The sequence below is a fragment of the Miniopterus schreibersii genome (assembly GCF_964146895.1).
Source record: "Miniopterus schreibersii genome assembly, chromosome: 19".
In the NCBI taxonomy this organism is placed as follows: domain Eukaryota; kingdom Metazoa; phylum Chordata; class Mammalia; order Chiroptera; family Miniopteridae; genus Miniopterus; species Miniopterus schreibersii.
In genome coordinates, this window is record NC_138119.1 from 1,973,537 (window position 1) to 2,033,886 (window position 60,350).

Below are 60,350 nucleotides of genomic sequence, written 5' to 3' on the forward strand. Positions count from 1 at the left end.
CCACCTCAGCCATCCGGCCGCTAAGTCAACACCTCTGTCTTATAGCAAAATGTGCTCCCTACTCAACAGGCAGGCCTTTCCTCGCCTTGCTCACTGCTCTCTCAGTACCTGGCAAATTCTTCTGGGGCAACAGCAGGTGTCTGGGGAGTCTGTCTGTGCTTAGAGGAAAAGCTAAGAGCTCGATAGATGGTTATTGTTGAATTAAAACTGCCAAATGGCTTCTTTTTAAGGCACGAGATTCTCCGATGCATCACCTCCCCAGTCTTACCTGATGGGTTGTGTTTTGTAATGTGGAAAAGATGTTTCACGGTAACGTCAGAACCGCCTGTTTCCCTGCCTGTTGGTGGTTGCTTTGGAAACCCTCCCATCAGATGTTGGCACAGTTCTGTTTATTGACTCGGTAGGAGTGGTTCTGGGCTTAACGTCCGGTTTCCCTTTTTCTGTGCGATTGACCCCAGCCCCGGTATGTTTCCTCTCTGAGTCTCCGTTTCTTCAAGCACACGTGGAGTCGATCGTAGTCAACCCCCAGAGGGGGTTTGAGAAGAGTTTAGTGACATTACTCAGGAAAAATGCTGGACCTGATGCCCGTGGCTCGGTTCTAATTGAGGCTGTTATTGTAAACAGCTGGGCTGATGATAACCCCTGAAAGGAAGGTCTGTCTGTGAAGAAATGACACCAGGTGAATTAACTTAAAGGCATTTAGATCTGGGATTCATTTGCTTTTGATGCCTAGATTTAAATGAAATGTTAACAGCCCGTCAGGTGTGGCTCGGTGGATTGAGTGTCGTCCGGGGCACCAAGAGGTCACGGGTTCGATTCCCGGTCAGGGCACCTGCCTGGGTTTCTGGCTCAATCCCCAGGAGGGGGTGTGCAGGAGGCAGCCGATCGATGATTCTCTCTCTCTCCCTCTCCTTTCCCCTCTCTCTAAAAAATCAATAAAAAACATATTTTAAAATAAAAAAACAACAAGCAAAACAGTACAACCAGCCCCACCACAGCAACACAAGCCTTTGTTTTTTCAGGGCCCCAGACCTCACCCTCTGTCAGATGAGTCTAAGACCCTCCTTCACATTGTGATTTCGCTCACAGCCCTGGAACTGCCGATTTTCCACTTAAACCAAAAGGAAATACACGCCAGGGTTTCCAGGAGGTCTCAGCAGGACACCCCCTCAGCCAGCCCGTCTGCGTCGGGTGACATTACTGACAGATGACGACACGCTCTCTTTCGGGGGAGACGTGAGAAAGTCCCCTCTCCCCGGCCCGTTCGCTGGCTGCGCCCCTTTCATGTGATCCTCTCGAGTGGAGTGGCAGAGCCAAGCCTGCGAGGAGAGTGCCAGCGGGCGGCATCGCCATGGCAACGCCCTGCATTCCCGTCAAGTTGGGTCTTGTGTGGATCTCACACGGAGCTTGTGTTTCAGCCCCGTGGAAGCCTCGGCTGCAGCCTTCGGTGTGAAAATCTCCTCGGCCCGCCGGGAAGTTAAAAATAGAAGATTAATGTGAATTATTTCACAGACAGAAGAATCTGGAATCTCAGCTACTCCACTAATGGGATGGACTCGCAGAGCGCTGACTCTCGGGCCTCCTGCTCTCCCCTCCATCTCGGGGGGACTCGCCACTTGTCACTGTGACGTTATTTGGGGTGTGTTGACCACAATTCCTCAATCCTGAGCAAAAGTAAGGGCTCGGTACTTACCTCCTTCTGCACAGAGCATCGAATGTTACAGCAAGAGCTTAGTACCCAACAGGATCTGGGCAAAGGTGTGCACGCGTGTGCGCCTGTGTGTGCGTGTGTGTGCATGTGCGTGTGTGTGCGTGTGTGCGCGCGTGTGCTTTATCTGTTCAACAGCTAGAAAATTAGTCTATCTTAGGTCCCCCCTAACCCACAAAGCATTATATTTTAAAAAGCCTCGTATTTGAGAGCTTTGCTTTCTGGTGAATGAATTCAGTCTTTTTTTTTTTTTTTAATTAAAAAAACAAAAAGGCAAGAATTCTCAGACAGGTAACACTACACATTAAATGGTTTTTAAAAATATTCTTCCAGGGTTGCAAACTAGTCTCTGTTTGGAAGCCTGCTTTTTAAATTTTCAAATGCTTAACAATAAGCAGGACTTAGGAAACATAGAAAATACAAATATTGAGAGTTGCCGTTCAAAGTGTCCTCTACAGAAGCCAGCATAGAAGTCAAGTGTATTCTTAGTACAAATGAATCATATGTTCTTTTATCCCGATAAGTTGTCTGTTGTGTGAACATTTTGCCTGTTGCAGTTTAAGGTTATACACAGTTATTAGTCACAAAAAACTTAAACCTATAAATAAATAATACTGAAAATAAGCTTTGCCATTTGTTCCTAGCAACAAGATATTATAAATTTATCATCATTATCAAGGAATATAAACTTGAACTACAAATATTAATTCAAGGACTAATTACTCTATAGTCATAGAATTGTTGCCTAGAATTTACAGAATTGCGGGGGGGGGGGGGGAGAAGATGAACCTGTAGAGATGCAACCTTAGGTTGGTTGACATCGTTTTTAAATTTAAAAAAGATTGAAAAACTACTTACCGCTTAGTACTTAAAAATAAATGTATAAATAAAATTAATTATTTTCCAAAACAGGTGTCCACAGGATTCATTGATTGTTAGCAAGACTTTGGAGTGAGGACTTTGTTTCATATAAGGAAACAGAGGGATTCTTATTAAATTGTCAGTGTTTCTTTTCTGGCTCTGAAACAGATGCAGTCATGCAGTCGACACATTGTCACAACCGTTGGCCACGGTACTTTAATCATGGATATTATTTCTCTTCTTTAACCCACTGGCCCACCCCTTTCGCTCCTCTATGACTTCACCCTGGTGTTTATTTCACACGCATGGAAATGAAACTGTAGATATTCATTATTTCTGCGCTTTGCCTCCACGCATAACATCTTCAGTTGTGTGTAGTTACGAGGGAAAAAGTCCATCAGGGGCCCACCACCTACCACCGTGTGGCCGCGGCCTGGCGGCGATGAGGTGTCGTGAGGGTTTCGCATAAAGAGATCAAGGGGCCGGGCTGCAGGACCCGGTGACGGGGGGTGTCTGTGTGACTGACAGCTACGAAATAACCTGTGATCTTCAGGAAAAGTCAGCGCGCTACACGGCAACCCAGCCGTCACTTGGAAAACCAAGGATCCACAGTGAAAAGACCAGAAATTCAATTGTTTTCAAGTGACATATCGGGTTATAATATTTTTGTCCACAATTTGTCATAAAATCGTTCCCCCCCGCCCCCCCCCCCCCCGTGGAGTTTGACGGTGTTGCTGGCTTTTCCCAAAATAACCTTTAATTACAGTTTCTGATCTTGACGCTCCTGCAAACCACCCTCCTGGCTGGTCTGCCATAGGCACCACCTGCGGGTCCTGAACAGAAGCTCGCGGGTCCTGGAACCCGCCCGTCGAAAAGCGTTCACGTCGCTGTGGGAAAAGTCGGGCACGGGCCGTCCTCACGGCCTCGGAACTTGAAATGACCCCTTTCAGCTTTCAGGGGGGAGAAAAAGGACTTTCTGGCATGAATCCCGTGTTGGAATTTTCAAACAAAAATAGAGGGGAGAGATGGAATATAGAAAAAACAGGAAAAAAGATGCAGCAGAAATCTGAACATACTAGAAACCTCGTTTGTCAAGAAAATGAGAAAATTTGCAATTTTATTTTCAGTTACACCTAATTGTTTACAGCTAAAATATGATGCACGTGTGTTTCCGAAGAAGGCATCTGGGAATGGAAATAAGGGAAATGTGTGTTGTGTCGGCGCGATGGAGGAAGCGCTGTGTCGCTTCTGTGAACCAGCAGGTCCCTTGAGCGACGGCTGAGAGGATCTCATCCTGGGGGCTCTGCGCGGACTCACTCGCGACACTAACCTGCGCAACCCAGCCCTCCCTTCACGCTCTCGGAAACGGTGGCACCCAACGCCTTTTGCCTTAATAGCGAAACATTTAAGACATTTACTTCTTTAAACAACCTCAGTAACGAACGAAGATCTTTGAGGGATGTGAGGCCTCTGTCATACGTGGTATTTGCAGGTAAACTGCCGCTTCCTTTCCCGTTAGTGTAAACCGTGGATTCCGTGAGGCGTGGAATCTGATGGGAAGGGTTCTTTAAAGGAGCAAAACGTCCCCTCTCCTTTGATAGTTTATGAAAACACATCCCCCAGAGGACAACCCATATTCGTACTTCTCTGGAGGGTCAAGAATCCCTCCCTCCTCAAGGTTTCCCTGGCGTGTCCTCAAGTCATCGAATTAGGACGACCTGACCCTCGGTAAGAATCCAAGCTCCTATTTACCAGAAAACCTGAGTCAACGTTTGTAATAAAACTACTTTTAAGAGAAGCAGCTCACGGTTCACATCAGCCCCTGGTCTCAGTTTCCTAACGACACCGAGATGGTCTTTCTGGAAACGGACCCAGCGCTGCTGATAGGAGCGTTATCGCGAGTGCCGGCAAGCTTGCTAATGTGCAGATACGGGAAACGCGTCTGTGTTCGTTCATGGTCACACTCACGTTTATCTTTTTCTTGTATGACTATATGTCGACACAAAATCCTTTGCTTAATGTTTAAATAATACTGTGCTGTGCTCATGCTGATAGTTAGGGGCTGGGGTGTGGTTAAACCTCAGCCTGCAACCCGTCAGCTGCTGGGCTGCCCCCCCCTTTACAGACTCCCGGCCCTGGGACCTCAGCTTTTTAAAACCTGAATATGTGTCCCTCCTCCCTGTTTCGTGGGTGCCTTTTGATACACAATTAAAATATTGGACTAAACGATCCACAGCTGCTCAGAAACTAGAAGCGCTGTATAAATACGGTAACAGTCTCTCCGGGGGCCCCACCTAGAGCGGTTCCGCTGCAACGTGGACGTGATACTTTGTACCCAGGCTACATTCAAAGACACCTGAAGCATTTTCACTCTATGGAAACGGTGTATCCATTTTGTTTAAGTAACCACAGTAACACTGGGTTCTTAAAAGAAAAACCCTTCTCGAAAATTCATTATTTAATTTTGTTAATTTAATTTAACCGACTGTAGAGCAGAGCTGGGGATATAATTAGATAAAGCAGAACAAAATGCCATTTTGGCCTTCTCTGTTTAAAAAAAAAAAAAAATCAGTTGAAAATCCAATAATGCCCCTGGCCTATCTGAATTCTGTGTTGTCTCGGTGAACGTATAATCCATTAGACGTAGGAGACGTACTTCTAGAGGAAACGGTCGCGTCGATTTACTTGGCGTGGCAGCATCCTGCGCCGTCTGAGACGCTGGGACACCGGCCAGGAGACGCCGCGTGTTCTAGAAGAGACCAAGAGGTAGTCAGGGGGCTATAAATAAATAAATATAAAAAATTAACACACTTTCTATTCTAAGGGTGGCTCCCACCCCCCCCCCCCTTCGTCTGGCCACCGAGGGAAACGTTGTAACTGCTGATAATGAAATTCTCACCCACGGTGCGAAGTCCTGGCGTTACTGTACCCCAGGGACTCGTTTTTATATTGCTTCGATAACTCTAACCCTTTAAACTGCCCTTTCCAGGGCAAACGCTGCCCTCCAGGCTTAATTGGGCAGCTTCCCACTTTGACTCAGAATAAAACGGGCTCCGAGTAAACCACTCAGCTGTTCACTCCTCCGAGGCGTCGGGGCATCCCCGAGTACCTGGGGCAGGTGACTGGCCACGCGGCGCTAACGGGAGCCCTGGCCGGGCCGCTGCCCCGGGTCCCTGGAGCACCAGCCTCCTTTCCCATCAGGACGCTCGGCCTCCCGCACCCCCTGCCTGGGGGCCGCGGTCGCAGCCGGGCCGCGTTTATGAGCAGCCTGCTGGGGGAGAGCGGTGAGGCTCACAGCTTGGAAACCAGGGAGCAGGCTTATCCTTGGGCGTCGTATTCGTTCATTCTTATTTTATCCATAATGCAGCGCATTTTCTCCAGGGAGCTGGAGGCATTTCATAAACTTTCAATAACGAGCGGGCCTGAATCTCCGCCACCGTCTGCACCTTGCAGTTACTTTAATAATAATAATAATAATAATAAAAACAATTTGAGTGTGGAGCTGGTATTACCTATTTATAGCTCACCCGTGAGGAGGAAGAGGCATTTCAATAGCCGTAGAAAAATGCTAACGTGAATTTCGGTTCTTGTTTTATTTTTTCCTGTGGAATGGACTAAGTGCGTGAGGTCGAGACATTCGCCGACTCCAGTATCGCAGCCCGTTGCGAAGGCCAGGTAATCGATGTGGCCGGCCGACCGCTGACGCTGTGTTTGACTCGTGTAGGAGAGCGGGAGGCGTGTTTAACCTGGGGCTCCCCGGCCTGCTTATTTCTGAGTTTCCAGCGCAGGAGAACACGCTCTTCTTGACCGTTTCCGTGGACTTGCTGGGGTTGATCTCACTGGTGGGAGCCGTCCCCACGCACCGCGGGCGGCACCTCGATCCCCACGGGCCTTACACCCTTGGGCCGTGCCCTCTCCAACGCCTCACTTCTAGCAAATTCTCTATTCCACTAGGACTGACTTCTCGGGCCTAGTGAATTATTTTCACGTGGCTTTGGTTTCATCACGCTCTTCGAACAGTCCTAAACTATAGCCAAAGAGCATTCTAGATTTGTCACCCTGTCACCAAAGCTAAACACCCAGGGTGGCGCGGGCTCTCGGGTTTCCTTTGGACACGGTGTTAGGGACTTTTGTTGTTTCATTTCTAAGTTTTTCCCCGCCGGGTTTCAGAACATCTCTGAGGGGGAATGAAGCGTGTCTTTGGAGATAACATATTTTGTTTAAAAAATACGGAAGGAAGTGTTCTTAGGCAGCAATAGGTTGAAACCTAGTTTAGAATCCCCATCGTACAAAGCTTATTTATTTTTCTCTCTATTTTTCAACTGAAAGTAAAAAGCACATTTCTCAAGCGATAAAATGCTTTCGTTGGGTTTCCAGGGAAGAGATGTCAGATTAGTCGGAGTCCAACGTCGTATGGCCGTAAACGTCCGTGAAGCAGATGGGTGGCGTCGGTAACCCAAGGGGAGCGCGAGAAGCTTCGGGAAGGGCTCTCGTTGGCCAACCGGCTCTTGAATAAGAAATTCACAGGCTGGCTCCCTCTTCTGTGCCACGTGGGCCGGTGCCCGGGCGCCCGCCTCAAACACTCCCGCCCCCTCGTCTGCGCGGGGCCTCCGCTGGGGGTCTCCCCAGTGAGCGCGTCCTGACCCAGGGGAGCGGGTGTGGGCACCCCGAGCGTTCACACCGACAGGCCGTGCCCCCGCGTGAGGACTGCGCTGGTTCTAAAGCAGGCTGGCGAGCCAAGGGGGCTCCGTTCCAATGCGGTTGGCACCAAGCTTGTTTAAAAACTTTTATCAACATTTTCTGCCTGACAATACATATCCATCCACGTGCAGATGTACAGGTAACCATTTTCATTCATTCAACAAATGCATTTCGAGTGTTTACTCTGTGCCAAGCAGTAGCCTAGGCATTAAGAACGCAACAAAGAATAAATCGGGTAAATCTGTCCAAAGAACGTGCATTGTACTTGAAGAAGACAGTCAGCGTAATAAATAAATTATAAGTGTGCTGGAGAGTGTTAAGGGCTATAGGGAAAAAAAGAAGCCAGGAGAGGAGCCCGGGGAGCCAGGGCCGGGGTTGCAGTGTGAGCCCCTCAGTGAGGAGGTCACGTCGGGGCCGAGACTCGACCGAGTGGGCGGGTGATTCTCTTGGTCGCCTGGCGGAAGAGCACTGCAGTCAGAGGGAGCAGCCAAGGCGAAAGCGCCCGCGCCAGACTGTTCCCAGACTTGGGGAAACAGCCGGGATAGAAAAGCAAGAAGGGTCTGAAGGAATCTGGGCTTGTCGGCCGCGGAAGGGACGTGGGCCTTGTATTCTGACCGGGGGCGTCCTTAGCAGGTTCTGGGCGGGGCAGAGCCTGGAGGCGGCTGCTTTTCCGGGTCCCCCCACCTGCTCTGTGGCTGCACAGCGACTCGGCAAGGAGCCCAGGCTCGAACCCCAGTCGGTTTGATTCCGAAAGGCCGTGCACGTGAGAATCACCAGCAGCCTGGGGAACCCGGGGACTCTGACACCCCAGAAATCTCTTGAGGACAAGGGGAGGGCGCCCACCATGGAGACCCCCGTCGGAGCCCCGAACACCCCTGCGTGGGGGGGCTCCCGTCCTGTAAGGGCTCCCCCAGCTTTGAAATGCTCCACTGAACCCCGTCGTCGCTGCAGCCGGGGGCGCTCACCTGCCCTTCCCATTGCTTCTCGAAACACCCCCACCTTCCTGGGCCGCTCCCCGCCCCACCCCCTTCCCCCCCCACGGATTCTCCCGCCCGTGGATTTGTTGCCAGCGCTCAGCATTCACCGAGCGTCCACCAGGCGCTCCTCTGCTACCTTTCGCTGGCCTCTCACTAAAGCCACACGCAAGCCAAGGCTGCGCGGCCTGTGGGTGATCCGCGCCAGCCGCCGAGGGGAAGCGGAGTTTAAAATCTTGCCCAGCAAATCACCACGAGGGTTTAAAATAGAAGCTTCCCTTCCGTCTCTCTGTTTGGTGACCTTGGTGAAAACTCCCCTTCGCTGGTTCCGGGCCGGTTGTTTTGGGTTCTTTGCTGAGGCTGGGTATCGATCCCGCCTGCAGCGCTGGCCCGCCTCCCGGCCCGGCCGTCCCCACGGGAGGGCGGCCTGTGCTGTGCGAAGCCGCTCGCTGCCCTGGAGACGCTCCTGAGTTACTCAGCGACATCACATAGCGTCGGGTTACACGTCCACTCTCGTCCGTCAGGAAAGTCCCTCATTCGTCCCACTATCCCACCATACTCTGCACGGTCCCCTCCTTGTGGGAAAGAAACAAAAATGTTTCCCCATTTAATCTTTCCATTAAAAAAGCGAACCTTTCATAATTTAAAACAGTGCAGGTGAAAATCAAAGCCCTTGACAGCGCTTATGAAAATCCATTCTTGGCATAATGCCGGCTTCCCATCCACCCGCGGACCTACCTGGGCCGTCGAGCGTTAAGAAGACACGAGGGTTCACATCTGCTGCCTGTTGAAAAAATGTCAAAGCCCCGCTTTTACAGCCGTGGCGGCGAAACCTCGCACTGAGAAAACCAATCCTGTCCGGAGGGATCGGGCAAGCTGGTCGGTGGTCCCAGCGGCACCCACACGCTGGGCTCTGACTCGACGTGGGTGCGCGTCCACACTCGGGCAGAAACGATGGCACCAGCGGGAACAGCGCCGACTCCGAGGGCCCGAATTATTAGGCATCTAACTCTCCCCGTCGGTAAAGCTCAGGGAGGAACGGACATCATGCCACTTTTTTCTGATCCCCATTTAAGGTGTTCGGGGAAAATAGGGAGATGATTTTTCGTGTGTTAAGAAATCCTTTCGGAGGCGCAGAAATTAAGACAGCAGACGGCAGATATGGACCCGAGTGCTCGTCGGGCTCTCGTGCTGAGTGGGAGGCTGTCTGGCCTCTCCGGCAGACCCTAGCCCACCCGCTGTTCACCTCACCGGTGAAAGGCAGGGCCCTCTGAGCCCGTGACCCCAGCTCTCTATCCGAGCGCCGCCGCTGTGGACACTCTCGGGCCGTGACACCTGGCGGCATAAACGAGGTTAGAGCATCATCTCGGGCAGAAGAACTTACAGAGGCCACTGCACAAACGCCGACTGATAGTGACAGAGCAACAGGCCCGGCCGGGCGGCTCAGCCGGGTAGAGCGCCGGCCCCAGGCGCCGAGGCGGAAGGTTCGGGCCCGGTCAGGGTCAGGGCACACGCAGGGCGCCACCAGGAGTGACGGGTGAGCGGAACAGCAAGCAGGCCCCTCGGCTTCCCCGGCTGGACCGCCCCTCCGCAGCCGGCACCCGGAGCAAGCTGTCCTTGGAGTCACAAAGGATCGGGTAGCTTTTTAAAAAATCAATGAGTATTGGCGAGGAGCCCAGCTCTACGGGCAAAGCCACGGCAGGGGGGTGGGTGTCGAAACGGACGGAGGGGCACCTCGTCCGGGGAACTAGAGAGAACAGAGAGCGAACGGATCCCGTCCCACCCCCGCCGGGCCTGAGACCAGAGTTAGGGCAAATCCAGAGAAGAGTCCCCTCGTCTGTCACCTTCCACACCATGCAGCTTAGCTTGTTGGGGAAACCCCGGTGGCTCTGCGACCAACGGTCTAGGTGACTGGAACCCTGGCCCAGTGGACCCCCGCCTCCTCACTCTCGGGATGCTTTTATTATTTTTCATAAGGATGGAATGGAAACGCTGAATAGACGGCTCCTGCAGCCTCTGCAACCCCTGACTCCTGGATAGGCTCTGCACAAAGTGGAAAAATAGTGGGACCTGTCCACCCCAATCTGGGGAGAGACCCCACCAGGCCTCACAGACATAAAGTACGTTCATTATGTAGAATAAAGCTCGAAATTCTGTTTCAAAATCCTGTGCCGTAACTTATAACAACTTATCAATTATTAACATCCAATCGCCTCTCTGCTTCCCAGCATGGAGGCCAACTTACGCTTTCCTCAGGAGAATATATAGACTCTTAAATATTACAGCATCCTCGTGGCCATTCGGAGAGGAGTCATTACTTGGAAACAAGAAGCGGCTCCTTCCACGGAGGAGCGGATGCTGGATTTCAGCGATGGGCTCCATTTGAGAAAAGTGTACCCATTAAAAAAATCAATACTTCTAGCTCTAGGGGAGTCACAGCAAATGTGTTTAGATCCTGACCAGGAAAAAAAATTAAGGACTCGATAGCATGTCACCTGGTAAACATTTTAGGCTTAAGAATTGCCAGCTGACTTTGAAACTTGAGAAGATGTAAAAAAAAAAATAATCATAATAATCCTCTAAGTATTGATTGACAAAGGATTTATAGAATCACAATATTATAAACATGGTAACTATAGAAACGAGCTGCCTAGTCGTAGCTCTGGTAGAATTGCCCAGGCCAGAGACGAGATGCATATATTGTTTACTAATGTGTTTTTTCTTCCTACACTGAAGACTAAGTGAGAAAATAAGTGAACTTGGTGTCCCCAACAATGCATGTGGAATGAGTTTGCGACCCTGATTGGCACTCACTTTGTGTTCGGGTGGTTTTTTTAAATACGATTTTTGTTGATTTTTAGAGAGCAAGGAAGGGAGATTAGAGAGAAACATCCATGAGCGAGACGCTGAGGCTGCCTCCTGCCTCCTACGGGGGTCGGGCCTGCGCCCTCACCGGGAACCCAACGCGGGAACACTCAGCCACTGAGCCACACCGGCCGGGCTGTTTGGGGTTTTCTTGAGGGGCTTTGGAGAAATGTTAAAGTCTCACCGTTTTTGAGGTAACACAACTGCTAGAGGTGTATGTACCGTCTCAGTGGCATCATTGATAATTCAGTTCACAATCAATGGCAGTTCCCCGCTCCCCATGGGGCTTCAATGGTTCTACCTGAAATCTATAGAAAGCTGAGCCAAGTCCAAACAGCGAATCTTCCTTTGGATCCCCAGCTAGGATAATTGTGTGGTTAGCTGAGAAATGGAAAATCCTATTCCTCTAAGGCTTGGTCAACATGTCCCGACTGTAGAGCCAGAGACTTATCAATGGAAATAACCTGGGTGGAATCAGGTCATTGTGTCCAGTTTTCCCCTCAGCTCACTCACATCAACAGGCCTGTCCTTCAGTAAAATAGAGGGGAACCGCCTGGCCCGCGTGGCTCAGTGAGGTCGCGGTTGGATCCCGGGTCAGGGCATGTGCCCGGGTTTCAGGCCCGATCCCCAGTCGGGGGCGTGCAGCAGGCGGCGGATCAGTGACTCTCTCACCGTTGATGCTTCCCTCTCCCTCTCTCTTCCTCTCTCTGAAATCAATAAAAACATATTTAAAAATAAAAAAGTCAAAGGGAAGCTTCCACATTCTCCCATCTCACTATGTTATGAGTTACAAGAAATAAAAACCAAACGCCGATGTGCACTGTGTTTAGAAGGTTGAGTCACAGACACAGGTCGTGAGGGAATTGCTCCGAAAGCCCCCCGGGTGCAGGACCTGATTGGACACCTGCACCGTTTATTTGTTCGTGAAACATGAAAGGAATTATTAGCAACACTAATGATATCGTTCTCAAGGAAGTTTAAAAAAACAACAAACTGAAAGCAACTTGGATGTTTTCATTACATGGAACAACTAGACTGGCTCAGGGGAGAAGGGAAGCGCGTGGTCGGTGTGGGCGGCTGTGGCCAGATGCCCAGCACCCCCTTGGTCTGTGCGTGTCCTCTCTGCTCTAAAACAGCCCCAGCTTTAGGGCTTTCTCTTTTTTTAATTTTTCTATATCCCTTCCTAAATGCTTATAGGCATCTCACCAGTTTATAGCCTTTCATTGCTTGCTTCTTGCAGGGGAATCTTTTTCTAACCAACTCGTAAATATCAGCTCGAGTCCTAACGTCGGTTTGATTCCCGACTTGGGTCCATTTTATAAGTCACCTTTGTATTTCTCCTTGACTTTGCTTGTCTTTCCTGGAGCTCCTCTGTCTAAATCACTCCTCTTGGATTACTTTCCAATAAACAGGACCCAGGCCCGTCCTGCTGATATAAAGGGCTGCATTTTGGAGACAGCAAATGACAGTAAGGTATTGATTGTGGAGACGCTAGGACTGCACCGCCGTATATCCCACTAATCCCGGGCTTCTGGGCCGTGATGGATTCCCGGCCTGTTAATGCTGTGGCTCTGAATCCTTCAGAGAGTAGCCCCAGCGAGAGGCAAAGAATCACAGAGGGCGAATGGACCACAAGTGGGACCTCAGAAGTCAAACGGGGGGGGGGGGGGGGAACTGCGTCCAAGCCGTGTGCAGACACAGGGAGCTGTTCTGCCCCCAGCAGACACCTCACTCGTCCCCCGGACACTGCACTGTCCATCTCCTGGGTTGTGCCACTGTTTAATTGCTGATCTAAATGCCAGCGCTTTGCCATTGCCTGTCTTCTCTAAATTCCATACCTATTAACATCTTCTTTAGATATGCTTTAAAACATCAGTTAGGTGACAGTTTGATCATGATTTGAATTTTGAGAACCTGTTTTCTCTGTTTCCTTCAACATGGACGTATTTTAAGGTTATTTTTGCATCTACATGGAATAAGTACAGTCCGTAAGGTGACATGAAATCAAATGTGACCCGGGGAACAGCGTGACTCGGAAACTCTTCCTGAAAGAGATGGGACTGCGTCAGTTCCCGAAGGGTGGCCAGGGGATGGCATTTGGGGAACGGGGACCCTAGAGCATAGGAAGGAGGCTGGACATTCCGGGGGCGGCGGGGCCACCCTGGCTGAGGACCTGGGTGGGAACCGAGACCAGCCAACGGTTAGGAGGGAGCGTTCACCAAGGCCGGTCCCCGGCCAGGGAGCGGGGAATTCTCCATCTCCCCAGTTGCCTCCCGTGGAACTTTTCATTTGCTTAAAGTTAAAAATTTTGAACCCTGGGCTGAATAGTTTCCCAGGAGGGGTCTGAGGGGCCCTCAAGTAGCCTCCTCCGGCCGCGGGCAGACTCCTCGGACCTCCTCCAGGGCCTTGGGCGCAAAGAGCCGCCTCGGGGGCCCGGGATGAAACCCCAGGTCGCTCCTAACACTTGGTCTGCGGCCAGCCGCCCGTTTCTGCGGGATGTGGGCCTGTCGGAATCGGCGCAGCGAGCACCGGCCCCGCTCCGCGGCCGCAGAGGCCGAGGTCACTCCCGGGGGCAGCGTCCGGCGCGCCCGGCCCGCCCCCGGGCCTCGGGGACGCTTCCAGGAGCGAAACCACCGCCCAAAGCGGCTGGAAATAGTTTCTTGATCCCGCTTCCCCGTCTCGACAGTGAAATGACCACACGGTCGGGTCACTGGGTCCAAAACTCAATTGCAAAACGGAGGAGCTTTGCTGGTTGTCGCGCGTTCGCCTCCTAAGAGCCCAAAGCGCGCGGAGGGGACCGGCCCGGGACGTGCGGGAAGCCCGGCCGCGACTGGTTCCCGGGCGGGAACCGTGGGCCGCCCCCCAGCCCCGCCGGGCTCCGCAGAGCCCCCCACCCGTGGGCGCGGAACCCTCGCGGGGCAGCGGGGCGGGGCCGCCGCGGGGACCGAGCCAGGGCGCGCCCGCCGCCGCCCCCGGGGACCAGGGTCCCGCCCCGGGCCCGCGGCCAGGTGGGCCGGGCCCGCGACAGTTCCGCGTCTGCGCGGCCGGGCCGGGGCCGGGCGACCGGGAGGCTGGGCTGCGCGCGAGCCAATGGGCGCGCGGGGCCGGCGGCGGCGGGCGCACTCCCGGGATGGACGGCGAGCTCCCGGCCGGTCCCGGCGCGGCCTCGGGCCTCCCCGCGGGGGGCGCGGGCGGGGACAGTCCCCCCGCGCTGCTGCCGGCCGAGGCGCTGGACCTGGACGGCGAGGACGGCGACCTGGAGGTGTTCAGCAAGGTGAGCGCGGCGCCCGGGCCCCCCCGCCCCCCGCGCGCGCTCCGGGGCTGGGCGGGCGGGTCCCCGCCGCTCCCTCCGCCGTCCGCGCTGGCACCGCCGGGGCAAGGCCGCGGCTCCCCGGAGTTTGCAAAGTTGTGATCCCCGCCCCCCCACTTGGATCTCCTTCCTTCTTTCTTCCTCCCCGACGCCGACTTCTGGGGACAGTGGCCGAGCCCCGAGGCGGTGGCCCAGAGCCCCGCCTCTGGCAGCTCCTTGTGGGCAGCAGCCGGCCCGCGCTCTCGGTCGCCCGAGCCCAGAGCAGTTACTCTCGATCTAGTGTCGCTGGTTGTAGATTTGAGGCCGGGGGACACCAGAGGTGCGTCTCAAGTCCACCGGGAAGGGTGCCAGCGAGGCCCCTCTTTGGGAGAAACCGGTTCCTGGGTCCAACAGGAAGCTCCTGCGGAGCCCAGGACCTGGGCCAGCCGGCTGGGGCCACCGACGCCCAGCCTCCGCTTCCCTCCCTGCGCCGGGACTTGGGGAACCCCAGGCCCCCTAACGTGTATGCGTGTAGTTAGCTGGAGAGACACTGACTGGGGTTCGAGGTGGACGTGTGTGTGGGGGGGGGGGGGGCTGTGGCTGCCAGGTCTTTTTGTAAAGAAAAATGCAGGGCGGGGCCTTGGACGTCAGTCCAGTTTCTCACCTGGCCGTGGTGGGAGACTTGAGGTGGCAACATTGTATCCATCGCTAAGCCTGGGCAGAGGGCAAATGTTACCTTGAGGCGTTAGGTAAAGCAACAAACTTGAACCATTGCTTTACTCTGCTGGAAGTAGAAAGCAAACAATTAATTATGCTCTGACCTCAAAGAGGAATACCTAAGACTTTTTCCCCCCCTTAAAATGAAGTGAAACAGCAGGCAGGGTTGCAGTACCCATGTTCAACCAGTGCAGTTTTGTGCTCCTGCTAAAGTCATTGACGTTTCGATGCGTTTAAATTGTAAAACTGGAATTATTTAGGTTCGCTTGTGAAAAGTTAACACTGCCTTTTGCCTTCCACCCAGGCTTTATTTTCACGGAGGAACGGGGCAGTGGGCCCGTCTTTGCCTGCCTGCCCAACACTGTTAGTCTGGGAATATCCCAGTAAGGCTGTGGGCCGAGGAACTTCCAGCCAGGGAGGGGCCGAGCGATGGGAGTGGCAGCTGAGTATCAGTCATCCTGGAGCCTTTAAACTTGTCACCTGACTTCTTGTCCCAGATTCTAAGGGGCCCGGCCCTCTCTTAGGAAAACCTGTTTTTGTGAGCCCCTGTTGTTGGAGGCGGATCTAAGGCGAAGCTAGTGAGATTCAAGTTTTATGTTTACACCTTTGCTTAGGCCTCTGGAATACGGGGAGTTAGCGGAGGGTGTTTTGGGTGCAGAGGGAATGACAGGTTGCAGCCAGGAGCATTTCTTTTTTATTTTTTATTGATTTTTGGGGAGAGTGACATTGGTTAATAAAACCATACAGGTTTCAAGTGAAATCTTACCTTTTGCAACAGCCTGGAGGGACCTGGAGAGTATTATACTAAGTGAAATAAGCCAGGCAGAGAAAAACAAATACCGTAAGATCTCACTTATATGTGGAACCTACTGAACAAAATAAACTAACCAACAAGATAGAAACAGACTCATAGACACAGAGAACAGACTGACAGCTATCAGAGAGGAGGGGTGTTGGGGGCTGGGTGAAAAAGGTAAGGGGATTCCAGGGGTGGGGAACGTCAGGTCCGCAGGCTGTACATATATGGCCCTGCCAAGGCAACCGCAGACAGGACTCGAAATTCAATAAATCTAGGAGCCTCTTTCACAGCTAATTTTTAAGTTGATAATTTTGTATGGCCCGAAAATGATGTTATAAATATCCAAATGGCACTTGGCAGAAAAAAGGTTCCCCATCCCTGGACTAAACAAACAAAAACCCTGAAGCATTTCCAAGCAAGCCTGTCTGCTGAATTGCTTACAGCTGTCTCAGAAGAAAGGGCGCGTCTGGATCTCCATGGCTCCAACCCGCGGTTGAGGTTTCTTTCTCCATTCTAAAAATCAATTTGTTTTCCTCCCTAATTTTGCGTTTGTACTTCTGCATCCTTTTAAAAGGATGGGAGCCTCTGCCCCGTCCACCTGGCTCCACCCCGCTTGTTAGCGTTTGAGAGCCCCCTGCGCCCGACACTTAGAAAAAGTTAAGACCCCCCTCGGTAGAAACTGGCCATGAGATGAAGGTGAGGGTACAGTGCTGGTTAAAGTCTGGAAAGAATACCTGGGGATCCTACATTAGCTGCCTGCTTACGTTGCAGCAAGTGAAAATGCCCAACCATTAGCCGCAGGCAGGCACACCTGAGGCCTCCCTGTCTGGCCTCCCGCCGTCTGTCCTGCCGGCCAGCCCCGGGCGTCAGGAACTCCTTCTGAAGGACATAGCGTTGCCGTCGGCACATTCACATCGACTGTCGGGCTCAGGGCACATTTACAATCTCCGACCCTTATCCCCTTGGATAACCTGTGAGTTTATACCATGCCCCTGTCCAGAAGCTTTTTGAAGAGTAGGATCTTTGACACTGACATTTCTTCTTCCCCCCAGTAAAGTACAAGTACCTGGCAAGTGCAGCTTAAGTATTTTAGGTAAGGTGCCGTGCTGAGGATTATCTGGGGGGAGAGCCAGTTCTTGCCGTCACAGCCTTGGAGCCCAGGTGGGAGGTGGGGCGGGGACTCTAAGTGGCAGCGTGAATCAGGGGGCGGTGGGAAGCTCGCAGATCGTCCAGTGAGGGGGAAACGATGTCCCGTCTCCGGGGACCCCCAGGAAGGCGGGAAACACGGACTTAAAAGATCAAGTCTGGGTGTTGGAAGGTCGGAGCGCATGGTCGGTGATTCAAGAGAAGCAAAAGTTTAGAAATGACAGCAGTCGTGGGAGAATCGCGTTAGAACTGGGCCAGGGGAGAGCAGGCTTGCAAAGGATCGAGGTGGACGGAAGGGCCGAATTTCTCCACGTTTACAGGGAAGAGGTCTCCTTGGGAGGGGAGATAATACGTTACAATAGGATATAAGGCGTAGAAGAAACAGTCACTGAAGCAGAACATTGGTAAATAGGTCACAGGGAGGCGCTGCGATGCTTATCTGGGCCTCAGTAAATGACAGCCCTTATTATGGACCTTTTCAAAGGAGTTCAGGACCAGAAAATACGATAAGGCCCGCGGCGCGTGGGGTGCTCGGGAGGCCGCGGGTGTAATTACCCTCATTAATGCCGGCCTGGGGCTAAGACAGCGCGATGCTCTTTTTCAAAACTACGGGCAGAGAGGGAGTTCTGGAAGGGGCCGGGCTTCACTTCCATCTCCAGCGAAGCTCCAGGACACGGTACTGTTTTGTTTATAAACACATTGGGGAGAAAAAAGAAGTGATCGTGTTGTATAAGAATCATGGAAAATTAAGGGTGTGTTTCTGGTAAATCAGAAATGTCACGGCAAACATGCTTGTTTGAACGCGGCTTTTGAAAGACTCACCCATGTTTTTCCGGCGGGGGGGGAGGGATCATTTTTGAAGGAAAAATAGGATATAGTGGTTGAGACATCTGGTTCCTCTACACGTTGGGTCTCTGTCAATCCGGAAATTCAGCGTAGCGGTGGCAGGACATAATTAGACTTCTCAACAGTTGTGGCAAATGCCTAGAAGAAGAAATTGGAGGTTCGGGGATTGACTTCCCACGTTTGTCCTGAGCCATCTCTGGTTCCTGTTGTGTGCCCGCATCTCAGTCACGGCCCAGGTAGCAATCAGAACTCTCTCCAGAGATTTGAAAGAAGACAGTTGAATGCAGGAACTAGTTGTGGGGTTTGGGGCAAATTTTAGGAACAAAGAAGTAATATCCTTGCATGAGTGAGTGGTTTCCTACCTCGATGATGTGCTGAAATCTATAAAACACACCCACACAATGTACACCCGTGTGTAATGCACAGGTGTATAGCGTGTACATGTGTGAGTGTGTGTATGTGCATATATGTTGTGTGTGTGTGCATATATGTTGTGTGTGTGTGCATATATGTTATGTGTGAGTGTGTGTATGTGCATATATGTGGCTCGGTGGTTGAGCATCGATCCAGGAGGTCACGGTTTGATTCCCGGTCAGGGCACGTGCCCTGGTTGTGGCTCAATCCCCAGCAGGGGGCGCACAGGAGGCAGCTGATTGACGACTCTCATCATTGATGTTTCTCTCTCTCCCTCCCTCTCCCTGTCTCTCTCTGAAATCAATAAAAATATTTTTTAAAAAAGGAGAGGCACTAGCAGAAGCTACGGCCAACATTATGTTTGCCAATGGGAGCGGATGTCGAAGGGCCAAAAGGAGAAAACACACGGACACACACACCATGGTTCTTTCATGCAGACAACACTGTCACACTTGTTTATGGTCAGTGGCAATGGGAAAAATTCTTACAAATGTCTTGGAAAAAATGATGTCAAAAGACTCCAGATTTGAACTTCCTGAACTCTAAAGAAGAGGCTGCTGAGTTGCAGGGGTGCAGTTTTATTTCTGCATCCTTTCGGTTCTGACAGATGCTCTGGCATCACCGTGACTGATGGGCTCCAGGCTCACAGGGGCTGGGGGACCAGAAGGCAGCAGTCGGGAGCTGTGCGGTCGGAGTGGTCAGCAGCGACTTACCTGCATCCCAGTTCTCTCCAAGAGGATAGAAGACTAAAACATTAAAATAAACATCCGCAGTTACTCACTTTAAGAATATACTTTAGCCTGGCCGGGGTGACCCGCAACCCGGGCATGTGTCCCGACCGGGCCTCCAATCTGCGACCTCCTGGTGCACGGGACGGCGCCCTAGTCAGCTGAGCCTCGGCAGCCAGGGCTCTGCCAGTTTAGACACCAGCGATTCAGGGAGAGTCAGCGTCATTCCTGTCCCGCAGGGGTATTGCCTGTGAAATAAATGCGGGGGTAACTGCGCCCGTGTCCATCAGGTTGCCGAGAGGGTTACAAGCAAGAGGTGCTGGTCGCTCAGAAAACAATCAGCACTTACTACCGTGGTTTATGAGATTTACGTTTTTAACGGGGGTACACGTCTGTTTTGCGTTTGTAGTGAGGCCCTCAGAGAGTCACAACAATATATTTGTTTCTGTTTAAGGAGCTTGTACGTATTTAAGAGAGGGTATTGTGGTAAGATATTGATAGTGTAAGTGAGGAATATATACAACCACTTAGACTAAACCTATGGAAATTGTGGAAAACACTCCATGGAGTCCAAGGAGGCGCCCTGAGGACAGAATGAAGGAGGGGGGACCCTTTGAATTAGAAATAAGGGCGGCATTGTGTTCAGTGGCTGTTGAGAGCGCCCCCAGCGTTCCAGGTTCTTTCTCAAAGGCTGTGCTCGTGTGTCGCTCCCTGCGAGTCACTGCGTGTGGCGAGGGGAGAAGGGGGTGGTCGGTTTGCCTGGGAGGTTACAAGTGCGTGTTAAGTCCCTTCCGAAATGCGCCTGAGTGCGGGTGCGGCTGATCTCAGGGTGCAGCCTTGCCCTGGAGAACACCCCGAGGACAGCCCCTGGCCCGGGGAGGCGCTCAGAGGACGGCGCCCGAGCCCGCCCCCCGGCCTGCGCAGGGAGCCCCCGGCCGGCCGCTCTCCGTAGCAACCGTTTTATTACATCCTGAGCGGGCCAGCGGTGTCTTCCTATAGTCACATTTTCCACCTCGTCGGGAGTTCTGCTCAGAGTAATAATGATTTTTCCTGGTTGGCTCTGCTTAGTCATCACTGAGGCCACAACAGGACACACTGCGTTTCCTGCGTGTCCCCAGGACCCCAAGCGTACTTGAAGACAGTTTCAGGAAACCCTGACCATCTGTGGATTTAACATTTGTGGCTTTCACTATCTCTAACATCAAAAACAGGACATATCTGCCTTCAAGCAGGCGATGTAGTCACTTTATTTATTCATCTCGCTCTCTTTTTTAATATCATCTTATTGATTTCAGAGAGAGAGAGGGAGAGAAACATCAACGATGAGAGTCATTGATCAGCTGCGGCTTCTCTTCTGCACCTAATCAGATCTCAGCCTGAAACCATGTTGTGTGTGTGTGTGTTCACTGTGCTAGTTATAGGAAAGGTATTCAGTGTTATTTAAGAAGTAGAGCCCGGCCGGGCTTGGCTCAGCGATTGAGCGTCGACCTAGGATCCAGGCGATCGGGGTTCGATTCCCGGTCAGGGCACATGCCCGGGTTGCGGGCTCGATCCCCAGTCGGGGGCTTGCAGGAGGCAACTGATCAGTGACTCTCTCATCATGGATGTTTCTCTCTCTCTCTCTTGCTCCCTCTCCTTTCCTCTCTCTGAAATCAGTAAAGATATATATATTAAAAAAAAAAAAAAAAAGTGAACTTCAAGAGCAATCCCAACACCTAGAATAATTTTTAACCGAATTTTGTGTAACTAAGTTCATCCATACTGAGAGGGGGCCTTGGGAACCCTCCCCCCCCCCAGCTTCACCGAGTAATGAAGTTCAGAGGATCCTGGGTGCGTGCTGGGCTTCCCTGCAGGGGGCTGCAGAGGCCAGGTGGCCACTAGGGGACCCTCAGCCAGTTCTTTCTGCCGTGGCGGCTGAGGGAGGAAACCTCCAGCCAGCTTCCCGCCAGCATTCCTGCGCCAAGCAGGCAAGTGGGCTGGGCCTGTCCATCTGGGATGCAGGCCGTGGCCTTGACTGTGCTTTCCTGGGGCCTGTCTTCCTCCAGCCTGCCTGGTGCCCTTGCGTCCAGAGACCCTCCAGTTTTCTGCACAACTGAGGAGAAAGGTCCCCTGGCCACCGACTCTTTTTTTGTGGTATTAGCTTTTCCACCAGCCCCTCAGTTTTGACGCATTTCATTAATCCTGCGGTGTCGGAGAAAAGGGAGATTTTAACCCTGTTTTCCTGTAATGTTACCCCTTGACCGTTTTCTTCCTCAGGATGCCTCGCTGACAGACATGAACTCTCTGAGCCCCCTGATGCCAGCGTCCCCTCTGTCGATGATCAACCAGGTCAGGTTCGAGGACGAGCCGGATTTGAAAGATCTCTTCATCACGGTCGACGAGCCCGAGAGCCACGTCACTACCATCGAAACTTTCATCACCTACAGGGTCGTCACCAAGGTAGATATGGAACGAGCACTCTCTTGGGCGCCTGGCTGTCTCTGAGCTTGGGAAGCGCGTCTTGTTCGCTGTGACTCCGACATCCCGGAATCTTTGCTGAGTTGACTTACTTTTTTTTTCAAGCACTTTGGGTGAGATGTCGCACCTTAGCCAGGCTTCCCTTACTCCAAGTCCAGTCGGTCAAAGTCAAGACGACTTGAGAGTAACGGTCACTCACGTTTCAGGATTTGTGCTTCTTAAAATAGGAACATTTTAAGTTTTTTGTTTCAAAAGTTGTAGAGAACTATCTTTAAAACAAGAGCCTCAGTTGGCTCATAAAGAGAACCACGAGTTAAAAACGCGCTTCGATATTTTGGGGTCGCATTTCTTCTGAGGGTTGCAGGAAATCATTTCATTGGTTTTCCAAAGAAGAGCAAGTGGCCTCTTTACCTTACACAGGAGATACCGTTGGTGTCCAGTCATCCCAGGGCAGAGCCAGGCCTACAGCCCCGGGGTCCCCAGTCCTAGGACAAGCCCCCCAAAAAGACTTCACCTTAGACAAAATAAAACAGCTCACAGTATAACCATTTTTTACTTATTGATTGATGTTTAGAGTTTAGAGCACACAGCCTTTCTGAGTTGGGGATCGGTCATCAAATCCCTGTATGCAGCTTTTCTCTGTCTCCGAATGACCCAAGTTGGCCACTTTAGGTGGGACAGCGATTCTACCCCCGCCGCAGGGGGATGAGTTATGATCTGAGCCCAGCCGATAACACTTGTTTTTCTTGTCATATTAATATGTATTTCTTACAGCCTCTCAGGGGTAAGAGGAAGTCTGACAGTAGGAGCAGGAGCCCCGCCCTCTCCTTGTTGCCGCGGTCACGTTGGAGAGCTAGAGCCCTGACCGTGACAAAGCCGTCAGTGACTTAATTTTATATTTTCCTCCTGCCTTAGATTTACTTAAGGTGTTAGAAATTCTCGAGGACATATAAAGCTCAGTCTTAACCGCCTAGTTCTGAGTGTTCTCATTTTTAGTTATGCCAATTTTTTTTTCCTGGAAATCGGTAGTGACCCGCAAATATGTGCCTGGCACACGGGGGTGTTCGGTAAATATCTTTTAATGAGTGACTCTAAACTATATTTTGTGTGTATATGTATGTTTGTGTGTGTATATTTGCCTGTATAGGTACACACACCAACTCATCTCTATTGTTAAACTGTGTCTCTTCTAGGTCGGCTTTTCCTATTTTCACCATTTCCATGACCACCCTTCTGCATAGTAGTTAAGACTGTACCCATGCGCGTGTCCTAGGTGTTGACATATTTTTATGTTCTCAATCTTTAATTGAGAACAGACATTTTAATATATTTGCTTAATTTTCAGGAGTTTAGCATATAACTCAAAATAAAATTCCTTGAGGATGACGGCACATTGTCTTTTCGCACCAAATCTCCATTAATAACATTTTTAAAGCAGTGTGGGTAAAGTCACTCCATCAAAATGTTAGAATGTTCACGTACTAAATGCAAATTTTAGCAAAGCAATTCATCCGAGCAAATTCCAGGACAACAGTTTTTTTCTCAGTTACATTCGGGGTCTTTTCCAAATCTCAATACGGGACTTTCCTCAGATTCTGGATTCCGATCATCTCGAGAAAAGACATCGATTTGAAACCTAACTTGGGAGCACACTGTCTCGTTAGCGAGAACGTCGTGCCAAAGAGAAGAGTCGCGGCATCTCGCGGGGGGCAGATGGCGGCTCTAAGACAGATTTTTCAGTGTGGAGCTTAAATTCAAGCGTGATGTTTGCTTTCCTGGTGGAAATTCTGGAAAGATTGTTTTGTTTCATCGGCTCCGTGAGTTGATGACTGAAAAAAAAGACAGGCTGACAAACGCTGAATAATTAGGATTTGCTAATGTTTCTTAGAGGCCCCTTTATTTTAGACGGTCTGAAATACCAGGAGGTAAATGTCTTCTCTTACTTTGTGCTGTTATTTCCTCCTGCTTTCCGCAGACGTCTCGCGGGGAGTTTGACTCCAGCGAATTTGAAGTTAGGAGGCGTTACCAAGATTTCCTTTGGTTAAAAGGAAAGCTCGAGGAGGCCCACCCGACTCTCATTGTTCCGGTAAGTCGACATCGTGCGTGGGGGTTTTCAGGTTGGCGGGTTATTGCGATCGAAGGATTTCTTTGCTTTCACAGTGTTTCATGTGTGTGAAAAGAACAGAATGTAGGTTTTCAACCATTAAATATTTGCTACACTCTACTTTTATCCAAACTTAGATTTTCCAGTTGTTTCCCTCCAATCTCTATTAGGATGAAACGTCAGTTAAAATTCCATTTTAATGTACGTATGGAAAAAAGTTTGGAGGAAAACATGTAGGAATCAGTATCCTAAATTATGAAAAGGCAGAATTTTTTAGATGAAGTCGACACTGTTTTTCACGGAACGGCTGCCACCTTGTCTCTCGAGTCGTTAAAATGCCCAAAACCAAACTCCAGACCTTGCGCATTCAGTGTAATTCATTTGTGTTGGAAACATTTGTTTTAAAACTTTCGATCTAAGTACAGATTTCCTTTTTTTAACTACTGTAATGTTAAAATTTTGTCATATTTGGTTTTAATGTGAATTTTTAAAACGATGAGAAACGATCGCATGTTCAGATAGCCTCTAAAACGGAGCCGTGTAGAATCTCTTCGGTCCTCCCGCCACCTGACGCTCAGGCACCCTCTGAACATTTTTGGTTTTTGCATGTTTTTTTCCCTCAGCCGTTGCCGGAGAAGTTTATAGTGAAGGGGATGGTGGAGCGGTTCAACGACGACTTCATCGAGACGCGCAGGAAGGCGCTGAATAAGTTTCTGAACCGCATCGCTGACCATCCAACTTTAACGTTCAACAGGGACTTCAAAGTGTTTCTCACTGCACAGGCTTCGGTAAAGACTTCCCATTGGCGCTCATGCAACCCTTCAGCGTCTGTAGAAGGTTGTACCTTCCCCAGGCAGCAGGGCCCTGGAATGAAGAATTTTTAGACACTGGAGGCGCGGCCCGCAGACGAGCCCTGTGTCAGATCTACGTGTAAATGGCAGAGACCAGTCCCTCTCTCACAGGCTGCGTGCTCCTGGTTCTCTTGGTAGATTTTTTAATGTCCCGTGTAGCCAATACTGAGCATACACAAATATATTTCTCTTACTGACACTTGAGTAGTCATGGATAGTTAAGTTGGGCTTTTCAAGTTAGGATAGACGCCTTTATTAAATGGACGGATGGATGGGTTGGCACCTAGATGGGTAATACAATTTTTTACTTTTCCTTCAATTACTTATTGGGGGGGTCTCCAATTTCTAATACAGAAACCGTCTAAGTGCCTCTCCTTTTTTCTTTCCTGTGACGACATAACTCATCAGAAAGAGCATGGATAGCACCAAGAGTCGATATTAAACAATTACGGACCAACGTTGAGTTTTCTCAGCCCCTCAGTTGTTGCCCAAGTGATGGAAGCTAGAAAGTGGCCCATCTCAGCCTTGGCAGGTCGTGCTGTGCGGGAGCCCGTGGTGACCCACGTGAGATGAGTCTGTGGCCTGACCCCAGGACCCTAGGAGCTCTTAGGGACATTGTCCGCAGTCAGCGGTGGCGGCGACAGCTGGCCAGGGTGGCCCGTGCCATCTCTGATGACGTTCACTCTATCAAGTGACGCCGAGGCCCCCCCGGCTCAGTGTGCTGCTCGGTCAGGCAGGGCACCTGTCCTTGTTTGCGCACAAAGTGATGGGAACTTTTTCCATCCTGCAAGCCTGTCCCTGTCCCTCATGCGTTAACCGTGAAGCAGCTGTCTGTAACCTCGTAAAGCTCCGTGCTCGGGGGAAACGCGCCCCACTCTGCTCCCCTCTGCCCCCCGCCGAGGGGCCGAGACCCGGAGGAGGAGCTGCGCCCCGGGAAACGCATCTGCTCCAAACTACAGTGAAAAAAAGACGTAGATGAAACGCGTTATTATCTTGATTTAATTTTCTCATTGGGTTTCGTTGTCACTTGGATTTGAGAATGCTGTCGCTTCTCTGACCACCGATATTTCATGTTTTCGTTTCCAGGAGCTGTCTTTTCACAAGAAGCAGGGCCCCGGGCTGCTCAGCAAGGTGGGCCAGACGGTCCGGGCGGCCGCCCTGTCCATGAGAGGCCTGAAGGGCCGCCCCGAGGAGTTCGTGCAGATGAGCAACTTCATCGAAACGTTTACCCAGAAAATAAATTTGATCGACAAGATATCTCAGAGGATTTACAAGGAGGAGCGGGGTATGTCGAATCACTGGGACGCGCTTCTGAAGCTCCTTGGTCCGGGCGGGTCTTCACTCCCGCGTGGGGGCCGCGTGGAGTTGGCGCCGCCCGGGTGCTTTCTGGGCACTGCGCTCGGCTCGCAGTGGCGTCTGTCCTCGCCCTTCCCCGTGAACACCTCACCCTTCAGCGCCCTCACAGTTTAGTCGCGGCTCTAAGTCCCTGCTCCGACGGATCCAGCATCCCCGCCACGTCGGAGGCCTGTTCTGTCCCTTCAGATGGCGTTTTTTGCCTTTTATGAGCCTTTTTTTGGCTTTTTTCTTGACCGCCGGGCCTGATACACCCGGTCACAGCAACTGTGTCACGGGAGGCGAGGGGGAGGGGAAGTGTCCTCAGTCCTAGGATTTCGCGAGTGTTTTAGGGAGCCTGGGCCTCTGGACTGAACTGCACAGAGGTTCCCAGGTTTTTCTTCCCCCCTTATGGGGACAGAGTGGCCAGAGCGGGCTGGAGTTGAGGGTCCCCCTCCCTGCAAGTGGGTGAGGCTCTGACGACACCCCTCCAGGTGAGGCTCTGTGACCAGGTCCCCTGAGGTCAGGCCTTGTTGAGAACGGAGTGTCTGGCCCTGGCTCCAGCGCTGGTCTCCCCCCCTCCAGTCTCTGCCCCGGGAAGGCCGATTCCTTGCTTCTGCCTGTCTGTCATCACCATCCAGGGGACAGTGGTTTGTCCTGCGTCCTGCCCCCCCCCCTTACAGTTCCAAGAAAAGATGTGGGTTTTTCAGTCCTTTCAGCATTTTAGTGGTTGTTAGGACCCAGTGGCGACTTCCAAGCTCCTCATGTGAGGAGTCGAGCAACATTAAGTTAGAGTTTCACCTTCAAAGTGTGGCTTCTGCCCAGACACACTGTGAACATTCCTGATTCCTCAGTGGTTTGGGAGTTAGTGATGGCCAGGCCCCGTTTGCTCTCATCAACCAATAGCTGTTCTTGTTCCACGTGTAAATAATAACCGTGAAGCGAGCCCTGAGCTTACGATTTGGGGATGTCGTCCTGTGAGGTTGGTCTAAGTGTTCAACAGGGACCGGAGCTTAAACTCAAAGATATAGCTTCAGGAAGCAGGTTTCCACATTTCCCGGGGATTTTGCAAGGGGCGAGCACTGTATTAGGGCCTGGCCATGTGTGGCAGAGAGATCTGTAAATTGGAAAATAGGTCCCTTTTCTTATTTTTCTATCACTATTTCCTTTCTCTAGTTTCTTTCTGATTTGTTTGTTTATTTTTAATTGTTTTTTAGTTTATAACTTAGACTTTATTCCATCATGGTTTCTTTCTAATTCCATGATGACTTTTTGCTAATTTTCTAATTGCATTTACCTATATTAAAAATAGATGGCTAAGTCAGAAAATATATTTCCTAATATACATTGGTTTTAGAATTTAACTATTTAAAATTCCTATATTGTCTGTTCTCCCCCGAACCCCCATTAAACTGTAAGTTCAATCAGGACATAGAGGGAAAAGGTTTGTTGTATTTCTAGTATCTAGATGGTGTCGCCTCACACGTAGTAGGTGCTCAATTAATGATTGAAAAAATAATGAAGGAACATAAGCTTTGGTGGTAGGAAAGTCTGCTTCATCGAGAATCAATGGGTGCCCTGGCCCGTGTGGTCCAGTTGGTTAGCGTCATCCCCTGAACTCCAAGATCACCGGTTCAGTAGCTAGACACAAAAAAAAAAGTTCACGGCTTATTCATTCTCTCCCATAAAAAACTGTCACTGAAAGTTGATAGTGTGAAAGCAAAAATGTAAAAGCATCCAGATTTTAAAATGAAATCCAAGTTTTTTAATAAATGGCTTATCAAGCATTGAAGAGTCCTTTTGTTACTCATTTATTCTTTCACTGATGTGAAAATATTTATTGAACACATTATGCATCAGGCTTTGAGATTTAAAAAGATAAGACTCAGCCCCTGCTTCAGGGAGCATATGGCCCAGGAGCATGTCAGCTGGGCAGGGAATCCCACCAGACTCCGGTGGTGGGAGCGTGAGAAACAGCAGGCTTGACTGGAGCCATGAAATCACGATGGGCTCCCTGAGGCGAAGCGTCTGCGACTCCTTTGGCGCGGTCTCAGAAGAGATTTACTTACACTGTGGTTGAAGGGATTCAAAGTAGGCTGTTGGGTGGTAGAAATGATAAGAGGACCAGGCAGAGGGGTACGTGCAATGTTTGAGTTAAGAGAGATGGTAAGATGTTCATGAATGAGCGGCTATCTTGGCTTCCATTAAAATATCTTTGGTGGAGAATCTCAAGCGTTGGATCCAGAGAGGCAGGGTGAGGGCTGGTCACAGAGGACTTTCTAATTCCTAAAAATCTTCCGTGTTTATAGACTGTGACAAACACGGAAAGAGGGAGACTGGGCAGTGCGAGCGAGAGACGCTGATGACCGTGGAAGTGAGGATGGGTGGGTGGGTGGGTGGATGGGTAGGTAGATGGCAGACAGGTGGCAAAGGTTAAGATACGTAGGAAGCGGCGATGAGCATGCAGACCTGAGTCCAGGGTGCAGCCCCGACGTCTTGCCTAGATCTCCGGGAGCCTTTAGCCCTCGGCAGGGCATGGAGTCAGGAGAAGGGGGAAGACAGGCTCTGTCTGTGGGTCCTGTTGCCTGTGAGACACTCAGGGGTCCTGTGTTTGGGAGGCAGAACTCCACGAAGATGAGGTGACCGTACAATTTGTCACCCAAGCAGGACACTTCCGAGAATGAGAAAGGGACGCTGTATTGGCGACCCGTGGACGGCTGTCCTTCAAGGGCGGGCCCGAGCTCATCGGGGCGGCCGGGCAGGCTGCTGCGGGCCGACCTCCAGTTTCTTGCGTTCCTGCCTAAGCATCCGTGCGGGACAGTGGCAGACGTCAGCCCCTCTCTTCCCGTCCGTCAGCAGGGATTTTTAAATGTCTGTGAACCGAAGAACCTGTTTTTTCTTTCAGAATATTTTGACGAGATGAAGGAGTTCGGCCCCATCCACGGCCTGTGGTCCGAGTGGGAGGAGGGCCTGGCCGATGCGCTGGCCGGCGTGGCCGGCTGCGTGCGGCGCTGCTGCGAGGCCACCGAGCGGCGCGTGTGCGGCCTGTCGGAGGCCCTGCTCCCGGTGCTGCACGAGTACGTGCTCTACGGCGACACGCTGGCGGTAAGAGCCCGCTGTCCCCGCCTCGCCCTCGCCGGCAAAGCTCCTGAAGGCCGGTCCCGGCCTGCCCGCCGTCCTGGCCCCGCAGGAGGCCTCGCACCAGGCCGGCGACAGCCGCCCGCCGCCCCGATGAGCCGAGCCGCGGACACGCGCCGGACGCGGTGCAAAGCCTCCCCGCCAGGGTGCAGACAGGGACTGGGAGCTGTTTCTGCAGCATTTTCAAGTTTTACTGTAAAAACCTGCAGCGCGCGAGACGCGTCTTTTCCCCGAAAGGGCCGCGTCCCCGCTGCTGGGAGGCACGTTGGACCTGGCGACGTTCGGGCCACGTTCAGACAGAGTTTCTCCTGCCTTTGGTCGCCGGAGCCAGGCCTGCTTTCTGGTTTTGTGTGCTCTTGTTTTTTTGTTAATCTTCACCGAAGGATATTTTTTCCATTGATTTTTTTTTTTTTTTTTTTAGAAAGAGTGGAGGGAGGGAGGGAAGGAGAGAGAGAGAAACATCGATGTGAGAGAGACACACGGATTGGTTGCCTCCCACGTGCTCCCCAACCAGGCCGGGGATCGAGCCTGCCACCCAGGTACTTACCCTTGACCGGGAATCGAACACAAGGCCCAGGCAAATGCTCGAACCACTGAGCCATGCCAGCCAGGGCTGTTCTCGTGGACCCTTGATTTGGTGGGTTTTATGTTTTTATTTTGCCTCTGTCTTGGCGAGGAAAGCTCTCTTGGCCTTTCAGAAGGAGATCCGCCTCTTCCCGGTTTATCATAGCCAGGTTTTCCTTCAGGGCATCATTAAATATTTTGTGGCTGTTTCAGGTCCCTGCCTTTACTCGACTTCATGGGGTCCCGCTGGGGACGCTCCCTTCTCGCTTCCCAAAGTTCCCCCGTTACTGATCTCGGCTCCGTGTCACGGCTCAGAGATCTGATTTGTGTCATTTTAAGTGGCTTATTCGTTCCCCTTATCAGAGTGTTTGGCTCTTTATCAGTCAAGATGGAAATGACGCAGTTTAGACCGCGCACCGCTAAAGGTGGGGAGAGACCATGACGGCGGCCGGAGGAACCGCGTGGGGGCCCCTCGCTGGCCGCGTTGCTGGGTGGGCCCTGGGGGTGAGCAGCGGCACGTCGGCTGCGGTCTGGGTCTGCTTTATCCTGGGAGGTTTTCTCCGGTGTGAGCTCAAGTAATGAAAACGACGTGCCTCGACGAAATGATTATATCTGGGCAACCTCTTACCTAAAATGTCTACCTACACGAAGCCCAGTTCTTTACGTTTTATGGAAACAGACCTTCAATAAATGGGACTAACCTGTTGTATGTGTCCCTTTCTAAATACTTGCTTTCGGCTTAGCTTTTAGAGATCGAAAAAAATTTTAAAGTCTTTACCTCCCCCAATGAATGATGGCTGTTTATATTCTGAAATGTCTATTTTTGTGATGCAAAGATTATCCAATCCTTGTGTTTTAATACAAAGGGTGTTATGAAAAGAAGAGACCAAATACAAGCAGAGCTGGAGTCCAGGGTGGAAGCTCTGACGTACAAAAAGGCCGACGCTGACCTGGTAAGTCACCAAGGCGCCTGACAGAGCGTCGAGTTGCTTCCCTCGCGCTCCTCGCAGCCCTCGCAGCTCCAGCGCGTGCTCGCTTCCACGCCCCCGCCGACGATGCGAAGGCCTCTCCCAAAATCTCTCCCCGAATCTATGAGACACTGAGCACCCAGGGAGCCTGCAAGCTCAACGGTGGTGCTTTTCAGTCCTTCTGTCTTATATTGTTTCTTAGGATGATTAAAGTGTGAAGCTTGTTTTTCTAATTGGAGGTTAGAAGGTATGAAAGTCCCTAGCCCTGCTCCAGGAGGTGAGCCAGCGCTCAGTGTATAGATGCGCTTATCTAGCTGATAAGGTATTTATACAAAATACGTGGGTGCTCTTGTACGCTTTTTCCAGACAGTGCGAAAACCTTTACAAAGGTGAAGTATCTTTGTTTTCAAGTTGAATCCTTGTCTTAACATACCCCTTTATGGAAATTTTCAAACATAAAAAGAGGTCCAGTAATAGAGTGAACTCACCTACCCATCCCGGGGCTTCATTAACTTCCAACAGCCACTCAGCTTTTTTCGTCTACCTTTCTTCTCCCTTCTTTCCCCTGACGTGGTCTCGAAGGACCCTCCTTGGTTCGAGGCCTTCTGCGTATTGTAATTCCAGGCATGCTATTAGCACACGCAGCATTTTAGTATTTATAGTTTACTTGCAGATTGAAATTCATATTCTCATTTTAAAGTTGAGCAGTGGGCTCGGAAGGTGGAGTAACTTGGCCAAGTTTACACAGGTCTTGATACCCAGGGGGGATTGGGGGCGATGGCATCGCTTGCTCCCCTCGGACCATGCTGCCCGTCAGAGAGCAGGTTTCAAGGGGAAAGATTAGCCCTGCCCCAGGCGCCGAAAGGCCGCAGGTTCGAGTCCAGGCTGCAGGCTCCACCCCCAGCAGGGGCCGTGCAGAAGGCAGCCAGTCGGTGTTTCTCTCTCTCTTTTCTCTCTGTTCCTCTCTCTCTAAAGTCAATTGAAAAAACATTTTTAAAAGGGAACAGATTACAACTTGGTTGACTTCTGTTGAGTTCTCTATGAAAGAGACCTTCTTAATCTTTTTTTTTCAATTCGAGGAGGTCGGTGGGTGTTGAGTGCGCTTACAGCAGGTGAGGAGGGGAGTCCTTGAAACCCCCATTGATCCGCAGTATTGTAGCCCCCCATCCAAACTGCTTTAATTTGTCCCCGGTTTTTCTAACACAGGATATGATGCCCTTACTGGTTTTCTTTATATCATCTTTCGTTCTTTCTCCCCGTGTCTATAATGGTGTTTGTTTTTCAAAGTCAAGTTCATTCTCCTGAACAGGGTGCGATGGGGTGTGGTGGGCTGCTGTGGGCAGAGGAGGTGGACTCCGTGAGAGAGAAAAACAGGAAAGTAGTGGAATAAACCCGAGATGAACCTTTTCCATTCAATAAAGGGGTGTGTGTGTGTGTGTGTGTGTGTGTGTGTGTGTGTGTAACTTTTCAATTTTATTTAGAGTCCATTAGAAGGAAAAAGGGGGTGGGGGGACAGTGTACAGAGCTGTAGAATTGTTTTGTTAAATAATTTTTAAAGATATTCAAGTTAGTGACTAGATAAAATTTTGCCCTTGACTAAATACTAGAAAAAGTAAATTATTTTAAAGTTTCGGGAGAGTAGTAAAATGGCTTAAAAGCCAAGCATCTGTTCAGAATGGCTTCTATTCATATTTTAAGTGGAAAGGAAGAGTAGTTGGGATTATTCCAACCGCAAAATCACAGGAAGAAATATAGTTGGGCCCAAATATGGCTCTGCTTTCCCGACTCGAGTAAAAAATCACTTTTTTTTTCTTTCATTTGACTTGCAAATATTTTGTCTTTTGCTCTATAAAAATTTCCGTGATATCTCATTATAACCTAATGATCCATCTGTATTTCCGATCCCATTTTTGTATGTGCCAGGTCCGCTATAAAGTATTTTTTTTACCCAGTGAGCTGCTATGCTGTAAGATTGGAGAAATCTGAAATTTCAGTTATCTGCATTATATTCTGTAAGATACTTTTAATGAATTAAGACTCGAAGCGGAGACATCGCAGGTATTTTTTGTTACCCATCAAAACCGATCCTTTCTAAACTGTGGAGGGACGAATGGCATGATTTGTGAGTGGTGCCCTTTACATTTTCAAACGGTTTGTTTACAGACCTCACTTCGGTATCCCTACATGCTAGGATGGTATCTTCGAGAGAAACCTTCAAAATGAACCCGACCTGATTGGTCACAGAGCAGCCGAAGGGGAGTTGCTTAGAAAGATGCAGGATGGGGTCACCATGGAAACGCACCCTTGTGAGGTCCTTCGAAGGAGCCATCCTTTGCAGTCGCCATGGCGACCCTGGCAGAGAGCTGAATATAGCAATCTAGCCTGGTTGTTTACCATGGCAACTGGAGCAGGGCCACGGCGGAGACCACCCTGGGGCCATTTCTATGGAGACCTGTGGGGCCGCCTTCAGAGGCTCCATCAAAGGCGCCTCTGGGTGGGATGTGAAATGCGAGCCCAGCCCAGCAGCTCGCACGGAGAAGGTCATTGACACGAAGCTCTCCCAAGACAGCCAAGACAAGGGCAGTTATAATTATTGGGTAGAAATATAGCCGTGATGTAAATTCCAGAGGTCACGTTGCACGTCAGGTGATCTTTTTTTTTGTAATAATTTTTAAATATGTTTTTAATTATTTCAGAGAGAGGAAGGGAGAGGGAGAAAGAAATAGAAACATCAATGATGAGAGAGAGCCATCGATTGGCTGCCTCCTGCACACCCCCTACTGGGGATCTGAGGATGGAGCCCGAAACCCGGGCATGTGCCCTGACCGGGAATCGAACCCCGACCTCGTGGTTCATAGGTCAACGTTCAACCACTGAGCCACACTGGCCAGGCATGTGACCTCTGTGTGGGCTTGGTGGCATCCAAATACAAGGCTCTGGTCTTTCCCTCGGCCTGTGACTGTGTGTGTGCTGTCAGATGGCCTTGGCGGCATTATTATCAGGTCTTCTCCCTCAGATACGCCCACAGAAATTGATGTTTTCCTGCCAACTGAAATAACGTTTTGGAGTGAATTCCTTGATTTATTTCCTGGACAGCTGTAAAGTGGCTGCTTCTCAGGGCTTGTGGTTTGTGGTCTTATCTCACAATAATAAAATCAATGGGTTCAGAACAACCTGGACTCAGGGAACACTTCCCCGATACTCATGTGCGGGCCAGCGTAGCTGTTCACTTAGAGTTTTGTCATTTGGGCTTTGGAATTCGACGTAGGATCAGATGCCAGCTCATCTGCTGATTAAGTCTGTGACCTAGGACACAGTTTCTTCGCTTCTTTTAGCCTCGTTTTATCACCTGTAATTTGGGGAGTACTTGGTCCCTTTCCGGGAAGCCTATTTCAAGATTAAATCATACAATGTGAGAAAACTCCTTGGGTGAGAGTAACACCCAGGAGCTGTCAGCGGCTGCTGTTTTGACATGAGAGACGGGTCCTGGGAAATGACGGAGGAGCAGGGAAGGTACTCGATGTAGAGTGGATGTGATGAGTAGGAAAAGCGCCAAAAGCGAGGTAAACTGAGGCACCAGGTTGACGTCCAGAGAGCAGGTGCAGGGAAGGCAAGGGGTGCGGTGCGAAGGTGGCCGCGGTCGGATAGGAGGGGACCCTGTCACGTGTCGGGCCCGAGGCAGTGGGGACCCAGTGAGGGCCTGAAGCGAGGGCCGTGGGGCTGCAGGGGGCAGTGGACGCTCAGGGATGCGGGTGGGCGGTCACCTCCGCAGCACCAGGGGCCGCCCGTGTTCCAAGCTGCTGGTGACCCGGACTTGTTAGAAGGGCAGATGGTGTCCCCCTAAACTGAGCTAAGCTGGAGCTGGAGATGGGACAGCTCGATACAGGAGCTTCACTCTCCTGACGCAGGAGAGACCGGGAGCTGCTCCACGGCTCCCTGAGGAAGGCGCTCAGGCCGCCGGGCTCCCCGACTGTGGGGACTGAGGGGTGACGGGGTCTGGGGTTAGGAGGGGAGCGCGGCACTCGGAGGAACCTGTGGGTTTGCAGTTTAGACGTTTTTGGAGTCGCAGCTCCGACTGAAAATGCTTATTCACCGCACCGCCTCGCTGTGAGATAAGTAAGGTTCATCTGTGCTGCTAACTAACGCTGCCGGCCCGTTTTATTTTTATTTTTATTTTTGAATGGGTGATTTATAGTTTTCCACTCAAAGCAGCATTCAGATATAAATGAGTATGAAACACTTGACATTTAACAATATGTGCACGGAATCCGAGAGCTGGATCTGGAGACGACGCCATAGCTGTTCAGCAGGATATTTATGTGAGCAAAAAATAAATTTGCATTTTCATAAGATCATTATGGCCTGGATTTGCACGTAGCCGCATTCAGCAGATACAAACAGATACCAAATGTATTCACGCCGGTCCTTGCTCTGTGTGACTTGCTATTTTTGAGCCAGTATTTTACCCGTATCTTCAAATAATGGTTATTAATCTTTGAATGTTCTCGATAGCATGCTAAACGCTGCACAGAGCAACACTGCCTTCTCTCTGAGCTGCAAAGGAATGATATTGACAGTGGGGGGGGGGGCAGAGGTTGCCTTTATCTTTTCTCAGATATTTTTGCCTTTCCTTTCTTGCCTGACCATTTTTACAAATTTCTTTCCTTCTCTGTGCCTCATTTCCTAATATCTGTTCTCTCTCTGCTTCTTTTTCGTCTGTTTGCATCTGTGTGCGTGAGAGAGAGACATGCAGGTCCACACACGTCCACACACACACACTCACCCAGCGGGAAGGATGTGAAGGACACGGCCCAGTGGACGGAGAAGGGGCTGTTTTCTTGTGTATCTCTTTTTAACGGTTTATCCTAGAAAGCACCCGGCAGACTCCTCCTCACATCTCGCTGGCCAGACCTGTGAAAAATCCACGGTCAAGCTAGTTACCTGGAGTGGGCCTGGGACCATCAGAATTGACTTAGACCAGCCACTACCTACCCCCATGTAAATACCTGGAAAAGTTGGGGCTCTTTCAGGTCATGAAAAGGGGAGCGGGGAATGGAATCCGGGTCAACAACTCATGAATATGTGCCACTCATGCTTAGTGTAGGGGCATCTCCGAGTGGCACACACACCCCGGGAGGGAGCTTGGGATGGGCGACGAGTGACGCTGTAGTGGGAATACCTCGACTGCCTCCTCCCAGAACAAAGGCCAGGCCGTGACTGGAATCTCTCTCCCTCTGTCCCTTCCCGGCAGGCCTCTCATTCAGGCGTCGTTGTTTGAGTGGTAGGAAGGGTACCCATGTGCCCGTCTTTACATGAGACTGTAGTGAAACGAGTCACCCAGGATCCCCAGACAGACTGTAAGCTCCGTGTCTTCCTCTAGCAGCACTTTCCCCGCTGTCTGAACTCTGCGGAAGAAGTAGCGGGACAAGTGAGAGGATAGCTTAACATCCCCAACCTGTCTTCTCAGGACTTAAGAACTTCTACGTTTGGCGTCCTGTGGGGGCGTGCCTTGGTTTGGGGAGTTCTGCCTACCTACTGTAGATAGTTTATTTTCTTTTAAATATGTCTTTATTGATTTCAGGGAGAGAGAGAGAAACATCAATGAGAGAGAGTCATGGATCGGCTGCCTCCTGCACGCCCCTGGCTGGGGATCCAACCCCCAACCCCGGCATGTGCCCTGACCCGGAACCGAACCGTGATCTCCTGGACCCTAGGTCAATGCTCAACCGCTGAGCCACACCAGCCGGGCTGTAGATAGAGTAGTTTAAACAGCTGTCCTATAAAGAAACTAAAAATAGATTCCGTTTCCTTTTTTCCCCCTTTTAATTTAAGCTTTTTGTGAATAAGGAATGTGTCCTGAGGGTCTGTCGCAAGTCTCTCTCTCTCCCCCTGGGCCCAGCCTCCATGAATATCTGATTATGCTCAGAGCAGGCCGGAGGCCTGGAGAGGGCTTGGATGCCTGTTACTTAACGTGCATCCTTAATCAGACATTAATTACTCTATCCACGAACATGCAGAAATAATACTGACTTTGAAGAAAAATATTTTGAAGATGGATTCATGTGTATAAATCCAGAGCCTGTGTCAGTAAAAATTTTGGTACGTTTGGAGGAAAAAAGTACAAAAGAATACTATATTAGAGGCTGTATAATGGTCTCATAAAATATGTTATTTGAGGTATGAATCGTCTCAATAGTACTTCTGAAAACAAAAAATTCTGTTTCCGTGAAAGATTGGAAGCAGTGTTTCCCTGGCCTGGTGCCCTGTCTCTAAAGTGGTGAACTTTGATTAACAGAGTTCTAGGCTCGGAGAGGAAGGTTTCTCTGGGAGCTTGGACCAGAAGTTGGACAACCTGGGTTCCAAGAAGAAATTACAAAAAAAGTCACCTCCACCTCAATAAATCTCACTTTTTCTTGTTAATAAAATGGGAAAAGTAATAGTCACCTGATAGCTGTACTGTGAGAATTTAATGAGATAATACGTGAGACGTTGTTTGATTAAGTACTGAGTAAAATAAAAATAATTTACGGCAGAAAATCGTGTAGGCTGTGAAGTTCTGTAAAATAAATCAGCTCAGATTTTGGCTTTGAAATCATTTCTAACCTCAGTACAACCTGATGATAATACAGCCTATTTCTCAGCTTGGATGATGTTCTTTAGAAACAAAGACAGGAAATTGTCATGTCCAAAAGGTTAAAAGACCTTGAATTTTTTTGTTTTTATTTTTAAGGAGATACATTATTCTTTTTTAAAAATGTTTTTATTGATTTTTAGAGAGAGAGGCGATGGAGAGAGATACGTGGATGAGAGAGAAATATCGATGGGCTACGGGGACTGAGCCTGCCACCTGGGCATGTGCCCTACCCGGGAATGGAACGGTACGCAGGGCGATGCCACACCAGCCAGGGCCCAACGTTCTTTTTTAAAGGGTTTCTGTTAATAGGACTCATGGAAGCACCTGGAAAGAAACGGAGAAATGGCTCCTTTTCAGTCTGATTGGTACTTTGTGTGCCTCTCGGTGCAGAGGACTTAGGGGAGAGCATTTTCTAGAACGGGGCGTTTAAATAGCCGGCTTCCTGTTGCCTCCAGGGTCGCAGGGAGTCATGACCGTCCCCTTTTTGAGGGATGTTAATGGTGCTGGAGGCGCTGACTTGACAGGTGATGTGTGGAGGACGTTTGTGGTACCTGATGGCTCAGTGTGTCGTTTTTGCAAAGCGCGTCTCCATAGGGGCCGCGCGCGCGGGCTGGGGCTGGGGCCTGGGGCTGGGGCTCAGGGCTGGGGCTGGGGCCTGGGGCTGGGGCTGGGGCTCAGGGCTGGGGCTGGGCCTGGGCCTGGGGCTGGGGGCTGGGGCTGGGGCTGGGCCTGGGCCTGGGGCTGGGGCTGGGGCTGGGCCTGGGCCTGGGGCTGGGGCTCAGGGCTGGGGCTCGGGGCTGGGGCTCAGGGCTGGGGCTGGGGCTCGGGGCTCGGGGCTCGGGGCTGGGGCTCGGGGCTGGGGCTGGGCCTGGGCCTGGGGCTGCCCCATGGAGCCTGTGCCCTGTGAAGCCGGGAGCGGGCTGCTTAGTGATCGGGCCGAGTGGCGTGTAATCAGCATCTCATTTCTCCAGACACGGCCCCGTTCGCTCACACATCAGAAAATAACATCGTCTTCTCGCTAAGAGCTCTCCTCTCTCCCCTGCAATTTAATTAATACTTGTTAAGAAGAGGTAGCTGTCAGATCAGAGCTGAGTTTTTGAATTTGCGATTGTCTCCCGATGGAGTGCCAATCGAAACCTTTTTATTTAGGTATATTGTTTTCAAGAACGGTTCGAAATGATCATTTCCAAGCTTTCCTGATTATGAAGAGAAATTTTCAGCATTTGAATAAATAGAATGGTTGATGTTATTCCATAAAAGGGGATAATAGAGAAGCCTTTTAGCAAAGAAAACAAGATTTTTTTTTTCAGTAAGAATAGCTATTATGCTCAAATTGCATTGTTCTGCTCAAAAATGTTGGTGATATGTGCCTTTAGGGTTAGGTATAGGCTCATTTTAAGTTTCTGTGATATTTATTTATTCATTTATTTTTATAATTTATTGATTTTGGAAGGGGGGGGAGAGAGAGAGAAGCAGTAGGTAAACATGCCTAGATTTATTACTAATATTTTACTTTTCTAAAATTATTCATTCATTCCACATATATTTATCAAATTCCCACTTAGCATAGCACTGGGATATGGAGTCAAAAGATGGACACATGAGAGAAGAGCTTTCATTCCAACAGGAAAGTACATAGACCAACAAGTAAAATAATTGCTAGTTCTAATGCATGTTAGGAAAGGAACAGTGGGTTGAGACAGACAATAGCAAAGAGAACCTGTTTTGTACAGAAATGCTGTTCTCAGAAGGATTATCTGAGGAACTGGTGTTTAGCTGAAATGAAAAGAGAATTAGCCAGAGGATTTAAAACAGACGAGTGTTTTTTAGAAAACTCACCAATTATTTGTCTTCTTTGATATGTCTTAATAAAGGTTAAAAACGCTTTTTCCAAAAGGGCCTTCTACATCTTTTGATAAATTTATTCCTAAGTATCTTATTCCTTTGTATTTATCATAAATTATATATTTTAAAAAATTTATTTTCTGGGTGGTTTGGGTTTTTTTTGGCCAGAGTATAGAAATGTAATTCACTTTACCATATTTATCTTATATCTAGCAATCTTCTAAATTATTTTTAATTTTAATAATTTGTTTATAGACTCTTTGGAATTTATTATGTAGAAAATCCTATCATGGGCGCATAGTGATCGTTCTCATTTACTCGGTCAGTCACTATAGTTGAATTTTTTTTTGCTTCTTACTGAGCTGGCTAAAAAATGCATTATGATGTTATTTGTGACAGGACATCCTTGTATTATTCCAAACTCCAAAGTCAATGATGCTGTCACGATTTTTTCCATTAGTAGTTATGTTTGCTATAGAATATAGATGTAAGTGTTTAACCAGGTCAAGGCCGTTCTTACCGACTCCCGTGTGACGAGAGGTTGAGCCGGACGCGGCCTTGGGTGTCACTGAGTGGTTTTCTGCATCTGCTGTATAATTGCATGATTTTCCTCAATATGTGCTGACTGTGGTGATCCGCGCTGAGATTCTTTCATGTGAACCAGCCTTGGGTCCCTGGGTAAAGCCAGCAAGGCCCTGGCTGGATTTGGCTCTGTTTTGGGGACTTTCGCGTCGGTTTCTGAATAAGAATGACCGTGGCCGTGCGGCCCCCGCCAGCCACGCAGTTTTGTCAGTTAGACCCCGATGAAGCTGCGGGGAAAGGATTGTAGTCACCGTGGCTCACACCAGAAATGTCAGCTTCTAGATCAAGGTCACGCTGGCCTCCCAAGTTTCCACGCGCTGGGCTGATCTGGGCGAGGTGGCCGTCGCTTGTCACTGTAGAAATCACCCTCCCGTGACCCAGGCGCCGGCCCGTTCCCGCGGTGCTGGGCTCGGTCACCCCTGAACCTGAGGTTAACTGCCGCCCACGTGGCCTCGCTGCTGTGCCTGTGAAGACAGTCGTGGGGGGAGGGGAGGGCTGCTTACCTGTCACCAGTTCCAGCCAATCGTCTGAGATCAGTGAGGCTGGGGCGGGGAATAGTCCGTGGAAGGGGTTCTTTGTTAGAGGCGATGGGACCCCACCTGGGTCACGGTCTCGCAGGGGCAGATGGTAGGGACTGAGGAAGCTTGATGTGTTCTCCTGGCAGCTATTTCTGCAGCAGGAGACAGTGGGGAAGCTGCTCTCTCCGTCTGTAATTTTTATAAATGATACTTTGACAGAGCTGTTGGTAATCACGGCAATTAACTCCCCTAGAATTACCATGCCAAGTGTATTAATTATTTATTCAATATATAGTTTAGCAGTTAGGCAGATTTGCTTCTAACGCATATTTTCATGGCGTGCGGAGTTCAAACATCTTTACCAAAAGCGTTTACTTTCTTTGATGTAGGGACGTTGGGACACACGCCCCAGTTGCCCCATCGATGGCCCATGTAAGCTCAAATTTTAAAGTTTTGCGTGACTATCGCTCCTCCATAAGATATTTGTGTTTATGTTAATTTAAAAACATTTTCATATGCTGTTCCCACAGTGTTTCTATCAAAACGATGCCGTGTTTGTCCCTGACACCGGCAATCCTCTAGGCCGTCTTCGCTCAGTATGAATGCAGATCCAGGAATCCCAGGTTCAGAAACTCATTCCAGTCTCATCATGAACTGGTATCAGAAGCGAGAGGACTTCTGATAAGTTAAGATGCGCTCCTATGAGATCAATGTGTGGAAAACGGAATGAGGAAAGTGGTCCACAGAGGGGCACCGTGCCTGGAGTGGGGCGAGGCACGTAGTAAGTGCTCAACAAATAGTTGTTGAATGAACTAAGCTATTTCCTAAAAACGGATCACTAGTCTCTGATAAATAAGAAATACTGAAGGCCTAAGAGAACGTCCGGAATATTCTGGGCCTTCGGTTGCTGGACAGGGTTTTTCAGTGACTAGGAAGACTTCCCTCGAGTTCCTCCCAAGTTGGGGGGAAATGTCCGTCGGCAGCCTTAGTATGCAGATGAAATGAAATAACTTCTGCGGAGTGTGTGACTCAATAGGGTTCATTGCTGTGGCCACTGTAGGTGCTGTTCCAGGGACGCGCCACTGGAGAGGGAGCCTGTGTCCTTTGCCTGAGCTCCCGGTATTAATGGTTTTCATTTAGCTGTGTGGCTAATTTCTCGCTGTATGTAACTGAGGCTAAAAATTGCCCATGAGCCTTGCTGTTAAATATAAATCTTTTTTTCACTAGCCTACAAGCTTTTATTGCTTACTCCGGAATTACAGCATTTTATTGGGGGGAAAGGTTGCTCTCTGCTGGCACGTTTCCACCAACAGAGGGCCAAGTCACCTCGGGTGTCTGTGAAAGAATTACCCAGCTTTAATCCTTCCGAGCATTTCCGTGCTGTTTGCAGCGGAGAACAGGAGCTGAGTTTCCTCCTTGGAGAGTCGCTGGCACCTGCTGGGTGGCGGGAGGGGCTCCGCTGGCCCGCAGGTTTCTGAGGCACCTCACGCGCCCGCGTAGGTTCACTTGTGTTGACGGTCTGCGTTCAGAGGCTGGACGGTGCCACCTGAAAGCGTCGTTCCTGTGGCAGAGAACTTGCTGGAATTGAAGTCAACCAAGGGAAAGGACAACCAATAATAACATGCTTTTCTAAATTGTTAGGAAAGATATAGTCCGGATCATTCTTAATTTGAATTAGCTGTTTTGTGCTTATTACTAATTAGCAGGGTAGGGAATGTCCGGCCCATGGGCTGTATAAGGCCCAAGAAATCATTTGGTCTAGGCCCTGCCAAGGTGACCGCAGGCAGGACTCGAAATTCAATAAACCTAGGAGCTTTTCTCATAGCTAATTTTTTAAAAAAATATATCTTTATTGATTTCAGAGAGAGGAAAGGAGAGAGAGAGAGAGAAACATCAGTGATGAGAGAGTCATTGATCGGCTGCCTCCTGCACGCCCCCGACTGGGGATCGAGCCCACAACCCAGGCATGTGCCCCGACCGGGAACTGAACCCTGATCACCTGGATCCTAGGTCGACGCTCAACCGCTGAGCCACGCCCGGCTGGGCTCATAGCTAATTTTTAAGTTGATCATTTTGTGTGGCCCTCGAATGATACTATAAATATTCAAGTGGCCCTTGGCAGGAAAAAGGTTCCCCACCCCTGGATTAGAGTCTCCTAGAATTGAAATCATGGGGAGCTGATTCCGTGAGGGGGAAATACCTAATACTTCTCCTTTTCCTACTAAGATAATGATGAAACGAGCAAAGCTAGAAAAAATACTCAGAACCACAGAACTGTCAAGAACTGATGATACGAACCTGAAGCGGATGCACCCCTCCCACCTGGCGGGGGTCTGGGAGCCCAGACCCCGGGGGGAGTGGCTGGCTCATCTCAGAGACAGCACTGGAGGGGGTGGGGGTCGGCTTCCCTTTATCAGCTGCTGCTGATGTTCTATAAATAGTGAAACTGAAGCCCAGGGTGGCGAGACTGAGCCAGGGCCCAGTGCTCAGCGGTGGCCAGCGTCACACCTCCGCTCACCCATGGGGTGCTCTTCCGACTTCAGCTTGTCCTTGCGCTAAGTCTGGTGACTTTTCAAAACAGAATAATCCTTAAGCTGCTTTGGCATAACGTCCGCTTAGACGCGATGCCTCCTCAGCCGATCTCTCTGTGCCCGATCCAGCTGGCGGGAGAGGTCGGGAGGCTGGAGGACAGGGTGGCATGTGCCAACAACGCGCTCAAGGCCGACTGGGAGCGGTGGAAGCTGAACATGCGCAACGACCTCAAGTCGGCGTTTTCGGACACGGCCGAGCGGAACATCCACTATTACGAGCAGGTGAGGATGGCCCTTGGCGTCGCCTCGTTTCCAAGGTCCCTTTCCCGTCCACCCGGCCTGTGTTGGGAGCGCGTTAAGAGCAAGCGCTGCGCCCGGAGCCTCCCCGCGGCTCGGGGCCGGGGCCCTGCCCGTTGGACCCGAAACCCACCCGCTGAGACGCGTGTGGGTGACAAGGGAGGAGGGCGGGTCCCCTTTTCCTTCTACACGCACGAGCCCCCGGTGCCCCTGGGACACATGAAATTGCAGGGGTCGTTGGTTTTCTTCATTAAAACTTCAGGAGGCCCCCCGGCCCCAGGTATCTGCTTTGCTGGGTGTTTCCTGAGTAACTTCTAGGTGACTGGCCGGTGGCCCAGGCTCCCTACGTAGCGTGCACCGTGCTGGGCGCCTGCACCAGCCTCAGCCCGCTGGGGCCTGTTACCCTCGGAGTACCTCAGATACACAGGCAGGCGGAGTGTTCCGGAACCTTTCCATCCCCTTTGTAAGGTTAACCACATTCTTATGGAAATGTTTATTTTCTCATCAACATTTGCAAAGATAAGTCCCCAGAGGGGTTTGTTTCCAATGTGATGGATGAAATACAGTATAAACATTTGCCTCTGGACTTACTTTTATGAAGAGAAACGGTCGCAGCTGGTTTATAAAGTAAAATTTAAATATTAAAGTGATCGAGGAAAATCAGATTACGACTCTAAGGCAGAGGCCTGTAGCAGAAGCCAGTTATTGTCACACTGAAATGTGCTTAGATGTGGGAATTTACCTGGAGACCGTTGGCGCCAAATACAGAATAGGCATTTTATAAAACGAGGCCATTCCCATTTTGTCCTGTAGGGTCAGTAATTAAGAATAAATTTATTGAGTCTGTTTTGAAAATGCGAATGGCAAAAAAATAAACCCCAAATCCAACTGCACATGAGTAAATCATGTCAAAGTCTCGTTGGTACCCAAATAACTCACCAAAGACAGTGATTTCCGGCTGTCCCCTGACGGGATGCTCGACCGCAGAGCCCGGCGCTGGGTGACAGGCACGAGCGCCCGACCGCTCCCAGCAGGCACCAAAGAGCATCCGTGTTTGTTGCGAACGCTGATGGCAGCGATGCTGATGACGACGGCGGTGAGAAGATTTGAAAGGACACGATCCTTACTGTGTTTTACAAATTGAAAGGACGTGCTCTTTGAAAGCTTAATTTTGATGTCGTAGCACGGAAAGAGCACATAATGTTGATTTTTGACAAACACAGCAGTTTGTTGATAGGTGAACATAATACTTAACACTATTTATCCCTTTGCACAGCTTATTTTAGAATTAGTAGTCAGCGGACGGAGGTCCTTGTTTCATAGCCTTATTTTTCTTATAAAATTAATACCTGGGCACCAAGAACAAACAGGAACAGCAACAGCAGAGCTAAGTACTCCGACAAATAAAGGAGAGAGAAAGAGTGCCCGTAACCCTGTCTCCTGGCGTGGTGCAGTTAAACACCGCTATAGAAAAACAACTTGCTGGGTTCAGACCAAAATATTGTTAATTGTCTGCATGACCCTTCCTGAGTGTGTCCACGTAACAGCATGGGGTTGCGCCTGGCTGCTGTGGCTCAGTGGGTTGAGCATTGCCCCTGCGCCAGGAGGTCACTGGTCCCATTCGGGTCAGGACACAGGCCCGAGTGTGGGCCGGATCCCCCGTAGGCGCGTGCAGGAGGCAGCCGACCGACGTTTCTATCTCCCTCTCCCTCCCCCTCTCTCTAAAATCATTAAAACATATTAAAACAAAAAACATTGGTTGCATAACCAGGTCAGAGGTCCCGTCATGTCGGATGCTATTAGTTGCCTCATGTAAAATTACTCACTTAAGGATGTGATCTGTCAAACAGAGGCGTCGATAACTCCTGCTACCTCACCTCCCGTCCGCACACAGTCCTCACGACTCCTTAGGAAAATAAAATTAGAAACCATGTGAAATGCTTTCAAATAAAGCACTTAGCCGCCACAGCTGCGCCCCGGTAATTGTCCGGGAATACAGAGGTAAGCGTGGTCTTCGGTTCAGTTTCCTGGGTTTTGGTTAAACAAGCCCAGGAACGCTGGATGTTTCAGGTGTCCAGTCGGATGAAACTGGACACGCTTCACGTAACTGGCTTGTTATTAGCCAAAAATGATGATGGTAAGATAGAGAAAAAGTTCGTGTGGGCAAGATACGCACTCACATTTTGGCTCTTGGATTCATTCTTCCTATAAGGACTTTCAGTGTATTAGACCTGAAGGAGCCCCAGTTTTCCCAGGTGTGGAAATAAGTGGAATGAAGGACACCCGGGCTCCCTCTCTCTAGCAGATCTTGAGGTAGGAATCTAGGCTCAGTACAAAAAAATACAGAGAGGACCACACGGTGGCGTCTGTAGCTAATGAGTCCCTGCGGGTTCTCTCCTGCAGTCGGGCATTTGCAGTATTTACAAATGCATGCTTATTACTTATATTGTTGAGAGAGAGATAAGTAATTTTTAGGAAAAAAAATATGCAAACCCTAACGTTATTTTTAAGTTATTGATATTTCTCAAATTATAAGTTGGCAGATGATTCTTAGAAGCCAAGTTTAGACTTCCCCAAAAATGAAATTTACGAATGATTTTGAGCTGTTGCAAAATGATAGGAGTTGCTTTCCTCTAGCAACATCATCTCTAATTTCTTTCTAGATTAATGACTCTTCATAATTTTAACATATGCAGCTCCTGAAAGGTTCCATTACTGATTAGAATCTCAGGTTTAGGTGGTAAAAAGCAATTATTACAACGTCGCACAGCTCATTGCCCCCATTTCAGGCACGGTCTACAATTTTTATAGTGTAATTTGTTTTGCAACGATATTGGCTTCATGTAGAGATGTTTACATAGTTGAGCTTCAATATTTTTTCAAATATAAGTGATGTCACCTGGGCCAGCTAATTGTAATGATTTCAAAGTGGGGGAAAATCAATTCCTTGATGGCGTTTTTTCTTCTGCCCCTTAAAAAATGTTGCTGTACTGTCCGCTTGCTTCCAGTATGTTGGATGAGAAACACTGTCCTCTATATAACACACAAGCTCTTAAAATTGTTGTGGCAAAACCTCACGCAGGTGCCGAGACTAGGCGAGCAGGGGGACCCGTGGGTGAAGTCATGGCGGAGACCACGTTAATGTCTGTGCATCTCCAGCTTCTCCAGTGCCTTCGGAGCGTCCATCGCTTCCTGTGGCACGTCAGCGGCCAACTCTCGCCACCTCATCCCAGCAGACCATCACTGCATCACAATCGCTAATTTTTTTTAAATCTTTATTGATGTCAGAGAGAGGAAGGGAGAGGGAGAGAGAGAGAGAAACATCAATGATGGGAGTCATTCATCGGCTGCCTCCTGCAGGCCTCTGACTGGGGATCGAGCCCGCAGCCCGGGCGTGTGCCCTGACCGGGAATCGAACCGCGACCTCCTGGATCCTAGGCCGATGGTCAACCGCTGAGCCACACCCTGCTGGGCGCAATTGCTAATTTTCTGAGCACTTGCTTTGTGCTGGGCATCCTGCCCAGAGCTGGATACAGGTTACGTAAATTGAATGTTCACAGTTGCTCTGGTGGTGAGGGAGCTCTGCCATGAACCCGATTTATCGATGAGGAAACTCACGGCGATCATGGCCTTGTGCAGACCCCTGCTGTCGTGGGACTCGGGTCTGATGAAGGCCTGGTCGGGCCCCACTCCTCCGCCCAGACGCCTCCCACCTGCCTCCCCAGGTCCGAGCAGGCCACCTTTCCCAGTGTAACTCAGCCGGGGGGAAGTGGTGGTCCTTTCAGCAAACTGATCCATGCTACTCCTTTAACTGCCCCGTGCTTTCCCCTCACTGAGCAATAGTTTTCCTCTTCGGGAAATAAAACCTGTAGAGCGTGACGAGGGCCCGCAAGCCGGCGGGAGAGGGAGCAGGGCCCACGGCCGCCGATAGGTAGGTGAGGCCCGCGGCCTGCTCACCGGCGTTTCCCTTACTCAGTGCCTTGCGACCTGGGAGTCCTTCCTCACATCACACACCGACCTCTACGCCAAAGAGCCCCCCGGAGACAAGCCTTAACCCCGCGGAAGGCTTCCCCCGCGTGACCTTCGGGAACAGCATCGATGAGCCAAAGTTATTCCTTCGGGATGGGGCGTATCCTTTACAATGTGGAGGAAAGATGTTTCCCACGATCTGGAAAACCAGCAGGTTGGAACCCGGGCTTTCCAGATCGCTGTCGTAAATGGGGATATACGTGTATAGCTTAGTTCCAATTATGTTCTTAGATTCATATGCCAATAATGAGATATAGAAAAATGTTTTTCTTAAATATTTGTCTGTGCAACATGTCATTTTAAGTATATCGTAAAGACTCCATTTTAATAAAAAATTTAATATGAAGTGAGTGGCCGTGGTGTGTTCTTTTTCTGCCAGAGCTTAAGCCTCTGAAGCAGATTCTATATGAATTCAGCACGTTAACAAGCCTACTGTGAGTTCACCTTTATTTCATCACAGCTGCCTCTCAGATACCATTCACTTCCATATCAGGGATTTGAGTAAATATTAAAAATGATTTAATATGATTAAACATTAATGATAACAAGCTAAGTAATTGTTTTCCACTGTTTTAAAACAGGTGCCATTGTTTGGCGATATCACATTTTGTTTACCCATCGTATTTGTTTATCTTTTCACCGCTCGACCTCTGGGTTGTCAACTTTGGCTCCTACGAATAACGCTGCTATAAAAGCTGGTGTATAAGTTTTTGTGTGAACATGTTTTTATTTCTCCTGGGCCTGAACCTAGGAATGAAATCGTGGGGTCAGGTCACAACTATATTAAGTCATTTACGGAGCCATCGGACTGTTTCCAAGGGGGCTGCACCATTTCACGTTCCTGCCAGCTGTGCAAGAGGAACCCTCTCAGCCCCACTAACACTGGTTATTTCCTGAGTGTTTTTTTCCTTTTATTATAGCCGTCCTAGTGGATGAAGCGGTATCTCATTTTTTTCATTGATTTTATTGTAGGGAGAGAAACCGATTCATTGCTCTGCTTATCCATGCATTCATCGGTTGATCCTTGTGTGTGCCCTGTCTGGGGCTCGAACTGGCAACCTTGGTGTATCTGGGCATCGCTCTAACCAACTGAGCTACCCAGCCAGGGCTCGTTGTTTTGATTGGCACTTCCTGTTGTATCTTTTCATGGGCTTACTGGCCAATTTGTATATTCTTCAGAGAAGTGTCAGATCCTTTGTCCATTTTTAAAGTTAGGTTATTTATCTTTTTATTATCGAGTTGTAAGAGTTATTTATATACCCTAGATCCAAATCCCTTATCAGATTATGATTTGAAAATATTGCTTTTCACCTTGAGAATGTACTTTGCAACATAGAGGATTTTAATTGCGATGAAGCTCCATGTGTCTGTATTTTCTCTCGTTTGCTTGTGCTTTCGGTGTTGTGTCTGAGAATCCACTGTGGAGTCTGAGATTATACAGATTTACCCCTGTGCTTGCTTCTGAGGGTTCTCACTTTTAGATTTAGGACTCTGACCCACACTGAGTTAATTACTGTGTATGATGTGAAGGAAGGTGCAATTCCACCCTTTTACATGAGGACAACCACGTGTCCCGCCACCACTTGCTGGAGAGACTATGTCTTATCATTTCACCCTATCAGTTCACCAATGGGTCCCTGAGTTCTGGCTAAAAAAGAATTCAGAGTCAAGACTCACATACAAGCAAAAGTTTATTTAGAAAGTCACAGAGGTAGGAGAAGTGAGCCATGGGAGAAGTGAGCCAGCTGGGCTGCTTGGGCTCAGGAAACTACAGAGGCAAAGAAGGGCCCTTGGAGCTTAGGAGAAAGAAAGGCAAAGAAAATGCACCTGGGGGGAGAAGAGGAGCACACCTGGGTCCTTCTTCTTAAGGACTTTTATCTGGAGGTCGAAGGGGAGGATCCCAATAGAATATTCGTCAGCTTTCCAGGGGCATCCTTTCAGGGATGTGGTCTCCACTGATTGGTTGCTACGGGGTGGCGGGGGAGGTCATTAGTCATTGCAGCTGGTTCAAGGTCATTAGTCATTGCAGCTGGTTCTGACTCAGCCAGAGCCTTGCTGCTTTTCTGGGCCTGGAGCTGAAACACAACTGAAGCCTAGACGTTATCCTAGTTTGACCAAAACTCTGTCTCTATGGTCGACAGACCTGAAGCTTTGTTCCTAAGATTATTTGATGTGGGCCAGAACCTCATTGCCCCCGGGGCTAAATGCCTAAGGGATTTAGAAAGTCACAGAGGGTGCAAGGGAGTCTATGAGGCTATTCTCCGGCCCCCTTGTTCCTCCTCTGAGGGGGTTTAAAACCACATCGCTACCGACATGCCAGGGGGGAAAGGTCAGGAGAGGGTCCAAATTGCTTGACCAGCGACGTGCTAGGGGAGGAGAGGTCACCCCGGGGCCGAGGTCCCACCTGACAACTGTGTGTTGCTAGGCACCCTTGGGGTGCCTGGCGTATCCTTCCCACTCTGCTCCTCTCTGCCTGTCCACTGTATCACTTGAAGTTGCTGATGGGGGTTCTTGCACTGGCTGTGATGTGTGCTGGGACAGTTAGTAATATGAGATGTGATTACTGGATACCTCAGCATAAAAAGCTTTGTAACAACAGAATAGCACACTTGACTTTTATTTAAAAGAAAGACCTGCCCTAAAGTTTGCGTGTAACTTCCATTCAACACACGCCTCAATACCTGCTTCCCAGAGCACTGGTTTCCTTCTGTCCAGTTACCTTTCCCCCAGGAAAATTCCCTCATGTCCAGCTTTTCAACCACCAGCTGTAGGTGACGGCCCAGCTTCAGAGAGAAATGAACGTTGTCTGGAAACAGATTCTTTCTGACAACCCAGTTCTGACATCGAGCTTATAAACACAGAAGTAGTACTCCTGTGTGTTTAATAATGGCTTTGGATAAACTCTCGGAGTCATTAGAGGTAAAACTGAATTCTGAGCATACTGTAAAAAAAAAAAAAAAAAGCATTTTAAGCATTTAAAATTCTGAGCTGGTGCGTGAAGTATCCAGGCCCCAATTTCCCATCTGTGGACGGGGGAATCAGTGTGCCAGCTCCACAGTGCTGGACGTATGAGAATAAATTATGCACAGCTGACTTTGGCTACTTACTTTGACCAAAAATAGAGTGTTAGATCTACATCAGTTTTCCCTTATTCCCCCGACCCCCCCCATGCCTGAAACTTCCAGCCCATCCATGAATTTATCCTGAGATAAAGCAAGCCCACGGCCCTAGTTCCTAAGGTGTATTACATTGAGAAAGGTTCCGCCTGGGTCACATGTGTGCGTGAATAGACACAGATGCATAGTTGGGTTCGTATTTATGTGCACAGGTGTGTGTGCGTGTGTGTGTGGTGCAGCAATGCGTGTGGCAATTAGTGGAGAGACATATGCATTAGAGCCCACCCGGCGGGAAGCCCACGGCGTGGATGCTGATGCTTAAGGCCCTGCCCTCTCCAGGTGTTACCGCTCCCCCGGGTTTGAAAATGCACTTATGTTCGTCTCCGTAAGGTTCCTGAGCAAGGAGAGCCTTTCCGATGGGCCAGCTGCGTGCGTGTGTGTGTGTTTGCCGTCCCCTCGGCAAGTGGGACCCCTTAAGGCCATAATTACCTATGTTCCAAAGGACAAAACTCACCTTCCACGGCTCCTGTTTCTATTTTTCTTAGTGTAAGTCACGGACATTGAAGAGATGACTCGTATTTTTTTCTTCCAAAACATGGCAGTCGGGGTAATTGCCTAGTAAGATCAGAAGAACAATGCTTTCTCATTTTAAGGGAAATCATCCCCGAATATGCAATTTAAATAGCTCATCAGAGCTGGTTCAATGAGGCATTTGATAATTATGCATAAAAGATTTTCTCTTCCTACTCGAAGTATTATGATTACTGATGCTAAGATTAAGTTGTCGCTTTTAGGTGGTTTACTGGAACAGTCTGAGATGGTAAAATCTTTTGAAACCCTTTGCATTGGACTGTCGCCATCCGGGCATCCGCTTGGGTGCTAACTCACTAATCCCACAAATGTCCCCGTGCCCGCAGGTGCCAGGCGCCATCCCCGCGCGGTTGTACGCGGGAACGGTTAGTAAAGGAAAGCAGCCTGCCCTCGGTAAGCTGGAAGTCTCCCGAGGAGGCAGACGCGGCACACGAGTAATAAATAAATCTCAGTCCGTGCGGGTACTAGTCTCTAGGGCTGCCAGAATAAAGTCCCCAAAACTAGGTGGCTTAAGACAACAGAAATTCATTGTCTCCCAGGACGGAGTCGCTCGTGGAAACTCCGCCTCGGAGCCTGGATGGCTTTGACAGCAGGTGTTTCACGTCAAGGCCACAACGGGGGTCACCTGGGGTCACTGGTTCGCAGAACTTGAAACCTGACAGCGAATGTTCGTGGCCGCGCTGGCGTCTAGGAGGGGCTGTGGCTGCTCCATCCCGTCCGCTCGCCTCACCCAGGACCGATCCCCCGGGAGAGCCAAGCCCGAGGGTCCTGGGGGTTCGTATCCGAGCTCTCGCCCTGTGGAGGTCCGACCTGCACGGGGGGGGGGGGGGGGGGGTGTTTCCTAGAGTCTGGGATTTCAGTCCCGGCAAAGCACTGACTTTCTCTAAGTCTCGGCTGATGTCAGGAGAATAGTAAGACCTACGGCTTAGAGCTGTTGGAGGCAAGAAACGGAGTTATCCAGATAAAGCGATTCGCTTCCCTGGTCCCCGGGCGCTCGCTGTGTCTTAGGAGCCCCGGTCTGTGCGCTGGGCTTCCGGCTGAGGTGGGCGATGACAGGCCACCTGTGCCGCGGTCATTGGTTCCCCTTCTCAGCGCGGTTTAGCCTGGTGAGTTGAAGCTCTGGATTATTTTAAGATGAATAGACTTCGGTTCAGAATGCTTGCTGTTCATTCTCTTAGTCCTGGATACCTCATTCTTTGAGCTAAATGCGCCTGGATTTGAAGACCAGCCAGATGGGATATTTTGAGAAAGAACCTGTCCTTAGCATTGTGTCCTAATCCTTAAAATAGGAATGGAAACATCTAATTCAGGGCCTCGTGTTTTAAAAGCACCTTCTGCAGATAAGGCGCCGGGGCCGCGCGTGGCGCCCGGTAGGCTCCCGGGAATGAGCCAGGCCGCCGGGGAGGTGGGGGGACGTAGGGCAGAGGCCACCAGACAATCCGGCCGTAGCTGGGCTCCCGGATCCCGAACTTTCCTCCTCAGAGGGCAGGGTCCAAACTTTCACCAGCGTATGGCTGTCTCCCTCCCCTCCTCTGGCGTCGACCCTTTGCCCCCATCTGTTCACATTTATGTGCCCGGCGGTGTCCTGAGTGCAGGCCGCAGGCTTCCCAGGAGTCATGGGCACCAACGCCATCTCCTCTGCCTGAGGGGCTCGGATAATATCATTGAGAACTTCAAGTCGGTTTCACATTTTATTTTCCGGGGTGAACGTGCGAAGAGGTACATTTCTGAGTCATTTGGGCTGAGAATTTTCTGCTTAAAAGCTGCCTTTTTGATTGAAACAGAGAAGGGTATTGGGAAAGAAAATGCTGGTTTACTCCAGAAACAGAGAAGAGAGAATTCTGACAAAATGAAGGAGCAGAAAGGAACAGAAATACTCCCCCTGACCCCCCACCCCCTCCTTCCCTCCCTCTGTCCTTTGAATGTACAACTCCCCGAGGATGTTGCTGAAAAATGCACTTGGCCAAATACAGACTGAGCCTTCCATATACCCACCTTTGCCTTTTTTTAAATCGACTTTATGGGGTGACATGAGTTAATACAATGATGTAGGTTTCAGGGGTGCAGCCCATCATCTGTATATTGTGCTGTGTGTGCACCTCCCCAAGTCGTCTCCTCCCGTCAGCATTTCTCCCCCGTCAGGATCTTCTCCCTCCCCCCGCCCTTCCCCTCTGGCAATCACCAGACTGTTCTCTGTCTGTCGTTTTGCTGAATCCCCTCACCTTTTCCACCCAGCCCCCCAACCCCTCCCTTCTGGCAGCTGTCAGTCTGTCCTCTGGCTATGAGCCTGTTTCTCTTTTGTCTGTTAGTGTATTTCGTTCATCAGACTCCCCATATGCCACCGTTACCGTTCATGCCCCTGAACCTCCGGGCACACCTGTGATTAATTGTCGCCCACCATTAGCATCTATTTGGCCCCTGGAACCCGCCCGCCGGCCGTTCTGTACCCATCTCCCAGTGAATGATGACAGAATTAGCAAGCACGCAGAGTAAAGTAAAATGTCAGCTTTGATTACATAGCTTTCTCCCCTCTGCCGGAGCGATTTTAAATGCCAGCTTTAAAAAGAGAGGCGCCCCCTCCAGCCTTCCGGGGGGTGCACACGGCCGCCTTGGCGAGGTGTCCCGCACGCCCGGCCCGGCCCGGCCCTCCTGGGCGCTGGCCTGACGCTGGCATCGGCTGCCCATCCGGGGCCTTCTCTGCCATGAGCCGTGATGGCTCAACAGCTTGTCCTTCCGTTTCTGGAAGCCCCTTGAATGTTTGGATCCCGCCGTGGCATTGGCCAAGGCCCCTGCCCCTGCCCTTCCCCCGACCGGCGACACCACCACGCTCGGTGCTGGGAGCCACTGGGAGGGGTTGGGGGAACGTCGGGGGGACACGGCCGCTCGTGGGACAGGCCGCAGAAGACGCAGAGTTTAATCATTAACCTCCGTGGGTGAGCCAGCCTGACCCGGGACACGAGGGATACGCAGCCGGGACAGACGCGTCGATTCCGGGCACAGCCCCCTTATCTGGTTTCCATGGTCCCCCTGGGATGCGAGCTCTAAGGAGGCAGGGACTCCGCGTTTCTCCCGTGCAGACAGGCTTCCAGTGTGCCTGGCACGTAGTAGGTGCTCAAGAAATACATCTTGAAGAAAAATGAGTGAACAAATGTTACCTTGTTGGGTCCATCCATCGTAAAGGTACTAAGTTAAGCACCAATAAAATGGGTAAGGCACGAAACCACCTTCCTTACAAGAGGTCGCCTAGAAGGACAGCGGCAAAAATCACAGCGATCGCCTCGGAAGCCCTGAGCCGTGTCATCGCCAGTTTCTGGCAGGTAGCGCTCAAGTCAGCCTGAGCCTGAGCCTGGCAGGCAGAGGCCACGTGGCTCATGGCCCCGGGATCAAGACAGTGGGTAGGGCTCCCGGAGGGAGCAGCGCAGGTGGGAAGGCGGAGGTGCCACGGGAGGGAGGCTGTGGGTGGGAAGGGCCAGGCTCCGAGCTCCGAGCGCCCGTGAGGGTTTGTCTGCAGAGTTACAGGGGCCCCTGAGGGCTTTTCTCAGCTTGGAAGGACATGGGAGATGAGCGGTGAGCTGCTCGGTCACAGCAGCTTCCCGAGGGGCAGCCGGTATGTATATTCCGGCAGGAATGAGACATATTTTAGAAAGATGGTGTTGGCTTCAAGGTGGAGAGACCAGATCCCGCCTGGAACTGGGTGAACTTAGAGGCAGAAGGAGCAGTCAGTGGCCGTCACCGTCACGGCGACAGGAGCGCGTGGTGTTCAGCGGGAGGGCGGTTCCAGAGACGCTGGCGACCTTAGAAGGTGCGTTTCAAGGCGGGTCCCGCCTGCCCCAGGACTCGTCTCCTCTGGAGGGTCTGACTCGAACACAGGAACGGCGTCCGCCCCGGTGTTCCCCACCCACCACCGCTGCAAACAACCCAACTCCCAGGGCGTGTGGTTTTAGGTAGGAAACCGGGGTAGCTGTGTGTGTTTCCCTGGCTCGGCTAAGATGGGAGCTTCCTTGGGGGAACTGCTTTTTATACGTCATTTCATTTCTCTCTGGAGTTCTAGATAGTCGACAAATACTTTTACTAAAAAACCAGGGACGGCATAACATATAAAGTAAAAAAAAATTTGAATCCGTTGGTATAGCACACACACCCACTGTCTCCCACGATCCACCGTCTCCCACAATCCACTGTCTCCCACGGTCCACCGTCTCCCACGGGATCTGCCCAGTAATTCGTTGACCACATGTGGCTGCTGTACAGTATGTTTCCAGTCGGATGTCTTTACCTACCAGCAGGGAGAACAATATCAAAAATGTGGGTTCAGCGGATGAGGGGCCCCAACACTGACGGCCTTGGACAGAGATTTTCATGTGATTGTGCCTTTAAGCTGCTCATCTGGCAAGAAAAAAAATATATTGAAAATAATTGGGTTCATCCTTTGAAGAGGGAGTAAAATATTTGAAAGCAAGTGAAGTGCATTTATTGTAGGAAACACTGTAAACAGAACAGTGTATTTTTAACCCGAGTAAGGAAAGGGAACGGAGGTGTATGGTGGTCCCCAGACCTCAAGGCGTAAGGTGCCCGCGTCGAAAGAGAAGGGAAGGTCGGTGCATATTTGGTGCAAACGTGGAGCCCCCTTGGCCGGAGCTGGCGCGTCGCTGTGGATAGACAGGTAGCAGGATCCGTGTGGAAACTGCGGAGCGTGCATGTGGCACGTTAGCAAAGCAGCCTCTCTGCACACAGGCCTGCGCCCGGGAGCACTGGCCATCTGCCCGAGAGGCCAGGCCGCGGTCGCCTGGCGCCAGCGGATGGCTCTGGAAAGGCGAGCGCGTCGCGGCGGGGGCGCAACTCCCGTGAAATTAGGATCACGCAACCCCGCCGAGCACGGTAATCCATTTACATATTTACACCCCAAGCTCTTAATTTTCCAGACAGGCCTGAAGAGGAGGGACTGAGCTTTGTACAAGTAAACAAGGAAATTAAATATTTATGACAGTCTTTCCCTTTTCTCCCGCCGACATCGCATAATAAATAACTTAGCAGTGCGGGTGCTAATCTTCCTAACAGGCTTCAACTCCCGGAGTTTCACTTGGGATATTTAAGCTTCATGAGGCCATTCAGTTCCTATCTTCTTGTTGAAAAGCAAATATTCTTCATTTGTGTTATGACAGACTATTAAATCCAGACAGGTCTAATTTTTAGCAATTATAAACAAAAAAGCTACGCACTATAGACATTCAAATACGCTACAAGACTGGAAAGGACAAAAATAATTATTGATGAAAGAGAAATAGTTACACTCAGCTGTATTAGTCCCTCCCTTCACCATATTTTTTATTTTAAATTTTTAATTGATTTTCAGAAGAGGAAGGGAGAGAGCAGAGAGAGAGACAGAGAAACATGCATCGGTTGCCTCCCACACACCCCAACCGGGAATCGAACCCGCCACCGTTTGGTTTAGGGGATGACACTGCAACCCACTGAGCCACACTGGCCAGGGCCATATTTTTTCATTTTACAACCTTACGTTTTAGAATGTTATCACTCATGTTATGCCTATTAACTTGTGGTGTGGAGATAAATAATGTTTTCTGACTATAAGCCTTCACCTCACACCGTGTGGTGTTCAACGCACACCTACTGCTTTTTTTGCAACAGAGAAAAAAAACAAATAGTGGCTATATGATTTATTTTGTGAGTGGAAGGAAACAGCTTAATCGAAATTATATTTTTCTACAGCAGCATAGACTAGTTCTCGATGGAACGTGAGTGAAAGCGTCAGGAGTCCGGGGACCTGGTCACTCTCTCCGCTTTCTCACCCGAGGCAGACCTGTAACTCTGGACCACGTCCCGTCGTCGGTCAGAACTCGCCAGTGCCCTCGACTTTCATTCCCAAGAAAATCGGCAGGATCACCTTTCCTCCAAAAACCAGAAAGGGCTCCCTCCATCGCACAGCAGCCGGAGAACATTGCACACGAACATTCCTACGTCAGGGATCAGATGGGCGACATTGCAACTTCGTGGTTCCACAGGGACTGTAGGGAAAAGCCCTGGAGTCTGACTGACGCCTAAACCTGGAGAAAACAGGCCCTGCAAAGGAGAGCCCTCTTCCGGCCACACACACACACGCAGTTAGAAGGAAATGACGATGTTATTAAATATGCACAAAGCTGTCAAATCTGCTCGTGCGTACCGGGCACCAACGTAACATCCCGAGCATGAAAGATTTAGACAGAGAGAGAACCCCGGCCCGGCGCGAGCAGTGAAGAATCGGCAGCTGGAACCGGCTCGCGCTGGGAACCGGAGATCAAACAGGCCCCACGGTCTCTCCTCCGCAGGACTGGACCCAGGCCGCTTCCTTCCGACGACAGCGTCGGCTGCGCCCGTCGGGTCCTCCCGAGAGAAGCCTAATGAGCCCGGCGGAGGCCGCGCTTCCTGCCGAGAAAACCGCGCCCTGCCGCTCCGCACGGGGTGAAAGCGCGGAGAGGCTGTCACTCAAAGACTTTCTGCAGCAGCCCTGGGCCGGGAGGCTGAAGGCTGAAAAGGCAAAGGTCACAAAAGAACCATCACCCGAATCTGGCAGGAAGGAAACAAAAGCAAGTGCTGTCCGTGGGAGAATTAACTCCCGCCTGTCAGAAGCGGCCTTCCCGTCAGACCAGACAAAGCCCTGGGGCTTCTCGGGTCTCCCAGCAGGAGGCCCGTCGCCCCAAGGCCGCGGAGCGCCCACTCGCCACCCCGCTGACGTGCAGCCCGCTCGGGACGGTCCAGGCGGGGACCTACCTTTAAGGCTAAACCACCCTGAGGGGGGCGCACCCTCCGACGGGAGCACTGCCAAGGGGAGGCCAACGGTCTTCTCGTCAAACACCCAGGACGTGTCCAGACAGACACCTCTGCAGCCGGACGGTGGATTTAAGCGACAGCCGTTCTCCCCGGGGCCATTTCTAGATGCCAGGGTGGTTCTGTCCTTACGAGCGAAGCTGAAACCAGATACCCCTGGGAGGACAGTCTTTCCTGGGAGCCTCTCTTGGGGTGGCTGCCGTGCCCCTGCGCTGGCGTGAGAGGTGAGCTGGGACTCCATTGCTCCCCTGTCCCTTCTAGACCCTTCTCTTTCCTTCCTAAGCCCATCTACCAGCCCATCTCCCCACCGACACCCTTGTGCTCCTTGGAGATGCTAGGTCCTGGGGTGCCGGGACTCCCCAACGCGGCCGGTCACAGCAGTGGGAGCTGCAGCACCCACTTGGGCGGCTCCCCCAAGCCCCTAGAAGCTCAGCCTCTTGGACGGCTGTCCACCGACGACGTCTTCCGTCCAAACCGGCTCCGACGCCCTTCCCGGGGCGGTACCAGCGCTGGAGTCCCCCCGAGCCCCCGGCCCCTGTGCGCCGGCCTCAGCGGCGTCCCCTCGGCCCCGCTCGCCCGGCGCGTCTGCCCTGGCTCCTGTCCCCCCCTCAGTTGAGAGCCGTGACCCTGCCGGCGTTTCAGCCCGTTCTCCAGCCCCCGCGCTTCCTTTACATCCGTGTCCGTTCCAGGACCACCCCCGTGAACGCACCGCACCCTCTCCTTGGTCGTAGTCGTTGGGCAAAGTCTCCGATCGGGTTAAATCTGAATCTCCGCCCGCCGCCTTCCTGCGCCCGCTCGGGTGACAGCGTGTGGTCCCGCGACAACAGGGAAATTCGAGGCCGGGACGGGGGCAGACGGCTGACCGTGGCAGCTAAAGCATTTTGTCTGGAAAGCATCGGCAAGGTGGCAATGTCTTGTTGCGGTTTTCATTAGTATTCTCCAGGGAAACATGAGAAAAATGTCCGATGTCGAAAGCGATTACTCACAGGCTGTTACTAATTCTGCCTTCGTCCTCTGCGACCAGCGCGGAGAGGTTTTTCAGATACAGGTGACGATGACATTCGGATGGTCCATTCCAGCTTCTCAAGGCCCCGTCCTATTATTTAACCTCAGAGCCATCTCGTGAGATGGGACAGAGTATTTACCTCCATTTTACAAATAAGTAAACTGGGAGAGAGAGCAAGTGGCGAGCTCAGAGCCATCCTTTTAGCAGCGGAAATAAACCCAAAAACTGGGTTTCTTTCCTGTCCAAAAAAAAAAAGCTGGGTTTGTTGGGGGTTTTTTTACCAGAGTTTCTCATCCTGGGTACCACTGGCATTTGGGGCAGATAATTCTTTGCTGTGGGAACCGTCCTGTGTAGGCAGGATGTTTGGCCACCTCCCTGGCCTCTACCAACCGGGTGCCAGTCACGCACTCTCCTCCCCAAGTTGTGACAGTGTCTCTAGACATCGCCAAACGTCCCTGGGGAACAAACTTGGGCCCCTGGTAGAGACGACTGGCCTTCGTCCACAATCTGTTTTTGAGCAATGAAGGTCCAGATCCTTTTCCCCCAAAACCTCAGCAATTAATACACTAAATATCTTAACATTTAAAATTCGTGTATCGTTGCAATGTATTAGAAATAGGTTCTGGCTCACTATGTCATTCTCTAATGTCAGGATTTATCTGTTTAAGATACAGGCCATTTCATAAAGAAAGGGTCATTTAACAAATCAGAAAAATGCTCATGTGAACCTTAGGACCGGCTAAGGTCCGGTCAGATTGGAGAGCAAAGCTATTAGGATTTCGGCCAAGCCCAAGCCCGTGGAGCGGGAGGCATCGTTCCTGGTCCCTTGAATCATAATTTGGGGTCCTTTTTGCAATACCGTAGACGTTCTCGTTAAACATTTGCAAAAGGCAATGGCCTCACTGGGTTATATTTTTAATGACTACAGCTGTGCGCATTCTGGGTGTCTCGTCTCCACAATCTCTCAGTCTCGTGCGTTCACACGTGAGTTTTACATCATCGCCATTTGGGTGTGATTCACACCCCTTTTCAACTTGCAGTTGTAGCATAAACACCTTCCTGTTGCTACGTAATGGGCTTGGCTGTCATCTTAATGACCACAGGGTAGTCTGTGGACTCGGTGAGCCGCAGCCCAGCCCCGGCGCGTGTTCCCGCGGCGCCTGGTAATTTCACCGACCGCTCTGCCCGGCCACCTCTGGGACGATTAGATGACACGCTGCGGGAGACGGGTGCATAGGAAGGGAGTGACCAGGCCACGGCTCCTGTTGCCAAATCGCGTTCGAAGGGAATGGCCCCGCCAGCAGGAATATGTGCTGTGTGGGCTAGGTCCCATCCTTGCCAGATTGGGGCATTTTCATCGTTTTTCTATGTTTTATATGTTAATAGTCAGAACGTTCACTTGGACTCTTCCGTTGTGAGCTCAGGTGTTGGAGGGAAGCGAAGAAACGTTTCTGGGGTGGCTCCCATCTCTCCGTCCTGGGGATGTGCGCTCGCTGCCTAAAGGGTCCGCATAGTTTTTGTAACTCTATTTTAGCTTTTTTTTTTTTTTCATTTTTTAAAATATAGGTAGTTTCCCAGGCCCCCACAGACCCTGAAAGGCCCCAATGTGTCCAAACCGACATGGCAGCTGGGGGCCACTTAACAGGATCAGAAAGCCTGAGCTTCGGTGTTAACCGCCTCTCACCAGCTGTGTGGAACTGGGCATATTATTTACCCTGACTTGGCTTCATTTATCTCATTTATAAAAATAAAGCTGTGCTCTTTTTATATATTATTATTAATTATTATTATTCTTTCAATCCTCACCTGAGGACATTTTTCATTGGATTTTAGAGAGAGGGGAGGGGAAAGAGAGAGAGAAAAATCAATGTGAGAGAGAAACGTCAATCGGTTGCCTCCCACACTCACCCT

General features: G+C 50.4%; 1 protein-coding gene across 1 annotated transcript; it reads left to right on the forward strand.

Moving 5' to 3' along the window:
- The first annotated feature begins 14,177 nt into the window (after nucleotides 1-14,177).
- On the forward strand, nucleotides 14,178-47,244 carry SNX7 (sorting nexin 7). The gene is made up of 9 exons (XM_081121611.1): nucleotides 14,178-14,383; nucleotides 21,305-21,487; nucleotides 23,481-23,591; nucleotides 24,233-24,397; nucleotides 25,547-25,745; nucleotides 28,698-28,897; nucleotides 30,361-30,447; nucleotides 42,702-42,854; nucleotides 46,846-47,244. Exons 1-9 carry the CDS (start codon nucleotides 14,240-14,242, stop codon nucleotides 46,921-46,923), a joined length of 1,320 nt encoding a protein of 439 aa, XP_080977737.1. The 5' UTR covers nucleotides 14,178-14,239; the 3' UTR covers nucleotides 46,924-47,244.
- The last annotated feature ends 13,106 nt before the right edge of the window (nucleotides 47,245-60,350 follow it).

What these genes read in the sequence shown, in the direction of transcription:
- SNX7 (XM_081121611.1), top strand. Translation starts at nt 14,240, where the DNA reads ATGGACGGCGAGCTCCCGGCCGGTCCCGGCGCGGCCTCGGGCCTCCCC. An exon ending in ACCCGACTCTCATTGTTCCG is followed by an intron (nt 23,592 to 24,232) that starts GTAAGTCGACAT and finishes TTTTTCCCTCAG; the next exon opens with CCGTTGCCGGAGAAGTTTAT. An exon ending in GATTTACAAGGAGGAGCGGG is followed by an intron (nt 25,746 to 28,697) that starts GTATGTCGAATC and finishes TTTTTCTTTCAG; the next exon opens with AATATTTTGACGAGATGAAG.